The 72,089-nt window shown below is 34.2% G+C and overlaps 1 protein-coding gene across 3 annotated transcripts; it reads right to left on the bottom strand.

Annotated features, from left to right (window-relative positions):
- Positions 1-37,721: 37,721 nt before the first annotated feature.
- FAM174A (family with sequence similarity 174 member A) lies at positions 37,722-67,926 on the bottom strand. 3 transcript variants are annotated; one of them, XR_007953246.1, is made up of 4 exons: positions 67,330-67,926; positions 44,316-44,450; positions 42,301-42,395; positions 37,722-39,701 (listed from the first exon to the last, which is right to left on the bottom strand). XR_007953246.1 is itself a non-coding variant. In XM_051994229.1 (3 exons), the coding sequence occupies exons 1-3, from the start codon at positions 67,761-67,763 to the stop codon at positions 39,698-39,700; spliced, it is 573 nt and encodes a 190-aa protein (XP_051850189.1). In that variant the 5' UTR covers positions 67,764-67,926; the 3' UTR covers positions 37,722-39,697. The 3 variants fall into 3 exon arrangements, 2 of the variants coding, with proteins under 2 accessions (XP_051850189.1, XP_051850196.1); XM_051994229.1 differs by lacking the exon at positions 42,301-42,395; XM_051994236.1 differs by lacking the exons at positions 37,722-39,701; positions 42,301-42,395 and having other exon boundaries at positions 44,312-44,450.
- Between the last annotated feature and the right edge of the window lie 4,163 nt (positions 67,927-72,089).

The raw sequence follows: 72,089 nt of genomic DNA, 5'->3' as shown, positions 1-72,089 counted from the left end.
TATTTTTGGATAAAATGTCTTATTGTGTTTTAATTATCTTTATAATACTTTAAAGTGTATGTTTAAATTTTATTGTAAGATTTCAGAGAATTCCTGGGGTAGAAGCAGTATTTATGAAGGTTCATGTCATGTACAGTAGGAGTTTTTCCCCTAAAAGGCAAAGATGTTCTATGTCTTGATTATTCTAAAAGATGAGGGCTGATGACAGAATTCTTCTTCTTCTCAGGGTGTAACAAAGAAGGTAATCTTTTAGTCTTGGCATATATCCAGTTAGTTATGAGTCATTTCATTCAGTTCATCAGATGCTTTTCTATATAAATATAGAATCAAGAGTATACATTTACCTAAACTGGGGCTGCATCCCTGTTGTATATCCTTTCTATTTTTCAAATAAGTAAATCTTCATTTGTTAGTTATTAAATGCTCTACAAGTTTCTTATTTCATTCCATTCACAAATATAAACTTCTAAACTAGTCTAGGTTTTAGCTGGCTCACTATAATATTGTAAAATATGGAGCCTATATACATTTAATTTTTAAAAAGTTTTAAAAATTCTTTTCATCTCCCTATTCTCCCATATATCTATAATATATCCATTCTCCCCATCTCTCACCTACAAAAGAATTGGTAATAATATATTATTTTTGAATACAAAGAATAATAATCAGTTCAAGAAACTAACTAGCATACCAATCAGATTTGACATCTACATTCATAGTTCCCCACCTTTATAAAGAATAGAGGTAATCTAGTCTTATACCTCTTCTTTGGGACCAGGCTTGATTATTCATGGAAAATCTAGTATCTTTTTTTTTAGTGTCATCCCCAAATTTATATATTTTTAAAATATTTATTTACATTTAACCACATATTATCTCTCCATTTCATTGCTTCCATTGAATTGAACATTTCAAAATTAAAAACAACACTATCATGTCAAATATACATAAGGCAGCAAAAAATTCCACTTTAGTTATGTTAATATATTTCATGATTGTTGTTGTTATTCTTTTCATTTTTTAGTCCATTTCCTCTCTAGCTTACTTAACTTTCTAAAATTTCACATAAGACTTCTCCTAATCCTCTACACCCTAAACATGGGAATTTTTAACTCAATTGTCCATTTAAGTTAGTTTGATTTTAGCACTTGCATTAAACATGCTAAATGTTGGAAGTAGCAATGTGATTTAAATGTAATTTTAATGAGTATCAACTAATGAAAAACATTAGAAGACAACCTCACAATTCAATGTTTATTATTTTTAAAAAGCAGTTATTTTATTCACTTCACAATAGTATGGAGAATATTAAAATTAAACATATAATAGTAGCATAATGGCAGATTCTGTGGCTGATTCTTCCCAAAATGTATCAGTAACAAATATATTGGATCAGAATTTTAGAATAGAAGGGACCACAGAGGTCATGTAGGTCGATGTTCTTATTTTACTGATGAGGAAACAGATATAAGGAAGATAGATGATATGCCCACAATCACAGAGATGGTAACTCTTAAAGGTATGATTTGAATCTGTTTCCTCTGACTCTAGAATCAATAGTCTTTCTACTCTTCCATGTAATTTAACCTCATTGAAAAAACATGAAAATATGAGAACAATAATAGTAATTGGTAGTTCCTAGAGCTTTAAGCTTTACAAAGAACTTTGCATACTTTATCTCATTTGATTCTCACAACAATCCTAAGAGGTAAAGCTAAAATATTAAAATGTCTTATTTACAGGTGAAGAAATTGTAGTGCATAGAGGCCACATAAATTGCCCAACTGACAAAGCTATTATAAAAATCTTAGTAGGATTTAAATTAATGTCCTTCTGATTCCAAGGGTATTACTCTTACTCTTTTTCATTCATTATACTATGCTTTCTTTATTTATTTCATTGTAATGAAGAAATGGAGGGGGGGGGGATTAAAAATGTTAAATCATTTCAGTACTCATAGAAGTTTTTATTTTTTGTATTTGGTAGCAAAAAATGCAAAAAGGTTGGGGATGGAAAGGAGAAATCTAAATTAAACTGTATACATACAGTTATATAAGCTAGTTCATTTAAGTGCTACAATTTGTAGGAAGACAAAACAATTAGTCTTGTGTGTATATTATGTCTCCTTTAAGGTCAGCAATTTCTCTCTAAAAATAATAAAACATTTTCATAAAATTGCATGTGACTCCCAAATATTTCCATTTATATGACATTATCCTTTAATGAATCTAATTTATTTTTATAATTTTATTGTCATAACTTATTATATAAAATAAGAAAAACAATGTTATTTTCACTTTACTGGTATGTATATTCTTTAAGAGGTATAAGACCTCTTGAGAGTAACAATTATACATTATGTTTCTAACAGATTTGTGAATTTAGTAAACCCAGTATAACCTATTCAAAGGAGAATTCAGAATGAAGCACTTACAGACCCTTCCTTCCTTTCCATTGAATTTAATGTTTATTTTTAATAAATAATACAAGGAGAAGTTCTTTAAGTCATATGCCAAATTAAAAAAAAAAGCTCACTTGCTTAAGGATGGGGAGAAGATAAATCTGAAACATCAATGCTAAAGAGAGCATGAGTATCCACACAGTTTATTTAGCTGTAAAAGTCAAGGTGACAGTGTTTAAATAATTTATGTGCCCTGGTTGTTGCTCAGAAATCCACAAATATGCCATATACAATTTTGCTAAGAAAATGCATGGCTTCTCAGTGAGAATAGCTTGATTTCCTGGGAGAATTGTCTGTTTTATAATTCATAGTTCTTTGAATTTGATAGTCTGTATAAATGAATGTTTCTATGAATTCTTCAGAAAGGAAATGTGCAATATATGCATTTATAATTTTATAAAAAGCTATAACTGCAATATATAGGATCATCTGATCCTTATATTAATTGTGTCTAATCACCCAAATCTCTACATGCTACACAAAAGAAAAACTAACAGGAAGAAGGGCTTCTACATAATGCAGTAAAATGAATTTCAGTTCATTCTCAGCATGTGTGAAAAAGAGATGAATTTTACTTAAGGCTCGTGACCAGGAGTGTATTCTGGAACAGTTCAGTTTTACTGTAGAAAATTTTATTGCTTAATAGAAAGAACACTAGTCTAGTTGAATTCTGAATATCTGGGAACTAGTTTCATTGCTATCATCATCTATGTGACTTTAGCTCTAACATCATTTTCTTCATTGTTAAAACAAGGGGACTGGGTTAGAATGGACTGCCTTTAAAGTGTCTTCCATATCTAACACATTTAACATTCTATGATTCTAATTTGGTTATACTTCTAAAAGAATGAAAATAATGTCATGAATGTCCTCTATAACTCTTCATAAATTCTCACACACATCCTCCCCCTCCTCCAAACATACACATAAATCTCTTTCAAAAGAATAAAAGGAAGTCACTCTGAAAGAAAAAGGGAACCATTTCTGTACTTCTCAAACTCAGATTTGGCACACAAATAATTCTTAAATAAAAACAGTTATTGGAAGCCTGATCCCAATACCAATACCCTCTCAGTTCAGAATCAATGTTGGGATGAAATAAGGCACTCACCAATAACTGAATACTTAACAAAGATGAAGCTATACTTAGTCTTAATACAGCTACGATATACAAAAGGATAGAGTGGCACTTAATTTTTTTTTGACTTGGCTCCCCTTGTCTCTATCTGGAAATGTACCTGGGCATTAGGACATAAGGGTATGGTAACTTAGGTGATTTCAGGAGACCACCAAGTCTGAGAAGTCCTAAACCAAAGAAAAGACACAAAGAAGAGAAAGCTCCTTCCAAGACTTTTCTAGGAAGTCATATGTTCAAAATAAGTCCAGTGATGGGAATTACTGCTCTGCTAGAATTCAATGAGTTGTTTTTAAAAATTGTGGTCAGCAGCAAGGAAAAATCTAAGGATGGGAATTGTAGCCAATTAAACATTATTCTCATGAACAAAAGGAGGGTCCCTCCATCATGCACTCCTAAGGACTGTTATATAAAGATACATGTCTATCTATCTATCTTTCTAGGTTACTATTTACTGCTAGATTATGACATGAAGTTAAAAGAAGAAATTATAGAGCTTATTCATAGATCACAATACAGGTATGTGTATTTGTGCGTATATACACAGAGAGAAATACATACATACAGATATACAGAAAGATGAAAAATGCATTTAGACAAACATACATATGTATGTGTGTATGTGTTCTAGGAAAAGCATACAGAGATATGTGTCTGTGCATATGGGCACATATACATATTTAATAATTATATATATATGAAAGCATACAGAGACATGCATGTGTGCTTGTAACAAACTATAATCTATACATGTATATAAAAACATTATCAACATATATATTCCTATGAAGTTTGAACAGACATATCTTTAAGAATATCTCTATGTATATTGCACAGATGCATAAATGGTTCTCTATATGGATGTAATAGTCATATTTAATATATCATATCATTTATGAATGCATATTCCATATACATGTCATTTATGTACAATATATCTGAGCCCATGTATATATAAGTCAAAAAGTATTAAACACAAGAAGTATTTATTAAGTCACATATGCTAATCACTACACAAAGTTATATACATATGTATGCATATAATTACATATATACATAGTTATGTGTATAGATACACATATACACATACAGAGAAACATATCTCTATCTATCTATCTATCTTATCTGTGTATATCACATATGTCCCACCATAATTGCATAGACATATCCTTGGAAATGCTCTTTTTTTTTCATACATTTTTTAAAATCCCTGTAAGGAAACTCTCTTAATCATAGATCTCATCAGGGAAACACTTCAGTATTCTCAGACTTAATACACACAGTATTTGTTCCACAAATAAGAGAATCTTGATGACATTACTATCCATAGGGTTCTTTTTTTTTTTTTTTTTTGGATTTTAATCACAGTAGAAAACAATTTTAGCATTTGTACCTTCCTATGTTATACCTCTCCTTATATTTATGATTAGAAGATAATTAAAAAATAAGTTATCTCAGTTTTAAATCATCCATTGAATCTAGAATGATAATGATACATATAGATAGGAGATACTTCATAGTGAAAAAAATCATGAAGGTGATATTTTGCTATTAAATAAGTTGTTTTATATAGCAAACAAACAATAAACACAAGATTTTGCATTCATTACAACTTTGAATAAATTGGATGTAGTATAGCTCTTATATATTGTGAAATAATTACAAGAATGTAAGGAAAAGAAAGAAAGAAAGAGGAGGAAATAAGAAAAAATGTTAGGCAGTGATATTTGGGTTTGGATTGGGAGGATAAGGGGAGGTAACAATATTGAGATTAGTTGATTTCTGTCTTTTTCTTTTTTCTTCTAAAGAGCATGGAATAAGAAGAAATAGCTTTTTCAAAATGTGAGTAAATAAATGTGAGTATCATAATTATGAATATGGATATTAACAATAATTCATAATAAGTAAACAAAAGGATTAGAAAGCAAAACCAGACAAGGTTCTATGAAATTAAACATATTTTTTTTAAAAAGAGCTATGTATCTACATTATAAATGCAATGTATCTACATTATAAATATACATTGAAATTGTTTATAATAAAATTTATGACAGTAGAATTTTTAAAAATAAAATAAATATATTTTAAATATATTTATATTTATAGTATGCTACATTATTATATATAAAATATATTTATATGTGTATACAAATACATAATGCATATTATATATTAATATTTAAATATATCAAAAATAAAAATAAGTAAACATAATAGTGAAGCAGGAAACATGTTATTTTTAAAAGCTATATAATAAAATGTTTGATATGCATATCATTAAATAGAGAAAGCTGGCTTTGGAAACAGGAATAAAGGAGTTTAAGTCCTACCTGGAATATTTATTGGCTTTAGGAATCTAGACAAGTCAATCAACCCTTTGATGCTCTAGGCAATTCTTTAAGATTCTGTAAGGTACAAAAAAAAGTGTCTATCTGCACTTGTGGATAATATTCCCAATTAGTAACTTGTTAAGGGACGGGTCAATGCTCCAAGAGCCTCCACAGCTGTGGATCATAATATCTGAAGGAGTTGCAAGGCAGTCTTTGCTGACACAGGTGTTGTGGACTGGAATTAGATAAATTGGAGGCAAAGGGAAGAGGAAAGAGGTCAGATAATGCAATGGCCTCTTATTCAGAGAGGTCAGAGAACAGCAACTGCCTCTCTGTCTCCTTGAATCATCATCATCATCATCATCATCATCCTCCCACATGAAGAGATCCATTCTAACAGGTCTGAGTTAGATCTCCAGCAGCCACTGGCAGGTAGCTCCAGTGTATTCTAACAGTAATTCCTTACACCAATGAAATCAAGGATTTGTTTCAAAATTATTTATATTGTGATAGACTACTATTGTGTTATGAGAAATGAGGAGCTCTCCAAAAAAAACTTGGAAAGATTACATTACCTGATGCAAAGTGATCAAAAAAAGGGAAACCATTGTACACAAAGACAGCAATATTATATGATACTCAACTGTGAATAACTTACCTATTCTCAGCAATACAATTATCTAGGGCAATTCTGAAAGCCTCAAGATGAAGGAAAAAAAAAATCTACTTCCAGAAAAAGAACTGATGGAATAAGATCAAAGTATACTTTTTAAACTTCTTTCTTTCTTCCTTCCTTCCTTTCTTTCCTGTCTTTCCTTTCTCTCCTTTCTCTCCTTTCTCCCTCTCTCTCCTTTCTCTCTTTCTTCTCTCCTCTTTCTCTCTTTCTCCCTCTCTCTTCCTCTCTTCTTCCCTCCCTCCCTCAATTCTTTCCTCCCTCCCTCCCTTTTTCCCTTCCTTTGTTCCTCCCTCCCTCTCTCCTTCCCTCTCTTCTTTCCTTCCTTCCTCCCTTCCTTCCTTCATTCCTTTCTCTCTCTTTCTTTTTGATCTGTGTTTTCTGTCATAACTTGAATAATATAGAAATTTTTTTGCATGACTGCATATGTATAATCTATATCAAATTGCTTACCTTAATAATAACGAGGGAGTGAATGAGAAAATTGGGAACTCAAAAAAATTTTTAATGTTATTTTTTATAGTAATTGAAACAGAAATAAATTACTTGATAAAAATGTTTAAAGCATTCTTAAATACCTCTTTGCCACTGGGTATGATAATTTAAAAAATACAAAAGTAATTTAAAGGGAAAGAGGAATCTGGGGAGATGGAAGTATAGCTCAGAAAACTTTCAGCTCTCCAAATTTTTTCCAAAGAAAAAGATAAATCATTTTCTCAGAGGAAATGTAAAACAGCAGTAATAAACAAAAGTCAAGGTAAAGCAGTTGTCCTCCAAAGACAAACTAAGACGACCCTAGAAACATCTGATCTCCTGAGGTAAAGGTTTGGCCTGAGGGAAATTCAGATCAATAAACAACAAACTCTAGGAACAGCTGGTGTTTAAAAACAGGCTCAGCTTTAGAAGCTTTCATATTAATGATACTGTGGAGAGGAGGGTCTGATGGCTGAGGTAAAGGACCTTTGTCGCTTGACTGTGCTATGTAGCATAGTTGTACAGACTAAACTCATCCTAAACTAGTCCATTGCTGCTGGAGAGAAAGAGATTGCAAACACCTTGGTGAGAGCATTAAGAGAAGGGTGGGGACCCTGCTGGCTGTGGGCTCTTGCAGGAGAGAAGAATTTCAGCTTTCATTTCCAAGGAAGACAGGAAACTGTAGTTTGCAGCTATCAGAGGGACTTCAGGGAGCATGATCATTTGTGAGATGGGGATTTGGGAATACTCTAGCCATGGTTTAGAAGAGGATAGGAGAGCCCAAGTTTGAGCCCCAAGACAATCTCCAGAAAGTAACAGCAAGAAGGACCTGAGGCTTGGGGCATTATTCTCCATATCTCAGGACTGGAACTTAATCATATTAACAGCTGCTGAAAATAAAGTAAAACAAAAGGTAAATTAAAATGAGCAAGTAAAGAAGAAAGAACCCAACTACAGATATCTACTATAGGGGTAGAGAAGATCTGATTTGATCCTTTTTCAATGAGAAACATTTCTTGTAAAAACTTAAAAAGAACTTTAAAAATTTTAAAGGAAAAATATAAAATTAGAGAAATCCAAGAAAATGAAGAAAATTATGAAAAGAAAGTCAACCAACTTGAAACAGAGAATCAAAGACTTAAAGAAGAAAATAATTCCTTGAAAACTAGAATTGAGCAAAAGAAAGATAATGATTTTCTAAGACATGCAAAAAAATGAAACAAAACCAAAAGAATGTCAAAATTGTCCTGAAGTTCTAGGACAAGAAGGCAAAACAGAAATACAAAAAAAAAAAAAAGTCCACTGATCAACACCTGAAAGATATCTTAGGAAAAAAACTTCCAGAAATATCATGGACAAGTTCCAATGCTCCCAGGTTAAGAAGAAAATATTAGATTGAGGAAAAAAAAATTAAATATTGTGGAGCGGCAATAAGGATTACACAAGACCTAGGTTACTATGTTGAAGAATTGTAGGTCTTAGAATGCTAAGTATTTCATAGCACAAATGATCAAGAACTTCAAAGAAACCAGAAGAAAAAAGTCAAGTAAGCAGATACAGTAATGTCAGATCTGCAGCTAAGAATAAAAGGAATGCAGAACATCAGGGTAGGTGTAAACTTTCTTAAATCACCTTTCAGAATGTGATTGATTGAGTTGGGATATTGGATAGGAAATGATGAATTGGACTTATGAAGGAATATATATCCACCTTCAGAGAAATACATATCAAGTGGAAATAATCATAATATGGTCCTACATATATATTTGTATGAGTGTGTATATAGATATGTATATGTGTCCATGTATATATGCATATATATATACATATATATGTATATATATACACACAATGTGGATATGTATGTGTATGTACATATATATGCATACATATGCTTAGTAGTCACCTTTTGGGAGGTGGCTAAAGTAAAAAGAGCACAGCAGGGAGCAAAAGAAAATCTACAAGGAAACAAAGAAAAGCTGGAGAGTTTTGAAAATGATGTGTAGTGTTTATTATATAGATTTTCTTGAGCTGGACATTTTTTTGTTTCCTATCGTTCTGTGTACATGACTTTTTTTTTTCTTTTTTTATTTTGTATTTGTTTAAAATAAATTTAAATACAAACAACAAAGAAATTTAAAAAGAGGAAGAAAAGACTGGGTATGCAAGAGTCAGAAGAAATTTTTTTTTTTAAAAGAAAGAAAAACAGTAACTCAACATTCAATAAACCTACAAATAGAAATGACTGAAGAAAAGACATCCTACTCAACAAGAACTATCATCTTCAAAGCAAAATCTCACAATGGAATTGCTTTATTATTTATCAACATTTATTTGTATTTGATATGAAAATTATAGGATGTGTTACAAACAAAGATGAGTCAAGATTGGAGGAAAGGAATAAATAAAAGAGCCAAAAGCTGGTAGAAAGACATTGAACAAGTTTGATGGGTACAAAAGATCACTATTCTAAAGAATTGTGATTTACAAAATTATTAGTCAACTCCATTACCTAGATTGATGATAGCTTGAAAAATAATCATTTGCTACTTTAATCAGCAGCAGTAGCAGTAAATCCAGTTGTATGAGGTAAGACTTCCTTGAATTGTAAATGCTCTTTGTTTATTGTCTTTCAACCAGAGGGAGAGGCCAAGGAGACACAGGAGATTTCTGAAGTGTAGATTCCAGGGCTAAAGTGATCATTTAGGATAAAGTGATTTCTGGAACATGCTGGAGAAATAATTGGATTGTTCTTTTATGTCACTCATCATCCCCCTACAAACACCCTCCTCTTGATGCCAGTTGTAGTCCCTTTAAGAAACTAGTCCTTTCAGATTGATTTATTCCTTTCTGGTTCCCAACCCCTCCTGGCTGATGCATTATCAATTTAGGAAGCTAGCATCTTTGATTCACAAATCCTGGTCAAAAGCATCCCTTTGAATTCCAATAGGAGATCTGGACTCCCCAGCCCCTATTTTAATGATCTACTCAGGTTTCCCAACCCCCACCAAGCAAATTCTAGCCCTCACTGAAACCCAGCAAAGGAGCCAACTTGGGACTCCACCCATGGGCCCCTTTAGCTAAATCTGTTACTTAAAGGAACCAAGCTGGAGTCCTCTCTTTGCAGAGGTTCCAAACATGCCAGCCTTACATCTGGCATTCCAAGATGTCCACTGGAACCCTATTTCTGGTGCCCTCCTCTCTTTTCCTCACCTATTTCCTTAACTAGACTTTAATCTTACTTCCAATGCCCATAATAAACTTTTTTTTATCAATCTAGTTTTTCGGGTCTGCAAATTCCTTTACAGGGGACTCTTGTGCCACCACTAGATATCATTTAATTCTCTACACTTGCGCCGAATCCAAAGGGGTTGCAGGGGAGCTTTATTTGACTCCCTGTACCCCAAACCTGCCACTAGACCTCATTTTCATTTGGGTACCCCAAATCTAGACCTCATCACTCTGGCCATCACTCACCTTTATTTTTTACCTCCCTTAAAATGTAAGCTCATTGAGTTCAAGAATTGTATTCCCAGCACTTAGCAAAGGGTCCTAGTAAGCATATAATAAATGATCGTACATTCATTCATTGTCATTTCAGATGACTCTCGAATGTTTTAAAATGAATCCCACTGTAACAACTATTATGTATTCCTAAATCTATAATGATAGAGATAGAAATATGGAAACAGTTCCTTTTATAAATGTTTCTTAATTGTTATTGTGCACAGAGCAACATTTAAGTATTTATTTATACTCAAAGATGTTGCTGTATACAGTACATTAAATCAAAACATGAGATAAATTTTAACAGGTGAAGTAATCTTAATTCCCTTACTCTTTCATAGGGCAGTTAAGTAAAGCAGCCAATATAATGGAATTTACCACTAAAAGTGGGGGAAAAAATATGGACAGAAAAACATTGATCACTTCATTCCTTTTTACTTGAAAAAAAAAAATTATCCTAAATGGTCAAAGGATATGAACAGGCAGTTTTCAGAGAAAGAAATCAAAGCTATCTATAGTCATATGAAAAAATGCTCCTAATCACTATTGGGTTAGAGAAATGTAAATTAAAACATCTTTGGTACCACCTCACACCTATCAGATTAGCTAATATGACACCAAAAAAAAAAAAAAAAAAAAAAAAAAAGGAAGTTAGAGGGAATATGGAAAAACTGGAACACTAATACATTGCTGGTGAAATTGTGATCCAACCATTCTAGAGAGCAATTTGGAACTATACCTAAGGGATTATAAAACTGTACATATCTTTTGATCCAGAAATACCACTGCTAGAGTTATATATGAAGTATTTATACACAAATATTTAGAGAGGCTCTTTTTTATAGTGGATAAGAATTGGAAATGAAAGGGATGCCCATTAATTGGGAAATGGCTAAACAAGTTTTGTACATGATTGTAATAAAATGTGATTGTACTAGAAGAAATGACAAGCAAGTTGACTTCAGAAAAAACAAGAAAGACTCACATTAACTGATACAAAGTGAAGTAAACAGAACCAAGAAAACTTCATACATAAAGTAACAGTAATATTCTTTGATGAAAAACTGAATGACTTAGCCATTCTCAGTAATATAATAATCCAAGAATATCCCAAAGAACTAATGTTTTTAGTTCTTCCGCAAAAAAAGAACTGATATGTTTTGTTTGTTTTTCCATATTATTTTATATTATTTATTTTTTCAATAGTATCTTATTTTTCCAATTACATGTAAAGAAAGTTTTCAACATTCATTTTGTAAGATTTTGAGGTTCAAATATTTTTCTCCTTTCTTCTGTTATCTCTCCCCTTCCCCAGCAAGAAATCTAATATAGATTATATACATACAATCATTTTCAACATATTTCCATATAGTTATTCTATGAAAGAAAAATCAGAAGGGGGAAACCACGAAAAAGAAAAAGCAACAGAAAAAGTTGAAAATAATATGTTTCAATTGACATTCAATTATCACAGCTCTCTCCCTGGATGTGGATGACATTTTTCCATCCTAAGTCTATTGGAATTGTCTTGGATCATTGTTTTGTCGGAAAGAGCTAATTTGATAATAGTTGATCATCATATAATCTTGGTGTTACCATGAGGAGGACTGGAACTCTGGAGAAATATACTTGAAACAAGGTGTTAACTCAGTGGAATTGATGATATAATGGTTCTCTAGTTCACATATATCTAATATGATATAATCACTCTAGTCTGAAATAATGATATAATCATTCTAGTTTGATATAATGATATAATCACTCTAGATTGACTTATACTTAGTGTACTGTAATGAGGTAATTGAGTATTTAAGGGCTGAGAAAACTGGGGACAAAGTCAAACTCAGACTGAGAGTGGTTGAGACTGTCAGACCATCAGACTGCTGGAGGAGACTGGGTCAGACTATGACAAACACAGACTGTGTAAGAGAAAATAAAGACTTTGGACTCTATTCTTGTCCATTCTCATGGTGTCTATCCTGCTGAGACCAAGGTCTTTCTGGAGTACCTCCAGAAAGTTAATCCAGACATTACATATTGGAGCCCCAAATGTGGATGCAAGGACCTACACTCAGCAATTCGACTGACACAATTGTGAGTTCAGTGGAGAAGTTCCCTGTGACCCGGCATTAGGGTGAATATAAAAATAGATAAGCAGGATATAGAGGATTATAATATAGACATTAAGGATTATTTCTATTCTATCTCTCTAGATAAATAGGATATGAAAAGATTTGCCTTTTCAGTGCCCAGCTTTGATTTAGCTGAACCTTAAAAAAGATATGAATGGACAGTTTTGCCACAGTTTTGCTAATGAAAAATAGCCCTACTATGTGTCAAATGTTTGTGGCTACTGCTTTTACTCCAGTAAGAAAAGCATTTCCAAAAGTTATATTATTACATTACATGGATGATATCTTGGGGGGTGCACCTGAGGAGCAAATGTTAGAAGTGTGTCTACAAAAGACCATAGAAACACTAAGGAATTACAAATTGCATATAGCTCCAGAAAAAATTCAAAGGCATGTTCCTTTTTAATATTTAGGATATGAAGTATATCCTAAGGTGCTTATAGTACAAAAACTTTCTTTAAGAACAGAGAATTTGAACATCTTAAGTGACTTTCAAAAATTGATAGGAGACATCTAATGGATGTATCCAGTATTAGGCTTAATTACCTATCAATTACAACCATTATATGATGTTTTAAAGAGAGACAATGCTTTAAACTCACCATGCCAGCTCACAAAAGAAGCTCAGGAGGCTTTGAAAGAAGTTGACCTGGTTTTATTCAATGTGGTTGAAAGAGTTACTCAGAAACCCTTGGAAATTTCTTATCTATAAAATGAGATAGAGAAGGAAATAACAATAACATTTAAGTAGAGAATGATTTTGTGAAGAAATATTTCATATTGTAAAAGAAATGTACTCTGAGGTTTTATTTAAACCCAATAATGAGAAAGGCTAATTTTAAAACCAAAAATGTTGGAAATAGTAGTAAAACAGTAATTGATTATACTGGTTGTTATCCTTCATGATCTAAGAGGACCAAAATCACATCTTTGTGTTGGAGTGAAAGTATAATGTGTCAAAGTGGCTGATTAGACCAATATTACTAGGAAGGGGTTTCCACAGATCAGGCATAAATCCTCACATAAATATTTGGATTGTGGATGGTATTGTTCTGGCTGGGAGAACTTCTGTTTTCTTGATATTCTATTGTCAAGCCAAAATTAGCAGAGTTCAAAGACAGAAGAAAATTGATGTATCCTCTATTGCATCTCTGTCTCAGAGATTATACTATTATGTTACTAGTAGAGCTATGAATTAATTAATCTATTCTGAAAAGGAACATAAAATTATGGAAGAAAAGTCACTATTTTTTTTCAGTCTTTTGGATTAGTGATCCTACCAGACTTTACTTCAAGGTGGTCACTGAAATAAAGATTCTAGATGATAATTATGATGACAATGATGTTGATGATGATGATTGTGGTGGTGATGATAGCTAATACTTCTATCAAAATCTTAAGAGCAAAAGTTTTTGTAATAGTAAAAACTGATAATGATCTTGGAATATTTTCACTGAGAAATGACAAAAAATGTTGTGTATGATGTAATAATTTATTATTTAACTATAAAAAATTACAAACTTGAAAGAAATGATTCATAGTGAAGAAAGGAGAGCCCAAGAGAAAAAGATAAATGAAGACCACATAAATTAAAAGGAAAAAAAAAGGCACTAAAACAAAAGTGAATATAGATTAATAGGAATGAACTACTTTGGTCCTAAAGAGCATACAAATACAACATTTACACCAACAGTAACAACAAAAAGCCTTTTCATTACAAACCCCTATGCGAATTTTCACACTGAAGTTTGAGTTTCAAAATATTTGATTTGGAGGATATTCTCAGACTCTGGAGATGAAATCAACCTGTTCATCTTCTAAAAGAGATACTAATACATATATTGATATTTATCTTCATGGTGGCATTTTTATTATTCTCATCAGAAATTCTAAAAGATAAAAGAATCAAATGTCTTCATATAATGATTTTACTTTGGTGTACATGATGAAGCTAATTCTGTCAACTCTTTCTTTCTTTTTTCTTTCTTTCTTTTCATAAGGAAAACCTGTGAATCATGCTTCATTACTTCTTTATCAATATATTTCATTTTTAATTATAACTATGTCTGAAGAAACCATCCTCTGATTTTTAATGTGATTCTCCATTCAGTAACATGGGTAGGAACAAAGGAAGGAGATGATGGAAGAAATATTGAGTTATGTTGTGGCAAGGTTATCAGTGATAGAATAAGAAATTAAGTCAGGAGGAAAGTTAATAACAAACTGGTTTAGCATGGAGTTGAAATTGTGAAGCAACGGAAGTATAGCTAAACAAAGAGTAATTGTCTGGCAATATATTAAAACTGATGAGATTAGAAGTCATGGTGATGATGAAATCTAAGGTGAGGGATATTAAAACACAGAGAAATAGAGTAATTTAAATGTATATGATCAGATTTAGGCATTTTGAGTTTTTGAACACTGACATAGAACACTTGAGAGTGGCAAGATAAAAAGTATATACATTCATATGGGTAGCTTAAGTAAAAAGGATTAAGTCATTGGAGCTGAATAAATCGAAAAACTCCGTAATGGAAAAACTTCACAATTAGAGCACTTGAAGAAATATCCATGTCTAATTTAAAATCTCCTAATAATAAAACAAGAATTGAGGAAGAATAGAATACCATAAACCAAACACTAAATTCAATAAATAAAAGGGAAGGATGTCTTCAGATTTGGCAAATAATAGCCACTAAAATCTAGATGAGGAATAGAGATTACTAAGTGATGGTGTGGTAAAGGGAGAGTCTAAAAGTGGAAAAGTAGAGCAAGGAATATTTTGATTCCCCAACTGGGAATAGTGAATTAGAAGGTATATGAAGAAGTTCAGTTTTGAAAATTGAAGATACAGCACCATCTGGAAGAATTCAATAAGTAACAGGAAACTAGAAATTTAAAAGTGAAAGAAAATTTGTTCATTAAAGAGCAGGAGTTCAGAAAAGCAAGCATATAATGAGAGACAATAGGACAGCAGAGGTAGTGTTGTAGTGGATGGGAATGATAGAATGAATTGCTGAAATTAGTGTTATTCAGAAATCAAGGAATTTGGTATCACTGGCATAGTGAAGGTAACAAAGAATGACTGCTCTACCTATTGGAAAGTGAGTCCAGAGAGAGCTTAGTTGATGGGAAGAGGTTTTCTGTTAAAAACAGGAGACTTGAAGTTTCAAGGTTATCTTTCAAAGTCTTGGCAACAGCCCTGTTTGGCTAACTTAATGACAATTGATGTTTTGGAAGTTCTGAAGAAGATATTCTTCCAGAAGACATGGGCAGAGCCACTAATACCAGAAAGGGATAGATCCTCTGGAAGTTTCCTGGAGAGGCAAAATGAGAAGAAGATCAGATTCAAGATGCAAATAAAGAAGTTGATGGAGCTTGCTTAATTCTGTACCCAAAGATAAAAAGAAATATCATTTCATAGTTCACTTACTAGGTATTTACAAACATTTACATGCAGACACAAATAATTGCAACTTATGCAACATTATTTATTTCAAAGGATGCAGAAAATAAAGAAATACAAAATTTATATGAAAAACTCATTAAAATTCTCCATATAAAATCAGCACATGCTCTAATTCTTACCAATCCTACTTTTCATGTATAAAATTGAGTATACAATATTAAGTAATTGACTCCACCAATGAGAAATCTTATGCAAATGAATTTAGAGTCAAGAGTTACAATTAAAATGTACTTACACCACCACAGATCTTTCCATTATCTTTTGAGTTATTTATGAATTCAATTCTTTCATATCACTGGAAAAACAATGGTGTTAAAGATTACCTTGGGTTTTGCAGGTCATGTATACAAAATATAGATTCCAGCAAGTTCTACACCAAGCTAGAAAACCTTAAAACAGAACAATAGATTTTGTATCTCTCATAATATACAATCTAACAACCTATATAACATCATTATGAAAATATAGTTTGTGGTTATCTATAAAATGAACAAATTATCATTTGAGTATAAATACTCCTTTCCCCTTGGTTCAAATATGGAATAGACCAGTTTCTTCTTTTTCACATTAACTACAACTTTATTGATTCAACATGTATAAATAAATATCTCTAAATACATATTTATTCAGCCATAAGAATACCAAATTAACTGCTTAGCAGGGCAAATAATGAAAGATAACAAGAAAAAAATTCTATAATGCTCATTATTAGTACCATTCACATAGGATTTATATTGTATACTTGCCATATATGTATTTTCCATGTCCCTTATTAGAAAAAAAAAGTCCCCATACTTACACACATACACATACACACACATATCTATGTTAAACATTTTTATTTTCTTCGTAGCACATGAATGAGTGAATGTAAAGGGCATTTCTTAAGAATAAGTGCTTAATGCTGGCCATAATGTGTCAAGCATTGTGTTTATTGCTGGTAAAAAAAAAAAAAATGAAGACAGTCTCTGTTTTCAAAAATTAAAATTTATTTAAAATTTAATTTTAATATTATTTAATAATAAAAATAAAATTTTAATTTTAAAATTTAAAAATATTCAAAAATCAGCTTCAAAAAACTTGTATTCCAAAAGGAATAACCAATGCCTACAAAATAGTTATGGACAGAGAATGGTATTTTGGTTTGAATAATGAGTAGTTCATAGGGGAATAGAATGACATAAGTATAGGATTAATGATTCAAGAACTGAAAGGTGAGAGGGATATGGGTACAAATATAATAAGACTGCTGGTGAAATGATGGGCAGAGTGTAAAGTGTAGCATGTCCCCAGGGCACATAGATTTAGTGGGCAACTGAGACTACCACTAGTCAGGATAGCAATGCCCCAGGGTGAGAATTCCTAAAGGTAAGAGGGTCTTCCAGTTCATGGTTTCTGATTTGTATAAGGCTCCTGTTAAGATGGTGGCCAGAGAAATACATACTAGGCAGATTGGCAAATATCGTATTGCCAGTATAAATGCTGGTTTTGACATAAATTCATATTTCACTTTGTATTTATTTACAATTGTATGTAAGGCTCCAGGGTGTATAGTTTCATTTGAACCCTCATATTTTTTAAAGAATAGGGATTGGTCATCTGATAAAAGAAAAGTTTAAAAAAGAAAAGGAGGATACAGAGAGATTTCTTTTTTCCCCAACCTGACTTGAAATTTGGTTCTACCAAATCTGTGCCTCTCCAGAGCAAAGAGGAAAACTGCGTAGTTGCAACATGAGCATACTTGTGATAGCTTGGAGAAGGGACACAAATCTTGTACTGAAGGTAATGTAATTAGGTACACTTAAGAACAAGGTTGAAAACCTCCTAAAAATCAAAAAACATGGATAGAACACAAAATAGCTATCAAAAAAGATCCTTAGATTTGAGGAGAAAATTTTAAAAATCTGGTAATGTATTTGTACTAATTGGCAAAATTAAATCATATATATGTACATATATAAAAAAGAAGAAAACACCATTAAGAAATAAAGTAGGTGGAGAAAGAAGTGAAAGAAACAGTACAAACATTTGCATCACAAAGACATCCAGGAGATATATTTATTTTAGCAGTCACAAAGGCAATTTTTACTTTAACTCTTCTTTGTGCCTCAGGGTATAATGTTTATTTGCCTTCAGGGATTCTGTAATTTCCTTCCAGATGCACTTAGTTAACTCTGTCTTATTTGAAAATTATTTCTTCCAATCTGATTACCAGGTTGTTTTACATCTATAGAGGAAATCTGCCATCAGCTAATACTTTGAGCATAACCACAGAGGCTTTTAACAACCAATAACACTCCCATTGTTCTTCTAATCAATCCAAAATAGGAAATGGAGTCTATTCAGGGAATAGTTTACAATTGTATACTAAAGTTTTACATACTGGAGAGCTTAAATACTCATTATTTTGGTAATTGAGGATTCCTCTTTGAATCACATTAAATACAGACAAAATGATATCAGCTAAGAAGTTGATATCTTTAAAGTGTTAAGTAAAGTAAAAGTATTAAACTTTTATTATTACTACTACTACTACTATCACCACCACCATCACCACCATCACCATCACCACCATTACTAATGAAGATAATGATGATAAGCATTTATATAATATCTTAAGATTAGCAAAAAGTTTAACTAATATTACCTTGTTTAATCTTCACAACAATTATAGATATTATTATTTACATTTATAGGTGAAGAAACTGAGGCAGACTGAGATTAAGTGACTTGTCCAGGATCATATAGCTAGTATGATGTCAGATGCAAAATGAAAACTTTCTCATTCCAAGTTCATTGCTACATTCACTGCACCAAACTGACTTTTAATTTTAATTATGAGGCTGGAATTGAAAATTTATGAAATAGCTTACCTTTTATTATTATTATTATTATTTTTTTGGTATTTTCAGGATAATCAAAAATGACTTACATTGCATCTGATGCCCTTTAATATTTTTATAACACTAATATTTATAAACATCTTTCACAATACATATGTATTTTGCTTATGATTAATATCTCTTTGAATCTAACTTCTATCTTAATCACCTTTTCCCCCCTTTTATCCCCACCTGATTTCAAGTTGAATTTATGTTTTTTTACACAATACCACTTTGTATGTACAATTCATATTTTTAACCTTCCTTTGTCCAGTTCAGATGAAAATAATGATTCAACTTAAGCTGTTTCCCTATTTCTTTCTCTATGTTTGTTCTTATGTACCTCAATAATGTGAATATGAATATCACTCCTTTCATTTCTATTCCCTAGTAAAATGTTCATTTTTTCCTTTTATTGTCTGAATATCATGAAAAAAAAAAGACTATTCCTACATCATCTATCTAATATATTCTGTATAAGATTCCAGAAAACATTAGAGTTCTAATGGCACATTTATTGTTTTTCTATTTACTAGAATATGAAAACAACATTATATAGATTCCTCTGACCATTCAAATAATATTTATTCTTTTGGAATTATCCTTTTTGTGGTAGTGATTGCAACGTTCTTTTCTTTTTTTCAAAAGTAGTTTATCTTTTAATTCAACCAAACTTTTATTCGATATTTTATTTTTCCCAATTACATATGAAACCATTTTTGAACGATTTGTCTTCAAAACTTAGCATTTCAGATTCTTTCCTATCTTTTCACCATAGCTCCCCTTCAATTGAGAAGTTACATGTGAAGTTATGTAAAACATTTCCATGAAAGTCATGTTGCGAAAGAAAAATGATCTCTCCTCCCTTCAAAAAATACATGCTTTTGCTTGCCTCTGCAGATAATTTAGGCCATTCTACTTCTCCATTGTCCATTCTCCAAATATGTTGCTTCTACTCCTTAATTACATATTTTTAATATTATACTTTCATATTCAATTCACATCTGTGCATGCTATATATATTCCTTCTAATTGTATAATAATCAGACAATTCCAATGAGTTACTAGTATCATCCTCCCATGCTGAAATACAAAAAGATTAACTTTATTAAGTGCCTTATGGTTTTCCTTTCCTGGATACCCTCTTATACTTCTTCTGAGACCTGTATTTGAAAATTGAATTTTCTATTCAGTTCTCCCAGAATTTCAGTAATGCTTGAATATCCATCTTTTTACTGAAGCATTATACGCAGTTTTGCTGGATAGAAAATTTTTGGTTTTAATCCTAGCTCCTTTATTATTCAGAATATTATATTCCAAGCCCTCTGATAATTTAATATAGGGTTGATAAATTTTGTGTTTTCCTGACTGTGGCTCCATTATCTTTGAATAGTTTCTTTCTAGATACTTACAATATTTTCTCTTTGACCTGGGAATTCTGGAAGTTGGCTATAATATTCCTGGGAGTTTTCATCTTGGAATTTCATTTAGGAAGTGATTTGGGGGATTTTTTTCAATTTCTTTTTTACATTCTGGTTCTGGCATATCAAAATAATTTTTCTTAAATTTTTGAAAGATGATATCTATGATCATTTTTTTGACTATGGCTTTCAGGTAACCAATAAATTTTAAGTTACCTCTCCATAATTTATTTTCCAGGTTACTTGCTTTTTGCAATGAGATACTTCACATTGTTTTCCATTTTTTTTCATTTATTTTCTGGTTTTGTTTCATTGTTTCTAGATTGCTCATAAAATCATTAACTTCCATTTGTTCAAATCTAAACTTTTTTCATGTATATATTTCTCCCCATTTTCTTTTCTTTTTTTTTTTTAATTTTTATTTCCCCTAGTTACATGTAAAAAACAACCTTTTGGGGTTATATGCATATTCATTTATTTTAAACATATTTTCTTATAAATTAATTATGTTGGGAGAGAAAAATCAGCATGAAAAAGAAAATAAATGAATATAGCATCTTTTGATTTACATTCAGTCTCCATAGTTATCTCTATGGGTGCAGATGGTGTTTTCCAGCCAAAATTTATTGGGATTACCTTGAATCACTGAACTACTGAGAAGAACAAGGCCTATCATAATTGATCATCACACAGTCTTCTGTTGTTGTGCACAATGTATTTCTGGTTCTGCCTATTAGCTCAGCACTAGTTCATGTAAATCTTTCCACACCTTCCTAAAATCAGCCTGATCAACATTTTTTATGGAACAATAATATTCCATTACTTTCATATGACATAACTATTTAGCCATCCCCCAATTGATGGACATCTACCAATTTTTTAATTCTTTTTAAAAATGTTTTTAAATTTTTTGCCATGCAAAAAAAGTTGATATAAATATTTTTGCACATGGATTCTTTTCCCTCATTTATTAATTCTTTGGAATACAGACCCAATAGTGGCACTGCTGGATCAAAGATGTGAACAATTTTACAGCCCTTTGGGCATAGTTCTGAATTACTCTCAAAAATGGTTGCATCAGCCCTGTTTGTAGTGCCTAGAAGCTGGAAAATGAAAGGATACCCATCAATTGGAGAATGGTTGAGTAAACTATGGTATATGAATGTTATGGAATATTATTGTTCTGTAAGGAATGACCAGCAGGATGAATACAGAGAAGACTGGAGAGACTTACATGAACTGATGCTAAGTGAAACGAGCAGAACCAGGAGATCATTATATACCTCAATAACGATATTGTTTGAGGATGTATTCTGATGGAAGTGGATCTCTTCGATAAAGAGAGCTTTAATTGAACAAAGATGGACAGAAGCAGCTACACCCAAAGAAAGAACACTGGGAAATGAATATAAACTGTAATGGGCTGAGGCTTGAATTGATGCACTGAGGTCCCAAGCACATGAGGCTAAATAGTAATTGGACCATACTCTATTAATATATAAGCTTGGAGAAAGAATGGCCCCCACCCACTCTTTGTGCAAGACCTGATGTGTTGTATAGGAAATGACGATTTTGGTGGGTGGAGGCAGGGGAGTGGAAAAGGAAGGGGAGGAGAGCTCAGACCTCTCTCTCTCTGCTTTCTGTTTGTTTCTCTTCTTCTTTTTGCTTTTTGCTGAGGTAGTTGGGGTTAAGTGACTTGCCCATGGTCACACAAATAGGAATTGTTAAGTGTCTGAGGCTGGATTTGAACTCAGGTCCTCCTGACTTCAGGGCTGGTGCTCTACCCACTGAGCCATGTCCTCCCCTTAAAATATCATATAATGGTTGTAACTGATAGGTAGTCAAGCCTAACACTGGTCGCATCCATTGGATATCTCCTATCAATTTCTGAAAATCATTTAAGGTGTTTAGCTTCTCTGTTCTTAAGGACAGTTTTTGTACTGTAAGCACCTTAGGGTATACTTCATATCCTAAATATTGAAAAGGAGCATGTCTTTGAATTTTCTCTTCAGCTATGTATAATTTGTAGTATCTTAGTGTTTCTATGGTCTTTTGTAGACATGCTTCTAGCATTTGTTCCTCAGGTGCACATCCCAATATATCATCCATATAAGGTAATAGCATAACTTTTGGAAATGCTTTTCTTATTGGAGCAAGAGCAGCAGCAACATACATTTGACACATAGTGGGGCTGTTTTTCATTCCCTGTGGCAAAACTGTCCATTCATATCTTTTATAAGGCTCAGCTAAGTTAAAGCTGGGCACTGAAAAGGCAAATCTTTTCATATCCTCCTTATCCAGAGGGATAGAATAGAAACAATCCTTAATATCGATGACCCAAAGAGGCCACTCTCTAGGCAATTGAGTAGGAGATGGAAGTCCAGGCTGAAGAGTTCCCATAGTTTCCATCTGTTCATTTACTTTTCTTAAATCAGTGAGCATTCTCCATTTTCCCGATTTCTTTTTTACAACAAACACCGGGGAATTCCAAGGACTTAGAGAAGATTGTAAATGTCCTTGTTCAAGCTGCTCCTGTACTATATCTAATAAGGCCTGAATTTTATCGCTACCTAAGGGCCACTGTTCTATCCACACTGGTGTATCAGTTTTCCATTGGATAGGAACAGGTGAAAGTGTTGGCAGGCCTTCAACAGCAGTCCTGCTTAAAAAACCGAAGTACTCATTTTTAACCCTAATTGTAAAACGTCTCTTCCCCACAGATTGATGGGGAGTTTTTCAACTATAAAAGGAGTAAAAACTCCTGTTTTGCCTTCAAAAGTCCATCTCATAGGGGCAGCACTAACTTCAGCTGCTATTGATCCTCCTACTCCAGACATATAGGTGTCTGCTTTAATCTTTGGCCAGTGACTGGGCCAATTGGCACCTCTAATAACTGTACGATCTGCACCTGTGTCTACCAATCCTTCCAATGGTAGGCCATTTATATAGATCGTGAGCATAGGTCGATCAGCTGTTACAGCTGCTGTCCAGTAAATTCCTGGATTTTGTGGTCTGGAGTCAGAACCTGGGTGACTATCACCAGGTTGCTTATTAGGATTCTGTATGAGTAAACCTGATGCTACTACTTCTCCTGGATGATAAGTCACACATTGTCTACCTGTATTAGTGACTGGGATATTATCTACACATTCCCCAGTTTCCCACATCAGTGTGTGGATGGACACTGTTTTGTACGTACAAAAAGGAGGTGAAATGGTCAAGCCTACTGTGCCTGGAGATAGGGGATCCATAGGCTGGAGAGGAACAGATTTCACCTCTCCAGGGGGTATCTCAGTTGTCCCAGCTGCATACAACTCTATTCTCCCCAATTGTAATTCCCTTCTTCCATCAGGTTGCTTCCTGCTCTTTAAGGAACTTCAGGAGCAAGTGAGAAAACATCCAGGTAAGATTTATATCTTGCATGTCCACTCACATAGTGGACTCCCAGGCCCTATTTTTGATGGGAATTCAAAGGCAGATAGCCTTTTAACTATGTTAGCCAGTACGCCTTTATTTCAGGAGGCTCAGGAATCCCATTCTAAGTACCATCAGGCTGCTCGAGCTTTGCGTTTACAATTTGGGATTACAAAAGAGGAAGCTAGGAGCATAGTAAAAAGCTGTACAGCTTGCCTTCCTTTCCATGCTCCTACACTACCTCCAGGGAAGAACCCTCATGGTTTGAGACCCAATGAAATCTGGCAAATGGATGTGACCCATTATAAATCTTTCGGTCGTCTGTCTTTTATCCATGTTGTGGTAGACACCTTTTCAGGATTCACTTCTGCCATACCAGCAGCAAAAGAGACAGCCCGAGTGGTCACTGAATTCCTCATGCAAGCATTTGCCATTATGGGTGTGCCACAAGCAATAAAAACAGACAATGGTCCTGCATACACCTCCAAACATTTTGCACACTTTTGTGCACAGTATAAGATTTTACACACCACTGGCATACGCTTTAATCCTCAAGGACAGGCAATAGTAGAGAGCAGAAACAGAGATATTAAGACGCTGCTCCAAAAACAAAAGAAAGGGGAGCCACAGGTAACTCTAGAGAGCTTCTAAATCTAGCACTTTATACTATTAACTTCTTGATTTTTGACAAAGATGCACTGGCTCTGGCAGACAGGTTTTATAACCCACCGGAAGGGCAATGTCCAGTGCGAGGGCTCCACTATCTTTAGATAATCGCCAGGTGATGTGGAGAGACCCAGAAAGTGGTGAATGGAAGGGACCAGATAGGCTAACTGCTTGGGGGAGAGGGTTTGCTTGTATCTCTACAGGTGGAGAAGGAATCAGATGGGTGCCAACGAGCCGTATTCGCCTTGTCCATCGCAGAGAGACGGAGCAGACCCTTGAAATGAAGGAGAAGACCCAAGAAACATTGGGTGGTTCTGTTGCTGATTGTGCTCACCATTGAAAGAGTGTGGCAGTTATGGCGTTTGAGTTATGGACATAGAAGATCATTGGACTTCAAAATCCTCAGAAATCATTGGATTCTCTGAGACATAAGATTGTTGTAGGACTTTAAATCCCTCAGGAATCATTGGATTTTCTGAGAAATGATAAGACTGTTACAGGACTTCAAAATCTGCTGGAATCATTGGATTCCCTAAGACATAAAAAGACTTTTGCTGGACTTCAAAAACTTGGGGGGATCATTGGATTCCCTGATATGTGAAGCAATGGACAACAGACTGGTTTTGGACTATCTCTTGGCTGCTGAAGAGGTGTATGTGTGACTGCTGTTTACATACTCTCCTTCTAGGACTTCTGGCAATCTTTTACAACACAATGTTGATTTATATTGTTTGTTATACCGTTACTTGGGTGTATAATTCATGTTTGTTACACCACATCAAGCCTGCACTGACTGTGGGGAGAGTCATCACTAATAGCCTCTGCGTTGTTGCTATGTGCTATGTGCTATGTGTTCCCATGCTGATGGGTTTGTGCATAATAAGACCCTTGAGCCCAGAAACCTGCTAGCAACCCCCACTTCCCTTTGGTGCTTTTCATCTCCCTTCCTGAGATGTCAGGGAGGGCGTGATTATCTCCTTTTTAGTGCTTTCACCTCCCTTCCTGAGAAGTCAGGGGGGTCGTGATCACCTCCTTTTCGGTGCTTTCACCTCCTTTCCTGAGAAATCAGAGAGGGTGTGATCACCTCCCCTTGGGGGCTCTGACCTCCCTGAGGAGTCAGGGATGGCATGATCACCTGTGTTCTAAAACAAAAGAAAGCGGGAGATGTAATGGGCTGAGGCTTGAGTTGATGCACTGAGGTCCCAAGCACATGAGGCTAAATAGTAATTGGACCATACTCTATTAATATATAAGCTTGGAGAAAGAATGGCCCCCACCCACTCTTTGTGCAAGTCCTGATGTGTTGTATAGCAAATGACGATTTTGGTGGGTGGAGGCAGGGGAATGGAAAATAAACTGCTTGCATTTTTGTTTTTCTTCCCGGACTATTTATACCTTCTGAATTCAATTCTCCCTGTGCAACAAGAAAACTGTTCGGTTCTGCACACATTTATTGTATCTAGGATATACTGTAACCTATTCAACATGTAAAGGACTGCTTGCCATCTGGGGGAGGGGGTGGAGGGAGGGAAAAAATCGGAACAGAAGTAAATGCAAGGGATAATGCTGTAAAAAATTACGCTGGCATGGGTTCTATCAATAAAAAATTATTAAAAAAAAAAAAAAGAATGGTTGCATCATTTTACAATTCCACATCAATGCATTAGTGTTCCAGTTTTCCCACATGCCCTCCAATATTTATCATTATCTTTTCTTGTCAACTCGATAAGTCTTTTTGAAAATTATTATTATATCTTTTTATTTACAAGATATATGCATGGGTAATTTTACAGCATTGATAATTGCAAAACCTTTTATTCCAACTTTTCCCATCCTTTCCCCCACCTCCTCCCTCAGATGGCAGGTTGGACCAATACATGTTAAATATGTTAAAGTATAAGTTAAATACAATATATGTATACATGTCCATATAGTTATTTTGCTGTACAAAAAGAATCGGACTTTGAAATACTATACAGTTAGCCTGTGAAAGAAATCAAAAATGCAGGTGGACAAAAATAGAGGGATTGGGAATTCTATGTAGTGGTTCATAGTCATCTCCCAGAGTTCTTTCACTGGGTGTAGCTGGTTCAATTCATTACTGCTCTATTGGAACTGATTTGGTTTATCTCATTGTTGAAGAGGGTCATGTCCATCAGAATTAATCATCATATAGTATTGTTGTTGAAGTACATAATAATCTTCTGGTCATGCTCATTTCACTCAGCATCAGTTCATGTAAGTCACTCCAGCTTTCTGAAATCATCCTGCTAGTCATTTCTTACTGAACAATAATATTCCATAATAATCATATATCACAATTTATTTAGCCATTCTCCAATTGATGGGCATCCACTCAGTTTCCAATTTCTGGCCACTACAAAGAGGGCTGCCACAAACATTCTTGCACATAGAGGAAATCTCTTTGGGATATAAGCCTAGTAGTAACACTGCTGGATTAAAGGATATGCACATTTTAAAAACTTTTTGAACATAGTTCCAAATCACTCTCCAGAATGGCTGGATATATTCACAATTCCACCAACAATGCATCAGTGTCCCAGTTTTCCCATATCCCCTCCAACATAATGCATTCTCTTTCTCTGTCATTCTAGCCAATCAGACAGGTGTGTGGTGATATCTCAGAATTGTCTTAATTTGCATTTCTTTGATTAATAATGACTTGGAGCATCTTTTCATATGGCTAGAAGTAGTTTCAATTTCTTCTTCTGAGAATTGTCTGTTCATATCCTTTGACCATTTATCAACTGGAGAATGGCTTGATTTCTTATAAATTAGAGTCAATTATCTATATATTTTGGAAATGAAGCTTTTATCAGAACCTTTGATTGTAAAAATGTTTTCCCAGTTTATTGCTTCCCTTGTAATCTTGTCTGCATTAGTTTTGTTTGTACAAAAACTTTTCAATTTGATATAATCAAAATTTTCTATTTTGTGATCAATAATGATTTCTAGTTCTTCTTTGGTCATAAATTCCTTCATCTTCCACAGGTCTGAAAAGTAAACTATCCTATCCTATTAGTTCTTCCAATTTATTTATAATCGCATTCTCTATGCCTAGGTCATGAACCCATTTTGATCTTATCTTGGTATACGGTGTTAAGTGTGGGTCAATGCCTAGTTTCTGCCATACTAACCCACCATTTTCCCAGCAATTTTTGTCAAACAATAAGTTCTTATCCCAAAAACTGGGGTCTTTGGGTTTGTCAAACACTAAATTATTAAAGTTATTTTGTCCTTTGAACCTAACCTATTCCACTGATCAACTAGTCTATTTCTTAGCCAGTACCAAATGGTTTTGGTAACTGTTGCTTTATGATATAATTTTAGATCTGGTACAGCTATGCCACCTTCGTTTAATTATTTTTTATTAATTCCTTTGAAATTCTTGACCTTTTGTTTTTCCATATGAATTTTGTTGTTATTTTTTATAGGTCATTAAAATAGTTTTTTTTGGGAGTCTGACTGGTATAGCACTAAATAAATAGATTAGTTTAGGTAGTATTGAATTCTTTATTATATTTGCTTGCCCTATCAAAGAGCATTTAATATTTTCCAATTGGTTAGATCTGATTGTATTTATGTGGAAAGTGTTTTGTAATTTTGCTCAGATAGTTCCAGATTTTCCCTTGGAAGATAGATTTCTAAATATTTTATACTATTGGTAGTTACTTTAAAGGGAATTTCTCTTTGTAACTCTGACTGTTGGATTTTGTTAGTGATATATAAGAATGCTCATGACTTCTGTGGAATCATTTTGTATCCTGCAACTTTGCTAAAAGTGTGGATTATTTCTGATAGCTTTTTAGTAGAATCTTTGGGGTTCTCTACATATACCATCATATCATCAGCAAAAAGTGATAATTTGGTTTCTTTATTAATTGCTCTAATTTCTTTAATCTCTTTCTCAACTCTTGTTGCCAAAGCTAGCATTTCTAATACAATATTAAATAGTAATGGTGATAGTGGGCAACCTTGTTTCACTCCTAACCTTATTGGGAATGGTCCCAGTTTATCCCCATTACATATGATGCTTATTGATGGTTTTAAATAGATGCTACTGATTATTTGAAGAAAAAAAGTCCATTTATTCCTATATCCTCAAGTGTTTTTAATAGGAATGAATGTTGGATTTTATCAAATGCTTTTTCTGTATCTATTGAGATGATCATATGTTTTTTGTTAATTTGGTTATTAATATGGTCAATTATACTAATAGTTTTCTTAATATTGAACCGGTCCTGCATTCCTGGTATAAATCCTACTTGATCATGGTGTATTATCCTGGGGATGATTTTCTGTAATCTTTTTGCTAATATCTTATTTAAGATTTTAGCATCAATATTCATTAGGCAGATTGGTCTATAATTTTCTTTCTCTGTTTCAACTTACTTGGTTTAGGTACCAGTACTATGTCTGTGTCATAAAAGGAATTTGGTAGGACTCCTTCATTCCCTATTTTTTCAAATACTTTGTATAACATTGGGTTAATTGTTCTTTAAATATTTGGTAGAATTCACATGTAAATCCATCTTGTCCTGAGGATTTTTTCTTAGGGAGTTGATTAATAGCTTGTTCTATTTCTTTTTCTGAAATGGGATTATTTAAACAATTTACTTCCTCCTCTGTTAATCTGGGAAGCCTATATTTTTGGAGATAGTCATTCATTTCACTTAGGTTATCAAATTTATTGGCATAAAGTTGGGCAAAGTAACTCCTTATTATTGTGCTAATTTCTTCTTCATTGGTGGAAAGTTGTACCATTTCATTTTTAAGACTAATAATTTGATTTTCCTCTTTCCTTTTTCTAATCAGATATATCAAAGGTTTATCTATTTTATTGTTTTTTTCATAAAACCAATTCTTAGTTTTATTTATTAATTCAATAGTTTTGTTTTGTTTTTACTTTCAATTTTATCAATTTCTCTTTTTTAGAATTTCAAGTTTAGTATTTGATTGGGGGGGAGGGGTTAATTTGATCTTTTTCTAGCTTTTTAAGTTGCAAGCCCAATTCATTGATCTTCTCTTTCTCTATTTTATTCAAGTAAGTCTCTAAAGATATAAAATTGCCCCTTATTACCACTTTGGCTGCATCTCACAAATTTTGGTCTGATGTCTCATTGTTATCATTATCTTGAGTGAAATTATTAATTGTGTCTATAATTTGCTGTTTCACCCAATCATTCTGTAAGATGAGATTATTTAATTATTGTTCTGTAAGAAATGACCAGCAGGATGAATACAGAGAAGCTTGGAGAGACTTACATGAACTGATGCTAAGTGAAATGAGTAGAACCAGGAGATCATTATACACTTCAACAACGATATTGTATGAGGATGTATTCTGATGAAAGTGGATTTCTTTGACAAAGACACCTAACTCAGTTTCAATTGATAAATGATGGACAGAAGCAGCTACATCCAAAGAAAGAACACTGGGAAATGAGTGTGAACTATTTGCATTTTTGTTTTTCTTCCCAGGTTATTTTTACCTTCTGAATCCAATTCTCCCTGTGCAACAAGAGAACTGTTCGGTTCTGCATACATATATTGTATCTAGGATATACTGCAACATATTTAACATATATAGGACTGCTTGCCATCTACGGGAAGAGGTGGAAGGAGGGAGGGGAAAAATCAGAACAGAAGTGAGTGCAAGGGATGTTGTAAAAAAATTATCCTGGCATGGATTCTGTCAATAAAAAGTTATTATAAAATAAAAAAAAAAAAAAAACATAAAAAATAAAGATGAGATTATTTAGTTTCCAATTACTTTTTGGTCTATCTATCCCTAACTTTTTGTTGAATGTAGTTTTTATTGCATTGTGATCTGAAAAGGAAGCATTTATTATTTCTGCCTTCCTGCATTTAATTTTTTTTTAATTTTTATTTAATAATTACTTTATATTGACAGAATCCATGTCAGGGTAATTTTTTTACAACATTATCCCTTGCACTCATTTCTGTTCCGATTTTTCCCCTCCCTCCCTCCACCCCCTCCCCTAGATGGCAAGCAGTCCTATATATATTGGATATGTTGCAGTATATCCTAGATACAATATATGTTTGCAGAACCGAACAGTTCTCTTGTTGCACAGGGAGAATTGGATTCAGAAGGTATAAATAACCGGGAAGAAAAACAAGAATGCAAATAGTTCGCATCCATTTCCCAGTGTTCTTTCTTTGGGTGTAGCTGCTTCTGTCCATCATTTATCAATTGAAACTCAGGTCTCTTTGTCAAAGAAATCCACTTCCATCAAAATATGTCCTCATACAATATTGTTGTCGATGATCTCCTGGTTCTGCTCATTTCACTCAGCATCAGTTCATGTAAGTCTCGCCAGTCCTCTCTGTATTCATCCTGCTGGTCATTTCTTACAGAACAATAATATTCCATAACATTCATATACCACAATTTACCCAGCCATTCTCCAATTGATGGGCATCCATTCATTTTCCAGTTTCTAGCCACTACAAATAGGGCTGCTACAAACATTTTGGCACATACAGGTCCCTTTCCCTTTTTTAGTATTTCTTTGGGATATAAGCCCAATAGAAACACTGCTGGGTCAAAGGGTATGCACAATTTGATAACTTTTTGGGCATAATTCCAGATTGCTCTCCAGAATGGTTGGATTCGTTCACAACTCCACCAACAATGCATCAGTGTCCCAGTTTTCCTGCATCCCCTCCAACATTCATCATTTTTTCCTGTCATCTTAGCCAATCTGACAGGTGTGTAGTGATATCTCAGAGTTGTCTTAATTTGCATTTCTCTGATCAATAGTGATTTGGAACACTCTTTCATATGAGTGGTAATAGTTTCAATTTCATCCTCTGAAAATTGTCTGTTCATATCCTTTGACCATTTATCAATTGGAGAATGGCTTGATTTCTTATAAATTTGAGTCAGTTCTCTATATATTTTGGAAATGAGGCCTCTTCTCTTTTTGTTTTTTCTTCCACCTCTCTTATTTTATTTGCCTTTTAAAGTCTTTTATGAGCACTTCCAAAAAGGTTTTTTGGGCTTGAGACCAATTCATGTCACTCTTTGAGATTTCCTCTGTGGATATTTTGCCCACATCTGAGTTGGTATTTTGAAAAAGAACCTTGCTTTTCTGTGTTTTGCTCATTCTCTTTCTTTTTCTTTTTGTATTTCCTCTACTATGGTGACAGGGAAAGATCAAAAATCACAAAAAAAGAACCCCTTATGGTTTTGCTTCCAGAAAGAAGTAGCTTTATCTGCTCTTTTAGGAAACAACCTGGTTTTCCAGAATTTGTCTTCTGAGCTGGGGCTAGAAGCTGCCCCACTGCTCCGTTCTTCTACTGAGCTAGGACTGAAGGTGGTTTCATTTGTTTATCTGTTATGGTTAAGATCCTGTCACTAGCTTTCTCAGACTCTGAGCTGGGCTGGACATCCCTTTCACCCCAATGAGACTGACCTTTCTTGAAGTCCTTCAGATCTATTTTGAAGTAAAGAGTAGTTTCATTCTGTTATTTTCAGAGGCTTGGTTTGATCTGGGTTTAGAGGGAAACTGGGAGAGCTAAAGCAGCTTCTTGATTTCACTCCATCATCTTGGCTCTTCCCCCAGAACTAAAGGGCTATTCCAATATAATGGGATTGGTTGATCAAACAAGTTTTAATTAAAACTAGCTTTCACAAACCCAGCAAACTGATCCCTACTATAATTTCAAGCTTGTTTGTAACTATAATTGGAGCATTCTAAAGCTAATGGTCCTCCTACCTTTATCCAATGGTTCTTCTATCAGTTGACTACCCCAAATCCTTCTTCCTCAATATGGTTTTTATGTCAAGGGTTTCCAGGGATCAGCCACTTGACTTTTTAAAACCAGCAGATTTCCTATTTTGTTTTAGTTCAGAAGATTAAAAACTCTCTTTTGCCATTATCAATAAATAGCTACCTAAGCTTCAATAGGAAATACCAAATATTAAGCTTTTCTTTCTCTGACCCTCTTGGATTCTTTGTTATTGACACTTGTGACTCTCTTTGGTAATTTCTTAGAGGCTATCAGCTGTTTCTACTTAGAGCACTCATGCCACTGAAGGCTATAGTCATATTGAAAATCTTAATGATTCTGGATTCTTTTGAAGCTCTATTTTTGGTTTTGTTTCCATTAGTGAAAGAATACTTATCTACTTGGCCTCCAAAGATCCTATCTCAGCTTGTCTTTAGATTTTAGTTCAGTTAATCCAGTAAGTATTAAGGGCCTGCTATGTACTAGGTATGGTGCTAGCTCTGGAGGATGCAACAACAAAAACAAAAAGGCTCTGAGCTTTGAAGGGCTTACATATATCAAAGGAAATATTTTGTGTATGTGTGTGTATAAACACATACACACACGTGTGCTTATGCATATATACATATCTGTGTATATAGCTATAAAGATGTTAAATTATATGTATATATGTATATATACATATTTGTATAGGTATGTATGGATTTGTGTGTACTCAAAATATTTTTTTTTGGCTGGGGAATGCACTAGCTGCTAAATTAAGAAAATTCCTCAAGTAATTCATGAACTATATTTTGAAGCAAACCAGAGGACCTAAAAAGTAGAGATGAAGAGTACATTACAGATTCGGGGATAGCCTGTGTAAAAGCAAGACAATGATAAAAATGTTGAATATATGTAAGAAACAATAAAAGGGTCATTTTTGTTGGACAATAGAAAGTAATGCCCAAGAAGGTTGTAAAGATATACTGTAAGACATTCTCCTAGTTCATTTTACTCTTTATCAGTTCATACAAGTCTTCCCAGGTTTCTCTGAAATCATCTTTTTTTATCAATTCTTTTAGATAAAATCTTATTCCATTACATTCATAGACTTCTTCAGCCATTTCCCATATGATGGGCATTCCTTTAGTTTCCAGTTCTTTGATAACCACAAAAATAATTGCAATAGATACTTAGTGTGTTTGTCTATGTATTTTTTTCTTTTCTTTTTGTTTCATTGCATCTCCATTTTCATCAAGCAAAATGCTCTTTAACAATATCCCTTTGTAAAGTTGTTTTAAACTAAATCAAAGACTTCATTAAACTTTATCCTCTTATATTTCACCTCATTATATTTGGTCTAATACTTAAAAGTGTCAAAATCATTGAATCCTAACTCTGTGTCATTTAATGTGTTTATTTTATGCAGCTTGTGTCATCTGCAAATTTTAATTACAATTCATCTATGTCTTTATTTAGTTCACTAAAAAAACAAAAAACAAACAAAAAACAGTAAAGAATCAATCATAATCTCAGATACACTATGGGACCAAGCTAATGTTGAACCAGTTATGACTATTTAGAATATGACCATTCAGTCATTTTCTAAACCATATCTCTTTTTTCTTTCAAACAATAGCATGACATAGTTCATTAATCTAGATTCTCTCTCAGTAAATGTACAGACATACATGTGCATATGTATATGTACATATGTGTATTTATGTATATATACACATATATACTCAGACAAAAGATATTTCATTAACCTGTCACTAATAAGTTTTCAAGTCTATTTACATAAGCACACACATATGTATATATAAATTTCCCCTCATCATCAGCTAATGATTATCCAAAAAGAAAAAAAATTAAGATTAATATGATCTGTTCTTGTTGAAACCATGTTGGCTCTTTGTAATCACTGATTTCTCTTCCAGATGTTCACTAGTTCTCTCTTTAATGAACTGTCATATAATGTTAACAGGAATCAGTCTGACTTATAGGCTTGATTCTAAAGTTTCTGATAATCTTATAATTTTTGAAAAACATGCAAACATTTGCATTCTTCAACTGTCCCCCACTTATATTTTCCTCAAACTTTAAGAAATTGACATCTACTGAGCAATTGTTTCTATCTATACCCAGATCCTCTGAATTTAGTCTCAGTGGTCTTTATTCCAAATCACACTTGCCATCTCTAAAACAAAAGTCATTCTTTTTCAGAGAGAAAACAGAAGCAAGATAAGGAATTAATAGTTATGTTAGCGCTCCTCTTCTCCCTCCCCACCACCTCCAAGCAGTATTCTATTTCCTTCTTTAATCCTTTTCTTCCCCTTCAAAGTAAGAAAAATGAAATACAAACAGAAGGATCTTCTTTATTCTGTCCAATTTCAGCTCATTCTGAGTTTTAGTACTTGACAAAAGGGTCATTTCCATATTCATATTAATCCTGTTAAAATCACAAATTTTCTTGTAAGAACTTCTTTGGCTCCATCTCATAATTTTTGGTATATTATTTCATGTCATTTTCTTTAATGAATTTATTGATTGTTTCTAGTTGTTCTCTAACCTTTTTAGAATTAATTCAAATTAATGTTTAATCTCTTTCCATTGTCCACTATTTAATTTTTTTAATCTGATTTTCAAAACATATGCATGGATAATTTTTCATATGCATTGACCCTTGCATAGTCTTGATTTTCTCCTCCTTCCCCCCATCCCCTCCCATATATGGCAAACAATCCAATATATGTTACACATGTTAATGTTTATGGTACCTTTCAGTAAAATATATTTTTCTTCCTCATCTCTTTTGATTAAATCTATTTTTGTTTTTTGTTTGAAATCATGATTGCTATGCCTAATTTCATTGCTTCAGCTAAAGCAAAATAGATTCTGCTACTTTACCCTTACTCCATGTGTCGTCTCTCTGCTTCAAATGTGTTTCTTATAAGCAATATATTGTAGAATTCTGGTTTTAATACATTCTGCTATCCACTTTCATTTTATGGAAGAATGTTTATTTCCCTCCATCCTATTTTTCATTTGTTTATCACCCTTTTATCGCTCATCCTCACCTTCTCATGTGTTTTACTTCTAACTATTGCCTTCCCTAAAACACCTTCCTTTTTGTCAGTCCTCCTTTCCTCTTCCATTATGTGTCCCCATTTTACTTCCTAAAAGGATGTTTTCTATATAGAACTGAGTGTAGATATTATTCCCTATGAGCCAAAAGAGGTATAAACTTTCCATGCCATCATCTACTCCTCCATTAAAATAGCTCTTTCATGCCTCTTTTATGTGGGATAACAACTCATTCAATCTCTCCTCTGCTTCTTCCAAGATAATGTTCTTTCTCACCCTCTGGTTTTGGGATATCATCCCATCAAAGTCAACTTATATCCACACCCTCTGTCTACATATTCTCATATTGCTCTTACAGTAATAGTTACTGAGTTACAAATAGTATCTTGGCATATATATAAAGTTTAACCTTATTAGATGTTTTCTTTTTCAGATTTCTTCTTCACCTTGATGTTTTCTGAGTCTTATATATGGAGGTCAAAACTTTTTATTCAGCTCTGGTCTTTTAATTAGAAATGCTTGGAAGTTTTCTATTTCATTAAATGTCCATGTCCTCCTCTCCCCTTTTCCTTCCCCCCAGCCCCACCCCCGAAAGATTATGCTCAGGTTTTCTGGGTAGATGATTCTTGGTTATAATCCTAACTCCTTTGCCTCCAGTTATATTTTATTTTTAATGTGGAACCTGCCAAATCCTGTGTCATCCTGATTGTAGCTCCACAATATTTGAATTCTTTTTGGCTATTTGTAATATTTTCTCTTTAATTTGTGAGTGCTGGAATTTGGCCATGATGCTCCTAGGAGTTTTTCTTTTAGGAACTTTTTATTAAAGTAGGGCTGTTTCCAGGGTAGAGGGTGCAATGTCCCAAGCTTCCAGGTTTTGTGCAGCTGTTTTCAAAGATCTTCTAGAACCTGTGAGTTTTCATTTCTTCCAGAATTGTATGATCCAACAGGTGTGTCTACACCTTTTCTGGCCTGTGCTTTGGTCTGTGAGGGAACACAAGCACTCTTTTCTATACTGGAATTGTGAGGAGGTTCCCAATCCACTCTGGCTATAAGTTCTAGTGGGTTAGTGCTCCTCTTTACCCTAGAACTGTGTCCTGGATCTGAGTATAGGCAAAGCAACAGAGTCCTGCCTCAAAGCTAGCAAAGAAACTCCGGTAATCGCCTTTGACCAGTTGTTTGACCTCCTTACTATCTGTGGGCTGAGACTTGTAGAGGCTGCCTCCATATGCTACTGCTGTCACCATTACTAATACAGTGACTCCCAAGGCTTACTCCTGATTTTTTGAGGCTCCCCTCACACTCTAGCGTGAAAAACCTTTCCTGCTGACATTCCAAGTTGTCTTTGACTTCTGTGGGGGGAAAAGTCTGGAAACCACTGCTGCTGCCACTAATTCAGAGGCCCCAAGGCCCACTGCTAGTTTGCTGGGACCAGAGCTGTGTTGGTGCAGCCTGCACTGCTCTCCCCCATTGGGCAATTTAGAAGTTACTAAACTTCTAAATTGTCTTTACTGGAAAATTGTTTCACTCTGGGTTTTTGTGGATTCTGATGCTCTAAAATTTGTTTAGTCATTATTTAAAGTTATTTGGGAGACAGCTCAGATGAGTCTCATCCTTTACTCCACCACCATCTTGGTTTTGCTTCCTTGGGATCTCTTTCAGGGAATGGTTCTTTTAATTTTTATTTTGCCCTCTGCTTCTAATACATTGAAGAAATTTCCTTTGATAATTAAAAAAAAAAAAAGATGTCTGGGTTTTTTCTTTTCTTTTTTTCTTTTTTACCTTGGCTTTCAGGTAGTTCAATAATCCTTATTATCTCTCCTGGTTCTATTTTGTAGGTCAACTGTTTTTTCCAATGAGAAATCTCATATTTTCTTCTATTTCTTTCCTTTTTTGGTTTTGTTTTTAATCATAGCTTGATATCTCATAGAGTCATTGGTCTCCACTTGTTCAAATCTAATTTAAAGGATTATTTTCTTCAGGAAGTTTTCATACTTCCTTTTACAACTGGTCAATTCTATTTTTTTAGGGATATCTTTTCCTCAGAAAAATTTTGTATATCTTTTCCCATGCTATTGATTCTTTTTTCATGATGCTTGCATTCTTCTTATCTGTTTCCCCAATTTTCTTCTATTTTTCTAATTTTCTTTTTAAAATCTCATCTTAAATTCTTCCAGGAATTCTTTTTGGCCCCAAGACTAAATTATATTTTCTTTGTGGCTTCAATATAATCATTTTGATCCTATTGTCCTCTTCTAAGATTATACTTTAATCCTCCCTATCACCATAGTAACTTTCTATAGTCAAGGTTGTTTTGTTTTTTTTTTGTTGGTATGTTTTTTGCTCATTTTTCTGCCTTTTTTGTGATGTGGTGTTTTTATGTGAGTTGGGCTCCTGTCTTGAGCTTTTTCTGCTGGGGCGCTGGGTCTTACTGCTGGCTTTCCTTTGGCTTCAGGTCTTACCTGCTTGTTTCCTATGGAAGATAGGCTTCCCCTCTGACTCGTATTAAAAGGGGCCTCCCCTGGATGTGAGGGTTAGCAGCTGTCATGCTCCAGGGGTAGGGCAATGCTGCTGAGTTGCTATGGTAACAGAGTTTTTCTGGTAGCTGGTCCGGGAGGACAGATCTTTTTGCTGGTCTGCCCCAAAGTCAGGGCCACTGTTGATTGGAAATAGGGTCTTTCAAGGGTAGGTCCCAGGAACAGGGTCCCACTCTCTGGTCAGCCCCAAGGAGGGTCTTCAACAGTACTGGTCAGAAATTGGGTCAAGGCCTTACTGATGGCTTGTACTGGGGTTGGGGTCATTAGGGCAGGACCTTGCTGTGATACACAAGACTGCTCATTTGAAGGAGAAGAGCTCCTTTGGCATATTGCCACAGGCTGGGAGCTTTCCTGCCAGGCTGATAGATTGTTCTCCTATGCCTGTTTCAATTCTGATATTTTCTGGTGGTTTGGAAGGGAATTTGGGAAGATTTCTGAGGATTTTTTTTCCTCACTCTCTCATCTTGGGAGCAGAACTTCTTTCCCCTAACTCTTAATTCTTCACTGTCATTATTTTAGTATCCCTGACAGGTACCACAATGCAACAGATAATACCGTAGTCTCAAAGGCAGAAATATTTGAATTCAAATGCCAATGTTTACTACTATGAATGTGGCAATGCCTCAGTTTCCTCATCAGTAAAATGAAAATAGTTACTATAAATAATAGCCATAACAGAACATATACATGACTACATATAAAAGAAATTATGTAACATAATATACTTTACAGTATTGTTATCAGAGTGAAATGAGATAATCTATGAAAAATGCTTTGCATATTTTAAAGAAATATATAAATGTCAATGATCACTACAGCCCCTACCCTTACCATTTTTGCAATTATTTCAAGTTTTCATTCTAATATATTAAATTGCATCTGCTCACATTATGTAAAGAAAATATATAGTGAAAAATCTTTGAAATCAATGATTTCTGAAAACATCTTAAGTCTCAAAATTTTTTAAAGTTCTTGAAATTAATATCTTGTATATATATTCAATTTTTGAAATTACAGAATTATATATGATGGCAGTATTAATAATATGTAATATGTCACAAAACTTTTCTAAAAATGAGGAGAAATATGTATTATTGAAATAACAGCACAGAAATTTTAGAGTTATTTTGGAAATAAATTTTTATCTTCAAATGATACTGCCTTCCACATTTCTTTTAGTACACTTAAAACAATTTAATATCACATTTATTGCTTTGCATACAATAGCTCATATAGTCATATAGTTTAAAAAATAGTCAAAAACAAAGCAGTACATCTGGCATTTCCCCCCAAAAATGGGAAATACATTTTGTTGGGGAAAAAAAAATCAAATTATATTAAAGAATTTGCACTTCAATGGATACTTACAAGTATAATTACTTAAAACATTATACCAGCAAAACAATTAACATTAGCTGATTAGCATATAAACAGAAACTGTTTACCACATGGTAAACAGTAAAGAAAAGAAAAATGAAAACACTATTTTAATGGTAATTTTCAAGTAGCTTTATATTATAATGCATTTCTTTTTTTCAAATTTGAACTCATTTATAATAGAACATTCCTATATATACAAAGATGCAACAAACTGATACAGTATTTTTTTTCAACAACAAATTAAAAGTCATAATATACATAACTTAAATACCCCCCATGCTGTGACTGATATTGGCTTCTTCTTCCTTAATCATAAGCTTTTTCCTATGATGTTCACCAATGATGTTTTCTCATTAAAAGGCACATTCTTATCTGCAACCAAAAAAAAGCAGGTAATAATATTTAAATCCTTCTTTTACACATTTTAGTACATTTCTATGTTTTTTAACAAAGTTTTAGTTAAGGTGGAAAGAGAAAAATAAAATTTGATAATTAAAGTTATCAATTTAGGAAATTTAAGTATATACATGAACTGATGCTAAGTGAAATGAGCAGAACCAGGAGATCATTATATACCTCAACAACAATACTGTTTGAGGATGTATTTTGATGGAAGTGGATCTCTTCGATAAAGAGAGCTAATTCAGTTTCAATTGATCAAGGATGGACAGAAGCAGCTACACACAAAGAAAGAACACTGGGAAATGAATATAAACTGCTTGCATTTTTGTTTTTCTTCCCGGGTTATTTATACCTTCTGAATCCAATTCTCCCTGTGCAACAAGAGAACTCTTTGGTTCTGCACACATACATTATATCTAGGATATACTGTAACCTATTTAACATGTAAAGGACTGCTTGCCATCTGGGGGAGGGGGTGGAGGGGGGAGGAGGTGGAGGAAGGGAGGGAGGGGAAAAATCAGAACAGAAGTGAGTGCAAGGGATAATATTGTAAAAAATTACCCTGGCATGGGTTCTGTCAATAAAAAGTTATTTAAAAAAAAAAAAAAGGAAATTTAAGTATATGTACTAATATTATTACTTATCAACTTTATCAAATACAACCATTCTGATATACATCTTAACTATATTACTATAGAAAAAAGTATCTTTATCTATAGATTTTTAAAAATTTTCACCTTTATTCATTTACTTTTTCCAAAGAGATAGTCTGTTATAGTAGTCTAAATAAGAAAACATTATTTAATAAATTTTAAGAATTTCAAGAATTATGTTGAAAGTGTCTTCTAGATAATGATTATTTTGTTGTAATGATTTAATATTGTTGCATGATTATTTTATGAGCTTAGCAATGTTTGGCTACCTATTTCCCAACTGTTTGATTTTTGGACAAATAATTCCTAAAATTGAATTTGTTTAAAATGCTAAGTTTATTGGAGCCTCTATCAACATAATCTTGACCACTGTGAGAGAAGCAATATCTCCTAGCAACATACTTGAAATTAGAATTGTGTTTGAATCCTGAGAAAAATCAGCCAGCTCAATCAGCCAATGAGCAGCCAAGTACTGAGGAAAATAAAGATGGGAAAAGATAATCACTGCTCTCAAGTAGCCCACACCCTAAACAAACAACATGAAAACAACTATGTGACAAGAAGTTGGAGGTAATCAATGGAAGGAAGAAAGCAGCATTAAGGGGTATGAAGAAAGGCTTTTTGCAAAAGATGGAATTTTAGCTGGGACTTGATGGAAGCCAGGAAGTCAGCAGGTAAAGGGATAGGGAGAGTATTCCAGTAGAATCTGAAAATGGAGTATCTTCAAGGTCATTCACAAGATTATCTAGAGCCTGAGAGTAATATACAAGAAGAATGGAAAGACAGAAGAGGCTCGATTTTGAAGGTAATCACAAGTTTTTCTGGCTGATACTGCAGGTAATAGGGAGTTTAAGTTTACTTAATAGGAATTAACAAGGCCATTCCACTGTATTCTTGCCTGGTTTTAAAGGTAGAAACAACATATCTGCTCCTCCCCAGAGGCTCATCCCTTCTAAACTTATCACTATGTTACTAACAAGCCTAAATTGACATTACTTTTTTCTCAGCTTTCTCTCTCCTTTGGAAAGCTGGAGGGTGAAGTAGCAAAATTCTCTCCTTGCTTTTTTGTATAGAAAGTAGAAACTCAGTCCATTTTGCCTCTATTGCTCTGTCTAGTTTCAATACCTGGAACAAGATGGCTCTTGCCCCCACTTTTTTGCTTTGTTTTTTGTATATTGTTCTCCACCCCTTTTACATGGTAAGCTACTCAAAGGCAGGGACTATATTTTTCTTAAGTGTATTCCCAGGGCTTAGCACATTAGGCATTTAAATGTTTACGGGAATATTGGATGGGATGGCCAGATCTTTGCTTCAGGAAAACAACTTGACAGTTGAGTGGAAGATGGACTAGGATGAGGAGACTTGAAGCAGGAAAACCATCCAGAAGGTTACTGCCACACACCAGGCAAAAGAACTTGTAACAAATGGTAGCAAGGAGAAAAATGAGTATATGAGAATTGATTAAAAAGGTAAAATCAATAGGACTTGGCAACAGGCTGGAGATGGGGAGGTGAAAGTGAGGACCTGAAGATGATACCTTAGTTGTGATTCTGGGTGAATGACAGAATGGTAGTGACAAAAATAAGGAAGATGAGAAGATATCAGGATTCAGGGAAAAGATAATTGAGTTCAGTTTTGGCTGTGTTGCATTTAAGATATCTGTACAATATCCAGTTTGAAATGTCATGCAACTAGGGATGTGAATCTGAAGATCAGAAGTCTGGATGGATAAATAGATTTCAGCATTACCAGTACAGGCATGATAACTGAGACCATGAAAGCTGGATGGATAAATAGATTTCAGCATTACCAGTACAGGCATGATAACTGAGACCATGAAAGTTGGTAAAATGACCAAGTAAAATGGTATGGAGGGAGAAAAGAGGATCCAGGACAGAACCCTGGATGATACCTACCTTTCCTGGGCTGGAAGAAGATTCAACAAAGGAGATTGGGAAGGAACGGTCAGACAGGTAGAAGGAGGACCAGGATACAGTAATATCACGAAAACCTAGAGAGACAAAGGTATCAAAGAGAAAGTGATCGAAAATCTCAAAGCCTACAAAGAAGTCGAGAAGTATGAGGGCAGGGGTGGGGGTAGGGAAAAGTCATTAGATATGATACTAAAGATTATGGTAAACTTGGAGAAAACAGTTTTAGAAGAATGGAGAAAGGAAGCAGAGGCAGACATCAGAGAGAGCATTCTCAAGAAATTTAGCCAAAAAAAGAAGAGATCATGGAACATTAGCTAGTGGAAATGAATTTGGATCAAGTAAGGGTTTTTTGAGGATGGGAGAAATATAGACATGTTTGTAGTGAACCTAAGTGAGAGTAAAAGAAAGATGGAAGAGAGAATCTGATGGAGAATATGGAATAGAATGGGAAGATTTGTGCATGTGGGGGTATTTGTCTTTAGGTGAGAGATAATTGAAGGCAGAGATAGTAGAAAAAGGTATCTTAACAATGTGAAATGAGCAAAAGGAAAGAAGAGGAAGCTCTGGGAGAATGGTCTCAACTTTTTCTGTAAAATGTAAGACTAGATTTTTAAATGATGGGAAGAGGGAAAAGGAAGTTTTGAGGAAGGATGAAAAGGATGAGCTACTATGGTGAGTTGTATTGTGAGTTAATTGGGGAAATATAAGAAGATGGCTTTCCCACAGTGAGGGACCAGTTGAAGTTATCTAATGTAAATTTGTAGTGCACTCAATCTGATTATTTACCTGATTTTCTCCAGCTTTGTTATCCAGCACATATGTAGGAACAAAGGTGCCAGCTGATGGTAGTAATTCAAGGCTAGTCTTGGCAGATACAGATTAACAATGAGGACAGTGTAGAGATGAACTGGTTCATCAAAAAATCAAGAGGGTGAAAGAAGGCAAGAATATTTAGTGCAGGAGTGATGGCATGGAAAGAACTGAAGTGTATCAAGGGGAGCTCCTATTATGTAAATGAATTAACCCCCTAATGGCACATCAAAATTTTCATGTCATGGATAAGGAACACAGCATGGTAAAGATAGCCTGAGAGTCAAGATCTCACCTCTGACATATAATCTGGCTGTTGGGTAAGTTACTTAATTCTCACTCCTGGACTATCCCAAAACCCTTTAAGGTTAGAAATTGCAAACCAAGAATCACTTCACACTAGTAAAGGAAATTCCTTGGTGAAGAGTTGCCTTTCTCAGTGAAATGACAGAAGTAACACTCTATAAACAGATTTCATAGCCCTTGTGGTAATAATCTTATTACTCCATTTATCTTGCTTTTTTTTATATAATGAAAACTTTTATTTTTTTATATAATTTTATATAATGAAAACTTTATTTTAACCTAGCATTCCTCTCAGATTATACTCAACAAACTTATAGCATGACATATTTTTGAGCATGGAAACAAATCATCTAATTTCCTTACCAGTAAGTTTTACTGGAGTAAACATTACAGACAGAATTCCATCTGATGATAAATTTGCAGGAATATTATAATAGATTCATTGCATTCAAATTTCCTAAAAACACTAATGCTCAATTATGGACAAGGTACAGTGGTAGATGAGAAGTATTTACTTTTTTGAATGGGCTTCCTGATATTATCTCAGTTACCTTCAAAACAGTCTTGCCAAATAAGCAAAGCACAGCAAATAAATACATTTGCTCTAATGGACTCTTCCTATATAACCAACTCAACATTGATGTGTGTGTGTGTGTGTGTGTGTGTGTGTGTGTGTGTGTGTGTGTGTGTATGTGTGTGTGTGTGTACTCATGCACCCACATACAAATGCAGTTATGTATAACAGCAATTTTAGTGTATAAAGTTTGATGGTAATGCAGTCAAAGCAGAGAAAGCTGGTTATTAGGAAGATAATATATTAAAACATGACTCTCTTTGTAATTTTTACTCTAGTACATTGTTTAGTCTGAATTTTTATTTACCTTCGGGGATGATTGGCATCAAAAAGTGTTGTATCATCATCATCATCATCTTGTTCTAAAGGTGTTAATTCCATATTTTCTAGATTTGTGTCCAAAACTCCATATCTTCGTGTCTTTCTATTTCTTCTTCTCATTCTAACAAAATATACACAGTAAGAAAAGTTTTAATATAGAGCAAGTATAATGTATGGAAGGTCCTCATTTATAATAACTTAGGATAACTTTAATTTAAATTCACACTTACCTGCAACCATACACATATCCAGCAATATCCCTACAAATGTTTTCTTTTTTCATCTTGAAATGGTATATTCAGTATTTATTCTGTGCTGGAATTTTCTCAGTAATATTGACCTCGGAAAGTAATGGAAATTTAAGGGAATGAACGCATATGCCTTAAGAACTTCTGAAGACAAAGTTGATACATGAGGCCCTTTATGTAGTAAATCAATAAGAAAGTAATACCATGTAAGATAAAAGGCATATGAATAACATTAGAAAGCTGACATCCACAGTTCATATATTAGCAGAAGTAACCTCATTGACTGTTTTGGGGTACAACTATCCTTTCACACTTATGTATCAACCCTTGTACAGTCATGAGACATTAAAAACATTGATCTGGTTCATCCAAATGAAAAAAAAAAGGGAATGTACATGTAGCTGAAGTTAGGGAAGGTGCTTTCATGGACAGGGGAAAGGAGATAGACACCAAATTGCATGAATTGATTCTGGGCAGGTTCTTAACCAACCAACCCCTGCCTTCGACCTTCATTCTTCTCTTCCCCCTCGCCCTCCCCCCCCCCCCAAAAAAAAAAAAAAAAAAAAGCTGAAACTATCCTTCACACTCACACCAATAAACCTTGCTGGGTTCAATTTGCATGGATATTAGAATCCATACAAACTGACATTCTGGCTTTTTTCACACACTATGTTTTGTCTCAGACTGTCTTCCATGCCTGAAATGAATTCCTCTTCATACCTGCCTCTTATAATCCTGAATTTCTTTCAAATCTAAGCTCAAGCACTACTTTCCATACTGAGTCTTTCCTAGCTTCTCCTCCAAATAACTTGTATTTCTACATACTTATTATGTATATAGGATGTCTCTTAGCTTACTAAGTATGGAAATTTTACTTTTTCTTAAATCCTCAATACCTGATGCAGAGTTAACAAATATTTGCTGATTAATTTATGGTTAAAAGGAAATAGGACTATGTTACAAAAATGGAAGGATGAGGGAAAACAGAAATAAGCCATTGGAATACAAGAAAAATACTATCTCTCAAGAAGTAAATCAAAATTGAATTTCATGAAAACAGAAGTAAAATGAAGATCTTGATGCCAAGAGTTGCAATGCAGTTATCAAATAAAAAAGAACAATAATTTATTAGAGACAGAGAAACTACATTTACATTTATAATTACAAAACAACAACAACAAAATGCTATTTCACTATTATGGTGTACTTCAGATAAGGAAATTCATTCAAACAAAGCAAATCAACATCTCCTTTGAAACTTAATCATCTTTGCGTTAGTGACCAAGGATACTAGGAAGTTGAGTAAATGACCAAGGGTTATAAAATCAGTATTATGACAAGCAGAAATTAAACTCATCTTCTGGATTCCAAGGTCACATACACATGCTGTCTCTCGTGTTCAAAGGTATCACAATGAAACAATATTACTATTTAATATGTATATTTATTTCCCCATATACATCAAATGGCATAGAATCTAAACTGAGAAATACAAAGTACCTGAGCTATAATGCTGTGATATTATATATGGGTAATCAAATAATTATAAAAGTTCTAAATCTTCCTCTTGGTGACTTAATATAACAAAAAGAAAACAAAATATCTGATGAAGAATTGTAACTGAGGTAAGAGCTGAAACATAAAATAGTCTTCTGAATGGCAAGGACACACACACATACATACGCACGCTCACATACTTTCCATGATCAAATGGTGCCTTTATAAAAATAGATATTGTGTTGGAACACTTGGAAATAATAAATATTAAAGGTAGAAATAAGCAATACAGACATTATAGAGATAGTATACTATAGCCAAGTGCAGATTAGTATGAATAATAAATTCTCAAAAGTCAAAGATAACTGAATTTTCACTATTCAAAATTATAATTATGTAAGTTATAATGGCAATTGGTTCCAACCCAATGGAAATAAGTAGTTTCAAATTTGAATAATGAAATCATTATTCACATTCATCAGAAACTAGCTAGTAAGAAACTTAGGAAACAAAAGGAAAATATGCAGAACTATGTGGAAACTTGGCATTCTGAGTGATAAGTAAGTAAAAAATATTATGCAGAAGAGAATAATAATGAGATAACACACCAAAATTTCAGAGATGTATCTAAAGGAGTTCTCAAAGGATAACTGTGCTCCCTCACTAATAATTTATATTCATAGAAAAAAGATTTTTAGTAAACTTAACTATTAATTTTTATTTAGAATATTTTTATTTATATAGAAAATAAAATTAGTAAACCCAAAAGAAGTATAAAAGAATCTGAAATAGTAGAAATTTTAAAAAATTGATGAAATGAAAAATAATAAATATAAAAGAAATGACAAAATAAAAATCTGGCTCTTTGAGAATATTAATTAAAAGGCCATAAGCCTTTAAGTAAGACAATTAAAATTAATAAAGTATATTCATAATGGAGGAGAAAAGAAAGAACTACTAGACCTAACTACACACAATTATATATTAGGAAAAATGAAAAGATAAAGGAAATGAATGGTAACCTACAAAAATTAAGTAGAAAAAGTTTAATACAACTTTAAAAATTGACATAAGAGCTATATAAGGAAAACTCTCAGGAGTGGAGAAGAGAGGACCTGTGATCCAGAAGGATCAACTAATACCCATGCTACTTCTTAAGAAGAAAACATTCTACCAAATTATTCCTATAAGAGAACATGGTCCTAAACAAAGGAGTGATAAAGTAGATAGTAAATCATAGACTAATATTATTAATGTATTACTAATATAAAAATCTCAGTGAAAAGTACTACACTATATTTTAATGTTAAACACCAAAGGAGAATAAGCACAGAAGAGTCATATAATATGATAAAAAGTATGCATCTAAAACCAAAATCAAATGTGATAAGATTTCCCAATAAATATTGATTTGTTTCCTTTTTTCCATTATTACTTGACATGTAAGCTCTGGTAATGCTACTTTTAGCAGCAGTTAACAGAAATTATAAATATGAGTACTGGCAAAGAGAAAAAAATATATATATACTTATTTGAGATTATGGTATTTACTTAGAAAGCTCTGGATGATTAGTGAAGAAAATATTCAAAGAATTCACCAGAATTCAAAATAAGTTTTTGAAATAATAGCATACACTCTCAACAGCAAGAACAGAAGTAACTATAGAAATGCATAAAATATCTGAAAATCAAGTCAACAAATATAAATTTAAGACTTACATATATTACAGCTAAAACCAAGCAGAGAAGCTAGTGTCAAATGAAAAGATGGTTAAGATTTTGAGCCTTTTATAAAGGAAGACTATGAAAAGTATTTCTTGCTCCAACCGCCAATCCTCCAATCAGAGAGGCAGAAGCCACTAAGTACTGATGAAGTGTGAGTAACAAAGGTTAAGTGGGCTCCATGATGATTTTAAGTTTCCCAGTGATATGTTTATCTTGGGAGAGCATTATGATGATAAAGGTAGAGTCAAAACCAAACTGAACAGCTGGTGGCAAATGAAGACACTTATTCAAATATGACAAGTAATAATACTTAAATTTATAGATTTAATTTTATATCAAATTACCAAGGATTAACTAGGTAGAGAAGACAGAGATAAAAATGATAGATATGATTTCACTGGTATATGGAACTACCATATGAAGAAACAGTCTATACAAAGAGACTACATGATTTTTCCAAGGTTATAAAGCCCTAAGTTATAGAAGTGGGACTTAAGACAAGGTTTCCCTGACTTAAAGACCAGCTCACTATGCACTATTCCAGACCACCTCTATACTTTGTAGAGTTTGAAATGGAGGATAGACAATTTCAAGAAACAATAGATACTCTGAGTAAATCAGAAGCAGTCACAATCAGTAATCCAGTATTTGATAAACCCAAGAATAGAAACTTAAGAGACTCTCTTCAGTAAGAACTACAAGGGGAATTGAAAAGTAGTTTGTTGAAATAAAAAAGACAGGTTAGTCCAGAATTTTATACCAAAACTATATATACTACAAACTATAATTGCAAATAGATACAGGACATATGACAAAAAAGTCACACTTAAAAAAAGCCATGAATTCATCAATTTAAGAGTTGCAATGATAAAGATCACAACATATCCCCATCTGCTGTTTCTGTAAGATTCTTGTCTTATTTCCCCTAAAAGTACAATACAGAGGGATCCATCTGATGTGAATTTCCCATCCTCACTTTCTTGCTACATCTCCTTTTCCTTTTCCTCTCCCACTTTTTAATGAGGTGAGAGAAGATTCTCTGTAAAACAAATATGTCAATTATTTCTTCTTTGAGCCAACTCTGATGAGAGTAGGATTCACACAATGTTCCTCCTCCTCTCTAAGTTTCTTCCTACATTTCATGGGTACATTAGCCATAAGACCACACACCTCTTTTCTCTTGCTCTTGATCAGACTATATTCTCTTTTGATCCCATGTTTTGGTAACAGTGTCTTTTATTCTTGTTCTTTTTAATTCCTTCTTCCTTACATCCACAATTTACTTGCCATTGCATTAAAAAAAAGAGTAAGTTTTGGAGGGAGATACTAATCCTTGACAATTTTTTTTAGGAGATGAATTCTTAACCCAAAAAATGGATAAAAATATTCAAGGGGAGGGGAAGAAAGAAAGAAAATAGCAATTTAAATATAAAAATAAGACAATATAAGAGAAACTCATGGTAGGGGTAGGGAAATACTTATTTTAACATCTCTCTGAGAAAGATCTGAAATAACAGATAGGAAATTAACACAAATGTTCAAAGTCAGGAGTCATTCTCCCTAATGAATATGTAGTCCAATGACATGAACATTTTTCATAAAAGAATTGTAAACTAGAGCCAAATGAAAAGAGATTGCTGGAAATCATTAATAAGGGTAAAGTAAATTGAAATCAATCTGGGCTTAACTTCATAGAAGCAAATTTGGAAATATAACAAGAGATGGAAATAGATCGCACTCAAGGAGATAAGGAAAAACAGGGACATTCATACATTGTTGGAGGAACTTTGAATTGGTTTAATTGTTCTTGAAAATTATTTGGAATATGAAAAAGAGTGAACAAATTGTTTGCCTTTTTTGCCCAAGTGATCCTGTATCTTTAAAGTAGGTCAAAAATAAAGAAAGGAAACAAAGATACCAAAAGATTAATAGGGCACATTTTGGGGTAATAGATGACCCCTGATACAAAGTATGGTAGGACTAGTAGGAAAAGGCCCTACTCCATGTAGGTTAGTCTCGTTTTTCTTTTTTGAAAGTACAGAAACCAATTTCAAGAATTCATTAGATTAAGAATTTAAAACTTATGTTATCGATACATGCAGGTTTCGGTACAAAATAACTGGTCAAGGTTGAAAGGTGCCTCGTGTTCCTCCCTCAGGATTCTAACTGGTGATCAGGGAAGACAAGAGGGAAGGAAAAGAATAATGTTGTATCCTTTTCACATGGGGCAGCTAGGGCTAGGACACTGGTTCTGAACTCAGGAAGATCAGAATTCAAATCAGACCTCAGACTCTTACTAGTTGTATGACCATGGGCAAGTTACTTAACCCGGATTGCCTTTAAAAAAATATCAAAAAATTAACTCAATCTATGTTTAAATCTGTTCTTAGATCCTTCCTTACTAGCTGTGTGACCCTGGGCAAAGTACTTAATCCATGTTAATACTACCACCCCCCCCCAAAAAAAAAAAAAAAAAGAAAAAGGTTTAAAGTCTTTCATATTATTTCATAAATAATGTTTTTGTATACTCACCAGTAAATACACTGCAATTCACTGACACTAGCCTCTTTGCTAGTCTTCACACAAGATACTCCCTCTCCAGACCATATTTTCAACTGACTCTCTCCCATACCTGGAATTTATTACCACTTCATCTCTGCATGCTATCTTCTTTTAATTCTCAATTTTATTAAATCACACCTTTTGTAAGACATATTTCCCAGTCCCCTTTAATTTTAGTGCCCTTTCCTTTATCGATTATTTCCAGTTTATTCTGTATACATTTTATATGTACATTTAACATATACATTTAACATAACAATATACATGTTATTTAATTTCTTGTTAGATGTCTAGAGCTCTGAGAAAGGAGTGTCTTCCTATCACTACTATTTTACCCTCTGTTTTTTTCTTTTTTGTAATTTAATATTTGCTTTACAGATTTACATATTCAATTTAGTGTATGTATAATATCAATTTTTTTTTTTTTTTTTACTGTTTATAGTTCTTTTGAGCATAATACAATCCCCTTGTTTATCTCTTAGGAAAGGCAGCAATGGCCATCAGTTAAGAGATCTGTTCTTAAAGCCAGGAAAATCTGTGTTCAAGTCCAGTCTCTGACACATATTGATACTTTCATCAAGCATTCCTCAGTACTCGACACAGTTTTCCATTAGTCCTCCTATTTCTTTAAATTCCCCTTGCCTCTTTATCGTTATCTTATTTTTATTCTTTTTTAATCCCATAGGGGTGTGTGTGTGTGTGTGTGTGTGTGTGTTTGTGTGTGTGTGATTTTAAGGAAAACTGTCTGCATAACTGACCATATCAATAATAAAACAGCAGAAATCATGATTATATCAATAAATGCAGAAAAAATCTTTTGTTGTGGGCCAGAACTCTGAACTTGAAACAAGGACTCTTATAAGGTGCTAAGTAAGTGGAATTGATGAGACAATGGTTATCCAGTTTAGCATGGTGCTTAATAGTTCTCTAGTACAGTACAAGTAGTTCTACAAGATTCACACCTATGATAAGAAAGCACATAAGCTCGGACAAACTCCGCCAGATTCAAAGGTACAGAAGACAAGCAGACTGGAGGCTGAAGCACATGCTCTTGGACTTAGATTCATTTATCCCATCTCACACCACCTTATTAGCAGGCTCTCCTCCTTCATTTCTTCACTGAAACCAAGACTCCTGAAGGCCTTTAAGAAAGCTAACTGGGCCTAGGCAAGGAGACAATAAAGGATTTGGACTTTAACCCTTGGCTACTCTAGTAGTGATAACTGAGCTGAAACAAAAACTGTTCCCAGAGACCCCAAGAAAACTGAACCAAAGAACGTTACAATCTTTAAGAGAAAATATGACACTCATTACAATCACAAACAATGGAAAACACAGTGGTAAATGGAGCTTTCATTTTCCTTAAAAAACTGCAGTGCTACCTATGACACATAGGATCAAATATGAAATATTATTTGGATTTTAGAATCCTTTATATAAAACCTGTTCACTTTCTACCTTTCCAGTTTTGTACACTTTATAACTTTCCACATATTCTATGATCTAAAGACACTGGTCTTCTTGCTATTCCTTGGCAACAACACACCATTTTTAAGCTATTCCCCATGCCTTTAGGGAAGGAGGGGGAATACTTTCCTCCTCCCCTGTCTTTTAGCTTTCTTGGCTTCCTTCAAGTCTAAGCTAAAACCTTATTCAGGGGTCTTCAAACTACAGCCCCCCTTCACCCAGGGCTATGAAGTTTCTTTATTTAAAGGCCCACAAAACAAAGTTTTTGTTTTTACTATAGTCCGGCCCTCTAACAATCTGAGGGACAGTGAACTGGTCCCTTATTTAAAAAGTTTGAGGACCCCTGCACTTAGGTTGTGAAAAGGAAAGGAAGGCAGGCAAAAAAAAAAAAGGCCTTTTCTTTGCTCCTTAATCTTAGTTCCTTTTCTCTTGACTACACCAAATTTATTATAAATAATATCCTTACACATACACAATCTTTCCCAAATACACATATTTTGTTTGTACAAAAAACAGATAAGCATATGCATGCACATAAAATACATATATAATATACACACATGAAAGTATGAATTAATAGAAAAATAATATCAAATAAATTAGAAATTTATTAATATACCATATTTATTTTCAAAATTTTCCAAAGCACTGCATACTGATTAAGTGAAAAAGTTAACAGATAAATCCAAGCTATTAAGATAAAGGTGATCCTTTGTACTGCACAATGAATGCCATTGCTACTTGCAATTATGATCATCATTATTAAATGTCTTTTATTTATATAGTAGTTATCTTAAAAGTACTCTGTGAACATTGCATTAGCTTTCAAAATGTCAGCTCCAATTAAACAGGCTAAGAAGTAAAGGGTCTAAAGGCTTTAATATCTTATCAAAAATGACATGGGCATTATTAATTGGATTACTTTTTAGGAAAAAACAAAAACAAAAAACAAACAAAAAGGGATGGTTTGCCTCAGATGCTACTGAGCAACTGGCTCTTGATTTAAAGTTCCTACTATTGGGGGAATTTTAAGAGCTCCAAGTAACTGAAAAATTTTACATGGAATCCCAACTTCTCATTTATTATGTAATTCTTAAGATTTAATGTAAGGATTTTTATGCTTTGAAAGTAACATCATATCATGGAATTCTAAGACAAACCTACATGAAAAGATAGATAGGGAGGCCCTAAACTAGATCTAATAAGCAGCAATAGACAAATTCAAAGGATGTTGAAGAAGAACTGACAAGATTTAACATTGCTTCATATATACAAGTGAAAAAATGAAGGATCAAGAACAGATAATGACAAAGTTGAGAATCTAGGTGTTGAATTGCTCAACAAAAATTGGAAACGGGGTGGGGTGTAAAGAAAAAAAGGTAATATAATTAGATTTCCACCTATGCCTCTCCATCTGGTGAAATCTTTTAAACTAAAGGAATGAAAAATCGAAAAATGAGCGGGGGAAGGGCGAGAAGAAGTTAGAAAAGAGATTATAATGGCTATGATAAAACCTGACACTGGTGATCAGTGTAAAAGGGAGCTGAGAGGTGACAAAGAAGGCTGAAAAGAAGTTGGAAGAGAATTTGCCTCCCATAGCTGCTAAGAGTATCTCAGTGAGGTTTGGTTTTATTCTTCTATCCCAAGGGACCTATAGCCCTTATAGTCATGGAAGGTCAGATACTAGAGGGAAGAGGGAAGAAAGGAAATGTAGCACCTACTAAGTTCTAGGCACCTAGTTAAGTACTTTACAAATATTATCTTATTTGATCCTCACAAAAATCTTTAGAGGCAGATGCTATTATTACCTCTATTTTACAGTTGAAGAAACTGAAACAAATAGAAATCAAGTGACTTGTCCGGTGCCACAGATCTGAAGTCAGGTCTTCCAAACTCCAGGTACAGTGCTCTAATAACAGCACCAGCGAGATGCCTGGGTGAAGCTGGAGGTGAAAAGGACATATAATACCCATTTTTTGTTTTTTATCTTATATGAGATAGAATTCAAATTTGACCTCTGTCACTTACAACATGAATAACCCAGGTCAAGTCATTTGGTATTAATGTGAAGTCTTTAAGGTGACGCTATATAGTTTAAGCTATGGTCTCTCTTGGTAGAGGGCCGTTTTAAATAGTTTTCTACTTGATGAAATTAGATATAATTTACCCATTGAATAAGTGAGAAGCTTTTTCTTTTGTACCACATTTGTGATTTTGTTGATTTGGGGAACTTCAAGTAAGCTACCAATATAGATCATCACTTCACACTAAAATTTATCATTTCAGAACAAAAGTTCTAAACTTTTGTTACATTGACCCTTTTACAATTTAGTGAAATCTGTATATTCCTTCTCCAAATATTTTTAAGTGCATAAAATAAAAATAAATAGGATAACAAAGGAAATCAATTATAATGATATATAGTTATCAGAATATATAGTAAAATAAGTTGATGGACTCCAGGTTAGGAACCTCTATTTTGAAGAATTGTCTCATTGAGGGATAAATTTAACTGGTCCATTACAGAGCCAAAATATGTCAGAAAACCTACAGTCTATCCTTTTTATCTCTAGATTCTGTTCCCTATTCACTTTAAAAAGCTCATACTGCCTCTCACAAGCTACAGTACAAAAATAAAACCAAAATACTAAAACAAACAGGATAAAATTTTACACAAACGTGTATGTAAACATAATAGAATAAAAGGCTATTTTATTTTATTACTTTGACAATAAAAGAGAGCATATCAATATAATTCACTGAGATTACCATTTTTTATTAGATATGAATTTTTTTGAGTATGAAAAAGACTAAATATGTTTAAAAAGTTAAAGTAACATTTAGGACAATTAAGAACTGGATTACAGGAAAATGTCGATGTATTTTGCATGTATTTTATAGAACAAAAACCTATGCTATTAATTAAATGGGTGATTTGGGTGTTTTTATTATGCCTAGTATGTTATTTTAAAGAGTTCAAGAGAAATAATTTCCTGGTAATTTAATCATTTTATTAATAAGGCCAGCATATTATTAATAAAAGGATATCATCTGACCATCTCTCTTGGACCAAAGACCCCTAATAAAGTAGGGTCACAGTTTATATGCCCTTCAAAAAGGTAGTGTTCCTGAGGGATGTCGAATGATCTCTAATTGGTTAATCAATTGGGAGGTGGACCACCTTGGGATGAATGACTTAGGTCACTAAAATCTTGGCCAAAGAGACATCAATTTCCATAACACCTAAATCAATATTTTCCCAGGATATGTCAGAGTAAACATAGTGAGAAGAAATACACCCATCAGTCTAAACTTAGAATTTCTTTTACTGTCTGTTTAGATGTTGGCCTGAGTAAGTCTTTAAGAAAGATCTCCCATACTGGTTGATTTCTGGACAAGGAAGTAGAAAAGGAGAAACCCTTTGATCCTAGTATAATAATTAGCTGTTAATTATAAGAGGGAAATAGTCATTTCTTACATTGGGCATCAAATTGCTTTTGGCCCTTTTTTGTTTAAAACGTCTTTTGGAAAACTTTTCTCTGTATTTCTAATTAGACTGTCTAAAAAAGGCAAATTGCTTTTATTATTTTACAGTTAGAAACAAAAATTACTAACTCACAAATTTTTGACACTTGCCAACAATTTTCAGTAGTTATTCCACCCCCATTAGGATCACAATTTTTGTAGTATTTTTTTTTAAAGCATGAAGTATAAACATTTGAATAATAAAGATAAAAATTTATAAAATTCTCTCTCTCTCAAACACACACACACACACACACACACACACACAGAGTCACTTTCGTCCTTGGGATAAAAGAAACCTCTGAAAATAATACCGGACAAAAATGCCTAGGGCAGAGATTTTGTAAAGCAAATCTCTACACAATAAGCTATATAAACAATCACAATGTGTGTTTATTTATCTAACAGTCATCAATAACTTTTATCTCTGAGAGGAATAGAATCTGTTTTATTCCAAACCTATCTTTAGCAACACCGTGATTCTAACATATGTAATTGTATCACTTTTTTTTTTTTTTACAGTAAGAAGCATTTCAGTTCTTACTTTGTGCCAGGCACTGTGCTAAGAGCTTTGCAAATATTATTTCATTTGATACTCACAACAACCCTGGGAAGTGAGTTCTATTATTATCTCCATTTCACAGTAGAAGAAATAGAAGCAGAGAGAGGTTAAAATGACTTGCCTGGAGTTAACAGTTAATAAAAAGCTGAGGTTGGAGTTGAACTGAGGTCTTCCTGACAACAGCCTTAGTACTCTATTCACTGCACTACTTTGTACTTTTGATAATGATTGATGCATTGATATGGGAATGCAAAAAAGAATTACCAACCAGATGATGCCAGCTTTGCAGGCACTTTTTCAAAGAAAATGAGGACACCTCACTTTGATTGTTTTTGTGCCTGGGTTTAGTTTATTCAAAGTAATCTCCTATTTCTTCCCTCGTGATGCCCACTATTTCTTCCTTTATTCAAGTTCCTGCTGAAGAACAAAGAGATCATAAATCCCCATTAATATTATAAATATAAATTACACATTTATATATTCAATAAAGGATCCTTTGGAGGAAAATAAAAAATCTAGAAAGAAGGGAAACATTAAAATAGGGAAAATAGTAAAGATTCCAAAGGAAAAAAAAATCCTACCACTTGATTCAAAGATTCCCTTAAGAATATACCCAGAAACTATTATCAAAAATAGTAGAAAGAGCTTCCTATTTTATGAGTTTTTTATTTAATTGCAAAAAAACGCCAACCAAATAAACAAACAAAAAACATACCGAAAAAGAAAAAAAGCTGGAAGCATATTAAATATGCAATAATGAGAGAATATTCTATCAAAGTAATGAAACACTAGAAAGTAATTAAAGTGGACAAATATGTGGATTATAAAGAAATCTAAAGAGTACTTTATAAAATGATGCAAAGCAAAATTTGCATAATCACACAAAGAATATACACTTATTAAAATCATATGAGGAAAGAAATGAGAATGGACAGAGAATTTTGATGAAGATTTATAGGCAGCGCAGTCAAGATGGTGGAATAAAGGCAAGAACTCACCCAAGCTCTTCCCCAAACTGCTACAAATTCCTTTAAATAATGACTAAACAAATTTTAGAGCATTAGAACCCCCAAAAAAGACAGAATAGAACATTTTCCAGCCTAAGGCAACTCAGAAACTCAGCTGCAAAGGTGTGTGACATCAGGGTGGGAGTCCAGCCTACAGCCCCAGACCCAGCTGGACCTGGCCCGACCTTGGAATCAGCAGCAGTACTGGTGACTTCCAGACCTCTCAGTCCAGAAACACCAAACAGGAGCTGGGAGGTCAGCAGAAAAGGTCTGTGGAACCAGAATGGGATCCCAGCCCACAATCCCAGTGCAGCCCCTGCCCCAGACCCCAGCATCAATGAGGCAGGACCTCTGAATCAGCAGCAGTGCTGGAGGCACTTGCAGTATGTTGGGCCAAGAATGAATTTGGGGTTAATAGAGATAATTAGTAGGGGTAAGAGGTACATTTCTGGCTCTCAGTCTGGGGACATCAGAGAAGACTCGTGCTTTTTTTTTCACTGAGGCAAATAGAGCTTGTTATAATTATGCCTCAGAGGGATGGAATTATGAACGGATAGCATAAGGTTGTGGTCACTGGTTCAGTAAAGGCTGTGATTCGTACGATGCCGTATCCCCCTAGTTTTAGTAGAATGGTGGCTAAAACCATGGAACCCGCAATAGGAGCCTCCACGTGTGCCTTTGGCAGTCAGAGTGGAGGCCGTATAGTGGTATTTTTACTACGAATGCTGTTACGCAGGCCTATCAGAGTAGAGAAGTTGATATGGAGGTGTCCAGGGTCGGTGAGACTAGTGATATGGTTAGCATGTGAAGGGAGCCTAGACTGTTGTTTAGGTAGAGTAGAGCTACTAGAAGTGGGAGTGATCTGACTTGTGTGTAGAAGAGGAAGTATAGGCCTGCGTTGAGTCGTTTGTTTTGGCTTCCTCATCCTGTAATGATGATGAGTGGGGATTAAAGTGGTTTTGAAGAAAATGTAAAATATGATGAGTTCTGATGAGGTGAACACTATAATTAGGGAGAGTTGGAGGATAAGTACAATTACGTAGATTTTTTTTCGTATTAGGGGTTCGTGGGCTAGGTGGTTTTGGCTAGCAATAATTATTAGTGGAATTAGTCAGCATGATAGAACTAGTAGTGGCTCTGATAGGGAGTCTAGTGAGAAGGAACTACTATAGTTGTAGCCCAAATCAGAGTTGTGATAGAGAAGGGTTAAGCTCCAGATGCTAATTAGGAAGCTGTATGTAGTAGTGTTAACTCATACTCAGGGTTTTTTGGAATATCATGTTAGCGGGATAAGCATGAAAGTTGCTATGACGATTTTTAGCATTGTGGTTAAGATTTTGGATGTAGTCATTACCATGAGTTGTGGAGATTTTGACTAGTAGTGCTAGTCAATTCCTGCTTCACAAGGTGAAAAAACTAGTAGGATTAAAGGGGTTATGGATATTGAGAATATGTGGAAGTGGGTAATTAGGAGAGTTATAAGGATGAATAGGGACAACATTATACCCTCCAAGCATAGGAGGGTAGATATTAGATGGGATCGATAGATTAGGACTCCTGCAAGTGCTAAGAAGAAGGCTACGGTCAGGTTTAGGTTAATAGGGAACATAAGATATTCATGGGGTAGAACCTCATGCAAGGCATTTTTTTCACTCAAATATACTATATATTATAATATATATAATATATAATATACAGATTCAATAGGGGTATAGAAATCTTACTCTGTAGGAAAATTAGAAGGGAATGGGATGTGGGAAGGGAGGAGGGCATATTAGGAGAGAGAGTGGTCAGTAGCAAACACTTTTGAGGAGGGACAGGGTGAAAGGAGAAAGAGAATAAAAAAAAAAAAACAATCTCATCTCTAAGTCTATGGCCTTTTCCAATATTACTATCTTTCTCTTCACTCATAAAAGCACAAAACTCAAGTGCACTTAATTCTGGAGGTTCAAAGAATATAGAATATGATTTAATTCTACCAGTGCAAAGTACAGAGAATAGATCTTTTCCTGTTTTGTCCACAAATCTGATCATTTTTTGCTTCTGGTTGAAATTAATCATTTGTCTTTACCACCCCATGGAACTCCACTGGGTTCTGAACATAATAAATCTCCAACTACCTTTTCTAGGTTATGTTATGTTGTATTCTGTGATGTTGTGGTTATGTTTTACTTTTTGATCATTCCAAAATTTAGGTCAATGTAAAGTTTGAAACTTTTCAGCACTAGTTGTACTGAGAGCAAAACAGTATGATGAGCTAAGAAACTTTACAAAAGAAAATAGTAAAAATCAGTGGGCAAAAGGGGAACTATTATTATGGTATAGTAAATAAAAACAGAACTAAAGGTAAAGAGACCTAAATTCCTTTTATTTTTGTGTCATTTATTACCTGCATAATCCCCAGACAAGTTACTTCCATCTGGCAATAGGGACAAAGTAATCACTGAAGTCCCTGTGTGCTGACCATCTTAAAATCTGGAGATTTATCTTTTTTTCTTTCTCCCAATTCTCTGACTCATCATAATCCCATCTCAGAACCTTGAATAAAATTGCTTAAAGCTTAGGTTTGACTCACATTTAGGCATACTCAGTGTTTAAGACAGATCAGGAAGTTGGAAATAAGGAAAAAGTAACATATTACTATTGCCAGACTCCCTAAGAGATGGATATCAAAACATATTATCAAGTAGGACTTCCCCTCTGTCTATAGATTCACTGTCTGAACAATCCCATCCAGGTCGATGATAGGACCTTACTGGCCTCAGCCTCCCTGACAAGTTTCTTCTCACCTTCTTAATCCATATGGATTAGGCTCAGGACAAAGCTGTCCTTGGGACATGACTGGACCTGCCTTATCTGATGGACTTTAGGGTCATTTAACCGTATTTTTAAAAAGTCCTGGCCAAGTAAAGTCTAGGCCTTCACATTTAGTGGGTGTCTATCACCGTGCAGTGATAAACTCTGATGACATAATGACCAGGCTTTGGAGTGCCTATGTGGCTCAGTGAACAAAATGTCAAACTTGGACTCAGGAAAATTCAAATTCAAATCTCAGACTGACTATGTGATCTCAAGTAATTCATTTAATATCTTAACTGTCTTAGTTTCCATATCTGTAAATCTGGGATAATAACCACAGCCACCTCATAGGGATGGTGTGAGGTCAAATGAGATATTTGTAAAGCATTTAGCACAATGTTTGACCCAAACTAGGCACTATATAAACTCTTTTTCCCTTCCCCTTCATACTGAGAAACTAAAGACCACTGTATTCTTGTACCTTCTTGCTGTGTTAGAGCAAGTAAAACTCTTTTGGTTATATGTTCAGTTGTAGGAGGCAGGAACTCTGAAAAGGTGTACTTAATCTAGGACAGCAAGATATTTATAGTTAAGTACCTACTCAATGTGAGATAATGGTTCTCTAAACACATACTTAATGTAATGTAATGATGTAATCAATCTAGTTGGCATATATTTAAGATAATATGGTGATATAATGTTCTACAATTTCAAATGCTCAGTGTGAGGTAGTGATGTAATCCTATTGGAGTATTTAAAGGGAGTCTCAGACTCAGATCACTCTCTCAGCCACAGCTCTCAGCCATAGAAACAAGAGAAGACACCAGATTCCAGACTCCATCTTTGACCAGTAAGGTGGCCCTCCTGCCTCCTTCACTCCTCCACTAAGATCAATGCTAATCGGGAGGTCCTCCAGAGAGCTAGTCCCAACTTTACATTCAGTGACTTGTGACTGCCTCATCTCATCCCACATTGGATCTGACTCGACAACTAAGTCCAAAGTAGGCCAAAGTGGAGCTCTTCTTCATGTTAGTAACCCACCTTGTCCAATGCAGAAACCCCTGCTACCAGTCAGCTTTGAGTGAAAAAGGCTGGAACCCTCCTCCTCAAGCTTGATTACCTTAGGGGAGGATCAGGCTTTGGGTAGAAACACAAAAAAGAAGAGGCAGCCAAACTCTGGATTTAGGCTTTGTCTAAGCTAACATACGTGTGTTCATGATCTACAGGTTCTCACACAAAGTCCAGAGATGGGGAGGATTCACTACTTTTTTAAATAGCTACTGAGTTAGCAGTGCTCACCTGGGGGTAAATAAGGGAATTTGCTTTGTCATCTTCAGCAATGAGTCATGAGGAACTTCAGAAGTTGCTAAGAAAGCTCCATGAGAGGCACTGATTAACCCCTTAACATTTTAACTTCTCTAGGAGAATAGCAGAAATTCTCTTTTCCATGGCAAGTAGTACATAATAGATTTTCAGTTTCATGTGCAATCATTTTTTATTATATTATACTATGAAAATATTTGTTTTATTCCATAAAAGATAAAATAATTTTTAAAAATAAAAAATGTATTGAGCATTTGAGAATGTACAAATGAGGACAACTAGGATGGTAAAGGCTATTGAGTCCATGACATATGAAGAGCAATTGAAGGATCTCAGGAATATTTATCTTGGAGAGAAGAATACTTGAGGGAGACATAAGAGCTTTCTTAAAGTATCTGAAGGGCTGTCATATGAATCAAAGATATGACTTGACTTGTTTCCACCCAGAGAGTAGGACGAAATACAAAAAGAGATGTAAAGAGGGAAATGCAAGGAAGGCATCATTTCAGAAGTGGAGCTGTTCAATGAGAACTGCCTTGAGAGCTGGTAAGTTTCACTATTTGGAAAACTTTAGACAAAGAACTGGATGACCATTTCTTAGCTATATTATAGAGGGAATTCTTTTCATGAATTAGACTAGATAACTGATTAAAGTCTATTTCAACTCTAAATATCTGTACTTCTTTGATAGTCTAATATCTCTTATATAGAAACTGAGACCCAGAGACACGAATTTCCTTAGCAAATTCATATAGTTTTATAAAGCAGAATCAAGATTTAAATTATGTACTAGCTACAAATATTTTGGACTACTAATTATTTTCATTTATTTTTTTCCCTTGGATTTCCAGCAATTGGGAAGAGAAAAAGAGAACTTTCTCTCTCTCTTTTTCTCTTCAATATTAACAGCAGTTTGTAACATAAGCACAAGGGAGAAATGTATTTGCCCAAGTGTACCAGAGTCCCTTAACTGTCTTCTGTATTTCTGTTTGATTAGTGATTCTGAGAATTAGATACTTTCAACCTTATTATTTATCTCACAAAATGATAGATACTGAGATTGAGAATGGTCGACAGCCAACCAGAAGTATGATTCTTTTAACAGCATGCTTGATAGAGGAAATGACCAAAGGCTGCATCATTACATAGCTGAAAGACCAAATAAAGTCATGCTTTGGCTGGAAAGAACTGGAATTTGCAATTCATTGGATAATACAGTTCTAATACAAATATCAAATATATATTTAACATTTGCACTAGTTATCAGAAATTTCCTAAGGGAGTATAATAGGTCAAAGGAGATGTTTTATGTATTAGTCATTATGTGCTTATGTGTTTTTGTGCTTCTTGTATGATTTTTGTCAAAGGAAATAAACAGCTGCCTCATATCTGATGTTCACATTGTATGTGAAATATATATTTTTAAGGTGTCACAATAGTATCTTTATTTGGGAGCAATCCCACACATGAGCCATACTTAACTTTATTCAGAGATTTTCCCTTAAGTTATCTGGATTAGGGAGAGGAAGGGCCCTTAAAATGGACTGTCAAAGGTCACAGGGATATTAAGTGACAAAGCCAGAATTCAAAATATAAATCTTCTAATTTAAAAGGCAGTACTCATTACAACATTCAACAATTTGTTTTTATAATTCTTTCCTGTTGTGGGTATTGACAACAATAGATGCCAAATACAATAATTTTTAGAATGAAAGCAATAATCTTAAAGTCAGACAAACACATTTTGGTAATAAAATTCATTTCAAAATTAGAAACCTTTTAAATAGATATTATCTTCCAAAAACTCCTAAATTAACTTTTCTTCTTCTTGTTCACTGGCTGTAGCTATGTCTGACTCTTCATAAACTCACTTAGAGTTTTCTTGGCAAAGATAGTGGGAATGGCTTGCCATTTCCTTTTCAAGATCATTTTACAGATGAGGAAACTGAACCAAACAGAGCTAAATGATCTGTGTAAGGTTCCACAGCTAGTCGCGATGTGAAGCCAGATTTGAACTCAGAAAATGAGTCTTTTTGACTTCAAGCCTTGCTCTCTATTTAGTGAACCACCAAATTTAGTTTTTGCCAAGATCTAATTTCTATCCCTGCAAAAAACACTAGAAAGTATAATATAGAAATATTTCCTTAATATAAATAGTATCTATCAAAAATGAAGAACTAGTAGAATATAGAATAAACTAGAGACCTCTCTAACAAAACCAAGAATAAAGCAAGAATGTGTCCATTGTCATCATTGTCACCATGACCATTTAATATAATACAAGAAATGCTACCTATAGCAAAAAGTAAAAGCAATTGAAGTAAATAAAAGTATCATTTTTTGGAAATGATGATATAAATCCTGGAGATTTAACTAAAAATTAATTTAAGTAACTTCATCAAAGTTGTAGAATGGGAAGTAAATCTACTCAAATTACCAGTATTTCTATATATTACCACCAAAACCCAGCAAGAAGAGATAGAAAAATTACAAAAAAAAAAAAATAGAGAACATATAAAATTTTGGGGAGTCCACCTATGAAGGTATATACATGTACAAAATGCATAAAACTAAAAATCCTTTTTATACAAATATTTATAGAAGTATTCATTCTCCAATCGTAACAAAATCAATTCATAACTTCAGTGCCACATCAGTCAAATTATCAAAAGATAACTTTTACGGAGCTAGGGGAAAAAAAAAAAACAGAACAAAATTTTTTGGGACAACAAAAGGTCTAGAATCTCAAGGTAAATTTAAAAAATAGAAAAGGAAGTCAAGCAAGCATGATAATCAACAGTGTTACTGATTAACAGAGAGATCAGTTAGTGGAAGAGGTAAGGCATACAATACACAGAAGCAAATAAACATAACAGCCTGGTAGTTGATCAATTCAATAAACTCAATATATTATACAAACATATAAATGATATGCCAAAATAAACTCCAATGGATGTTAAAAAGACAAAAATAATAAAATAATTTTTAAAATTTAAGGCATATAGAAGAATTATCTTTTACTCTTTCTCTCTCTCTCTCTCTCTCTCTCTCTCTCTCTCTCTCTCTCTCTCTCTCTCTCTCTCTGCCTCTCTCTCCCTCTCTCTCTTTCTCTAAGGTAATTGGGGTTAAGTGACTTGCCCAGGGCCACACAGCTAGGAAGTGTTAAGTATCTAAGGTCACATGTGAACTTCGGGTCTTCCCGACTTCAGGGCTGGTGCTCAATTCACTGCACCACCTAGCTACCCCATGGAAGAATTATCTTTCAGATCCATAGATAAAGACACAGTTCATGACTAAACAAAGGATAGAAAAACTCTTAGTAGAAAGATAATTTTGATTACATAAAGTTTTTGCATAAAGCTAATATAGCTAAAAATTAAAAGAGAAAAAAAAGGCAACTGAACTGGGGAAAAAAATCTTCACGGCAATCTCTGACAAAGGTCTCAGTTCCAAGATGACACAGTTAATAGATTCAAGAATATAAAAATAAGAGCCACTCATAGTGATATGTGTACCAATAATATGACCAGGTAGTTTTCTAAAGGGTAAAAAAAAGATTATCTAAAGCTACATGAAGCAAATTAAATAAATTCTGGAGGCACCTCATGCCCATAAAATTAGCAAAGTTGATTTGGGTAAAAAAAGAAAAATAACAAATGTTGGGAAGGATTGTGGGAAAATAGGCACATTATTGCAATGTTGGGATACCAATTAGTATAGGCAGTCCAGAATGTAACTTACAACTAGGTTCCCAAAGTTACTAAACTGCATATCCTCTTTTGCCTGGGGTTTGTACTCCAAATTGATCAAGGAAAGAAAAGTTGTACAATTTGTACAAAAGTACCTATGGAAACTCTTTTTGTAGTGGGGAAAAAAAAAAAAAACCTAGAAACTAAGAAGATATCAATTACAGAATGGCTAAACAAATTATAATGATATGTATATGATAGAATACTATTGTGATATAAGTAGTGGTAAACAAAATAGTTCCAGTGAAACCTAGAAAGACTAGAATGAATTAATGAAGAATCAAGTGAGCAGAACCAGGTGAAAAAAAAAATACAATAACAATATTGCAAAGACAAACAACTTTGAAAGACTTAAGAACTCTGATCAACCCAATTACCAATCAGAATTACAAAGGGACAACGATGAAGTATATTTTTCACTTAACAGTCATTAGACTCAGGATTCAGAATGAAGGATATATTTTTGAATATGGTTGATGCTAGAACTTTTTTTTGCTTTCTTAGGTACTATATTATTTGGATTTTGTCTGATAATCTTTTTATTACAGTAATTATCAAATAAAACAAAGACATATGCTTAAAGGTCATTATTTTCATAAAGTAGGACTTGAGCAGATATAAATAGAATTCCCTAGAGCAACTAGTTTTGATTAATAATTTAATCTGCAAGAGAGCTTGTACACTGGGTATAATCTTGAACTTATGTATAATGTAACTTCAATATTACATCAATAAAACTTAAAAAAAAATAACAAAAAATAAAGTGCAACATATGGGAGCAAAAGTGATCCAGCTTGTTTTCTTCCTCATATTTAAATTCTGGTCCCAGCTTTTTATCTACCTGCATATGATATATGTTTGATGTACTATATGTATTTGTTTCCATGGTTTTGTTTTTCCTTTCCTTTTTCTACTTTTCTCAGTGGAAGTTCCAGAGAGGGAAAACAGATTTTTGTTCATTGAAAAAATAAAATTGTTATTGTTTTTTAAATAGTAATTTAAAGGGCAGCTAGATGCCAGAGTGGATAGAGCATCTGCTCTGAAGTCAGTATCAAGAAGACCTGAGTTCAAATATGGCCCTGAGCAAGTCACTTAACCCCACATGCCTCATCAAAAAAAAAAAAAATCCTAATTTATATATTTCTATGGTCATAGTTATACATGATGGCATTTTAATGAAGTCAAATACAAATTGTATTCTCAATACTTTAGTTAGTGTTTCACACAGTCAAAAGCTTTAAAAAAAGCTTGTTGATTTGACAGTTAAGACTCCTTTGTTAGTAAACAAAAGTGACATTCCAATATTAACAAGTAAGCTTTTTGAGAGTAAAAACAATTTTTTGATTAACTTTACTATACAAGCGTCTATTCATTAATAGAATCACATATGGTAGAGTGGAAGAGACCTAAGAGATCATAGTATAACCATATGCAGGCAAGAACTTTCTATAAAATATCCCAGACAAACAGCTCTTCAACTTAAAGACCTCCAGTGGTGGGTAACTCACTAATTTTTACAATACAACAATTATAATTTTTGTGAAATTCTTCATTAGAGTTGCCTCTCTCTAACTTCCTTAATCTTATTCACCTTACACATAGTTCTCAAAGTATTTTAAGGTGTCATCATACTCTAAAAATGTATATTCTTTTCCAGGCTAAGTATTCTCAGTAGTAACTTCAATGGAATTTCCAATGGATTCATTTTGAGTACCCTCATCATTTTGGTGACACACTATCTCAGTGATCACTATCTCCAGCACCAACTTGAGTTGATTAATATAATTAATAAAATGTAGCTCTAGAAGTAAATTCAACATTAATGTTATGGTCGAAGCATGGCAAAATTAAAGAACTCTCATAGAATCATAAATCTATACTTGGAATAATTTCTACAGGCCACCTAACATAACCTCCTCACTTTAGAAATGTGGAATCTGTACAGAGAAGTTACAAACAGTCAGTGCTTAACTCGTTTCTATCATCTGAGATATACTAAAATTAATGCCGCCAAAACAATGAAAACACTTAAAATTAGTCATAAACTGGATAATAAAATAAAAATCTTCATTTGCGATAGGGATTGTAAAGCTGATTTTTTTTTTTTTTTGGTTTGGTTTTTTAAGCATCATAAGTGAAGTAAATATTTTAGTTATCAAAAGAAGCGTGATTTTACTGATATGGAGATTCTCTCCATTAAACTTCAAGAGTTGCAGTAGATGAAAATGTATCACCCAGCAAGCAGCCTGTGAATGGCTCCCCAGGTAACAGACACAATCTGCCAAGGAAATTCGGAAATCCGGAAATGAAGGAGTTCTATAACTATTATAAATTGGAAATGACTGCTATTTGACAGCAGAAGTCTCAAAGTCATTTGACCCCCTTCCATAATGAAACTTGTCACTGTAATCTTTCCAAGGACCTGCAGCAAGGTAACCCACCTGCTAGCTAGCAGTTCCGAAATACCCACTCAGGGTCATTGTGAAACCTCCCAACCACTCCCAGGACCCGTCCTTCCCATCCAGGCCCGCCTCACCTGATGGTTCTAATCACAAAGTACACAAGGACCGCGGCGCTCACCACCATCAGCACCAAGAGGGCCCTCTGGGTCATGGGTTTGTCGCCAGAATTCGGGGACACTGCCAGCCCGCCTCCTCCGATCTCGGCAGGCCCAGCTCCTGGGCCGCTGCCATTACCGCTGAGTCCGGCCTGCCCGGAAGGGGACACGGTTCTGCTACCACTCGGGAGGCCGGGCCTGGCAGGAAAAACAGTGCCCGAGGCCCTAGGCAGCGGCGGGGGCTGGGAAAGCTTCAATGGGGCTCCGGGCAAAGAGGTGTGAGAGGCGTGGGCGGCCGCTCCGTCCAGCAGGAGCAGCAGCAGCAGCAGCAAAGACAGCTGCCCGCTTAGCGCCAGCAGCAACGCGGCTGACAACAAGCGGTGGCAATAGCAGCGGCAACGCGAGGTCCACATTATACCCGCGCCGCCAGCTCACCACGCCGCATTCGCCCGCTCTACCTCCCCGGCCCTGGCCCAGGCCTGGGCTCCGGGAAGAACCATGGGCGCAGCAAAGAAGTAGGCGGACGCCTAGGAGGAGGAACCGGCGGCGGAGGCCAGGCCCGGGCCACTGGGGGAACCGGAAGTTTGCACATCTCTAGAGACGCCCCGGCTACTAGGGACGCTTCTTGTTGCCATAAAACGACGAAAGGGGTGGGGGCAGGAAGGGTGGAGAAGGAAGCGTCCGGTGACGTCACACGCAGGAGGCGGGCACATAGTGATCCTGGGGAAAGGGCTGAGTCGAGCTCTGTAGTCTCAGTATATCTAGCGCTGGTTTGATTTTCTTGTTGTTAAAGGAGGTCGACACATTTTTCGAAGTCATCTGAGCAACGGGAATATAAATTTATTTTCCCATTATTAAGAAAATGGAGACTCATTCTTTCCAGAGACTTATTTTAAACTTATTATCGCAGTGCACTAAATTTCGTCAATCCAGAAAGGGAATATTAAGCACTGTCTCGGTGGATGTCTAGAACCATCTTGGTTCTACTTGGTATTGTGGACCGAAAATCTGGGTTAGCATGTACATGTACAAGCGGAGTGACCCCAAACAACTCACAAGCTGAGTGACCCCAGACAATTCACAACCTCTCATTACTCCCTAGTCCAGCCTTTCTTTCATACAGTTGAGTTTGTAGGGACATCTTGTGACCCTGTCACTAGCAAATTGTATTTCGATATTTTACTCTATAAGATTTATGAATCTTATTATTCATACTCTTCTCTTTACTCAGTCACCACTGTGGTTATCCTTTATCACCACATATTTCAACTCTCGGTTGAGAGAGGTTTCATTATGACCACGAGTGGACTACCTTGGGACTGCAAGCAGATGGGTGATCATGTGGGTACTTGGAAAGATTACAATCCAGTTTCAATATGAGAGGAGCTAAATGACCACGGAACTAATTTTTCTAGTTGAATATTGAATAAACTCTTTAATTGCTTACTCTCTTCTAGATTCTATCTGAATCCTGACCACTGCTCTAAACTGAAAATGGCCTATCCAAAGTTATTTACCAACAATCTCAACTATTAACTACAATGGTCTTTTCTTAATCCTCATCCTTTTTTCTCTTTTCTGTCTTCTTTCCTCATCATCCTCGGTCTCCTTTATAGATTAAAATTAATTTCTTTTTGCTTCTTCAGTTATGAATCATCTATCTTGGATTCTCTTTTCTTTTTTTATATTCTTTCTTGATGATCTCATGCAATCAGTTAAAATAAATTCTATACAATGAGTCCCAGATTTATATTTCCTGTCCTCATCTTTTTCTGGAGCTAAAGATTTGTGCCTCCAAACTGAATGCTGGACATTTCTGTGTTTATGTCTCAGACACTTCAAACTCAATTCTCGTAAAACAGTATCTCCCCAAATCCATCTTTCTTCCTTACCTCACTATTTCTGTGAATTATTTTCACAATACTTTGGATACCTTGTTTCACAATTGTATTTCTAGTTACCCTATTTCATCATAAACCCTTCACTCTATTATACTCTCCATAAATCATGTTTCCAAATTTTGTGACTTCTACCTCACCATGGTTTGTATTCATTCTCTTCTTGTAACTCAGTTACTATTCTAGTCTGTTATCACTACACATATCAATTATTAAAATTGGCATTTAATATTTTATATATTAAATTATCTATATATAAATTATTAATGTAATTTAATAGAAGTATCTTCTAATTGGCATTTCTACCTTCAAATGTCTACCAGTCACTTTAATCCATACTCTACAAACCTACCAAATTGTTACCCTAAAGCACATGTTTATTCATGCCTCTGTTCAAAAAGTTTCATTGGTTTCTTCATTGCTTTTAAGATAAAATAGAAACTCCTCAATCTATCATTTTAATCCTTGCACAATTTCACTCTTTTCAGATTTTTTTTTTTTTTTTTACATCACTTTGCTTCCCTCATTCTATTTTCCAAACAAACTGGTCCATGAGTTGTTCCTTGTATGTAAGCTTCCTTCCAATCCCTGGAATTAATTTTCCTCCTCCCCTTTTCCTCTCAGCATCCCTAGTTTTCTTCAGTGATCAAGTTCAATTTATACCTCTTATATTAGGCCCTTCTAGATTTCCTAAAACTGTTAATCGTACCTCACAAAATTATTTTGTATTTTCTTGGCATATATTTTATATTCAACTATCTGAGTACATAGACTTTCATTTTTGTATTTCAATGATAAACACTTTGATTGATGTATTCTATATACCAAGATCTAATGAACACTTTTGCACTGAATCACTAGGGATGGAAAAAATTGTAGAAGCTATCCAGCCTTATTTTAAAAGATGAAAAAACTGAGAGAGACTTAAGTCCCTCGTTTGCCTAAGGTCAAAAATGTGCTAATCAACACAGGAAGGGTTTGAATTTAGAGCCTCTTTAAATTGAATGCTCTTTTCATTTGATCACAGTAAGTGTAGAAATTTGACTATCAAAATTATTAATATAAATTACTAATATCTAAGCAAAGTAACACAATAAAGTACGGACAAAATTAATGTTTTTTTTTTTTTAAATTCACACTTTTAGGTTCCTACAACATATATTTCAATCTCGATTAATTTAATCTCCATGGTAATCTGTATAACTGAATAAAATTTTCTCTTAAATTTTGTAGGGGGCTTGCCCTGAGAGTGTCCAGATCTTTTTCTTATAGGCTTTCCCACAGCTTCCAGATAGTGAATAAGAATACAAAGTTTACCCACTATGAAGCCATCTTGAAGTGATTCAGAAATGGGGACCTTCCCATTTGTTCTCCCCTATACTTGCCCTCACAACCAATCTCTTTTTTTTTTTTTTTTTAACTTTAGCCCCAAGAGAAGGGTTTGGAGTGTCTATTTCTGCTCTATTTCTTTTGTCCTTGGTGTCTAAGTGCAGGCAGTAATCCCTATCAAACCAGGAGTTAGAGTCCCAGAGGCACTGGAGGCTGGATTAGAAGGCTAACCAGCCAACAGGGAAGACCAGAGAAACCCGATTGTCCAATACTTCAACCCAAAGAGGAATTTGGATTTGGAATTTGGGATTGATTATCATAGGAACTGAACTAAATTATAAACCTAATCTCTTTCCTCGCTCTAGAGAATGAAGTTATAGGAAGGAGGAGGATTGAGACTCATCTTTGGGGATTAGTTTGCATATTTGTAACTAAATCTTTTAAAGTGAATATTCCTTTTTAAAATCTAATCCAACTCTTAGTGGTTAAATGGAACCAGGGAACAGAGGATCTTCTCTTACTCTTGATTGAACACTAGCTGTACAGTCTTGAAGTATTAGCAAAGAACCATTAAACCTTAACCCCCTTAAGAGTTTCAAAGAACATAGGGGAAGAATGAAAGATAATTAGCATTCCTGAACTTCAGTCAGTGGATAGTCAGTGTTTCAGTATATATTCCAATACAGGGCATTCATGAAAGAAAACGGGAAATTATTTCACAAAAGAAAATAACTATCGTGTATAAGTTTGGTGTGCTTATAACTTATACTAAGAAAACAATGACATTTCTAAGAAATGTTCTTTAATTGCCTGTGGAATTTCAAGGAATCAGGATTTAAAAGTGTTCAAGTTTCTAAGTTTTGATACACAAAGATGAATTTGGTAAATTTATGCTAGCAGTACATTTCACATAATTAGAATTTTTTTTAATGTAGTATGGGAGGGAGGGGAGATGGATCGAGAAAAGAGAAATTGGTTCAGAACCTTCCTCATGGAGCTTGATTGGGAATCAATTCACAGAGCCATCCCATGGAACTTGTATAGTGTGAGTCTCATTCCTGACTACTTCCTTCAATACATGCAGTTTGACCTCTCACAACCAGAAGCTTCTGATTTGCTCTTATGTGTCCAATCCTATCTTCCTCCATAAAGGGGCTGCATCGAACATGATGAAAGGAAGAGTTGTCTAATCATTGGACTTTAAAGGACAGAGAATTACTATTGTTTCTCTTTTTCTCTTCCAATTGTGTGACTTAAGACACCAATGATTTTGAAATTTCCATGGCAGAAAAGAGGGATTTCTTCCTCTCCTGCCCCATAGCAATAACAACTACTTGCACGTGATAGATATACCATTATTCACCTCTCAGATTGACTAAAATAACAGCAAGCAATAATGACAAAAGTTGGAGGGGATGTGGGAAAACTGACACACTATTGCATTCTTGGTAGAGTTGTGAACTGATCAAACTATTTTGGAGAATAAGTTGGAACTATGCTCAAAGATGTATA

The sequence above is a fragment of the Antechinus flavipes genome, chromosome 1 (genome assembly GCF_016432865.1).
Source record: "Antechinus flavipes isolate AdamAnt ecotype Samford, QLD, Australia chromosome 1, AdamAnt_v2, whole genome shotgun sequence".
NCBI classification, from domain to species: domain Eukaryota; kingdom Metazoa; phylum Chordata; class Mammalia; order Dasyuromorphia; family Dasyuridae; genus Antechinus; species Antechinus flavipes.
The sequence above is the reverse complement of the archived record's forward strand: the minus strand, read 5'-3'. Positions and strand labels throughout refer to the sequence as shown.

Bases quoted from the DNA above. Each gene is read 5' to 3' on its own strand.
- FAM174A (XM_051994229.1), bottom strand. From the start codon at position 67,763: ATGTGGACCTCGCGTTGCCGCTGCTATTGCCACCGCTTGTTGTCAGCC. The intron at 44,451-67,329 runs GTGAGGCGGGCC...ATATTTTGTTAG, and splicing joins TTTGTGATTAGAACCATCAG to AATGAGAAGAAGAAATAGAA.